The following is a 72,089-nucleotide window of genomic DNA, read 5'->3' as shown; positions in this document are numbered from 1 at the left end:
AGTATAGCCCAGGCCAACCTTTTTATATGTTGAGGTGAACAAGTGCTAGATTTAACAGATTAGCAATTTAAAGAGTTCAAAGCTCTCCATGCCATGCACATCAGATCACACCGTCTACCTCAAATCTCCCCTTGCCATGCACATCAGATCACACCATCTACCTGAAAGTTCCCCACATCATGAACAGTAAAACATGTCATCTACATCAAAGCCAATCAATTACGTTCATGAACATGTGTGCATGTGCTATGTAAGTACGGAATACATGCATGACCAGATAATTGTGTCTGAGGTAAGACATCGTTACTTACTTGTTTAACATACATTGCCTTGCTCCTCTTCCATGATATTGTAATCTTCATCATGTCAGACAGCCACATGTCCAACACCAGGCAAGGGGTCATGATCTGTGCAATTTAAAAAAAATATATATATTTATTTATTTGAGAACAACAGAGAGAGAGAGAAAGAGAAAGAGAGAAAAGACACTCACCAGGGCCTCCAGCCACTGCACAAGATCTCCAGATACATGTGCCACTTTGTGCATGTGGCTTATATGGATACCGGGAAATTGAGCCTCAAACCAGAGTCCTTAGGCTTCATAGGCAAATGCTTAACCGCTAAGTTATCTCTCCAGCCCAAATTGTCCATTTTTTTAAAAAATATTTCATTTATTTATTTGAGAGCAGAAAAGGGGGAGGGAGTATGGGTATGCCAAAGCCTTTTGTCCCTGCAAATGAACTCCAGACACATGCCCCATATTGTGTGTCTGGATTCACATGGATACTAGGGAAATGAACCTGTGTGGTAGGTTTTGTAAGCAAGTGACTTTAGTGGCTGACTCATCTCCCCAGCTGAAATATTTTAATTTGTTAATTAATTGCAAGCAGTGAGAGAGAGAGAGAGAGAGAGAGGGGGGGGGAGGGAGTGAGAGATACAGAGAAGAGAGACAGAGACAGACAGAGAGAACAGGCACACAAGGGCCTCTGTCCATGGCAAACTCCAGAAGCATACACCACTTTGTGCATCTGGCTTACATGGGTACTGGAGAATTAAATCTGAGTCCTTAGACTTAGCAAGCAAGCACCTTAACTGCTAAGCCATCTTTCTAGCCCCTAAAATACATTTTAAATTTTTTTTGTTCATTTATTTATTTATTTGAGAGCGACAGACACAGAGAAAAAGAGGCAGATGTATAGACAGAATGGGCGCATCAGGGCCTCCAGCCACTGTAAATGAACTCCAGACATGTGCACCCCTTTGTGCATCTGACTAACATGAGTCCTAGGGAATCAAGCCTTGAAGAGCTCCTTAGGCTTCACAGGCAAGAGCTTAATTACTAAAACATCTCTCCAGTCCACCTGAAATATTTTTATTTATCTACAAGAAAGAAACAAAAGGGAAGGAGAGCGAGAGCATAAAGCATGTGGGGGTATATCAGGGGTTTGCACCTCTGCAAATGAACTCCAGACACTTGTGCCGTGTTGTGCATCTGGTTTCATGTGGTGCTGGTGAATCAAATCTGGGCCAGGAGCCTTTAACCAGTGAACAATCTCCTTTGCTCTAATTCTTTGTTCTCCCTATGGGACATTTAGCACCACTAGTTGACATTTTTCTGTGTCACAATTTCAGAATTCATGTGTGTATTAGGGACATGTTACTAGACTTGGAGAATGTTTCTTTGTGCGTATAATTCATAGGAAAGCTCTCCTTTCCCATGAATTTCCAGCCTCAAATGACAGTGATGCTGAGGCTGAGACAAGTGGCCCAGAACTCTTACAGAAATTCTTCCTGCCCTTCTGCCTCTTCCTTTCCAATCAGAGGGTAGCCATGATCAGCAGGTTTGGGTTCAAAATACTTAAACAGAAGTCATATGTTCATGGAGAGATCAAATTAGGTGAAATCTTTCTATTTCTCATATGAAGAAAAATGTAACTGAAAGTGTTTATATCCTTTTTATAGAGCCTGAAACTTCAACGGTGGTCTGGCAACCATGGGAAGAGACCTAAAGAATCAGAGCAATATATGTCTTTCTGAGTTGGAGCTCTTAAATCATAGGCAATAACAATTTATCCCATTTGCTGCTACATGAGGTCACAAAATAAGAGTCCCACTTGCCATAAGCTATATACATTTATGTTTCTATCACTTCTAAACATATTGCTAACTAATCCATTATAACTGTGTTTATGTGTGCAAATGTGTGTGGGGGAGGTGGATGTAGCACGCTCCTTCCTCATTTACAGCCCTTCCCTCCTGCTTCCGGTGTCAATGAAGAAGGGTGGAAATGATGAAGTCTACTTCCTCAATAAAAGCAGAATGTCAGGGTGTAGTCCTCATGAACCAGTGAAAAGGTTAAACGAGTGTGTGAAGGCTCAGGGACTTCCGAGGGCACACCGGGAACACAGGGCGCTTAGCATGCACAGTGGGCCAAGGAGTCACCTGGGCTGACTCAGGGATCAGTGGAAGCCTGGCTTTGGGATGAACAGCCTCCGAGAAAGATGTTTGTGAGACAGAGTGCACAGGGGGAGAAATCAGGGCTGTGATCCTCCAGTTCCTTGTGCCTGTATGTGTGTGTGTATGATGCTAGAGTAGCCAGGGATGCCTTTCATAACTGAGATGAGCTGAAAATGACAGGATTCAGTGAGTCCATGAAGATCATGATCACCAAAGGCATGTGGAAGGCTGGAGTAAAGCTGGCTGGATTAACTTGTTTGATGACAACACCGTGTCTTGCTGTCAGTAAGTACACTTCAGAATGAGTGCAAACAGTTGGAGAAAGGGCACTCCTGGGGGAGGTGAGTGGGAAACATGCAATGTCACCCTGTCCCTCATCCCTCGAGGGAGAGGGAGTGACTTTTTCCCAGAGCTTTGTAGATTTCCTGAGCCACCATGGAAAGTTGCTACTTTAGCCTCAATCTTGATACCTGCTACAAAGTTACCATGACCTTAGCAGCGGGAGTTGACATGTCATAGTGTAGGGTGAGGGTGTTGAGAAATTTGGGGGTGGCCATGTGTCCCCAGATGTAGACCAGAGGGAAGTTGGTGTGGGTGGAACTTGTTTACTTCCTGCAGGGCTCTGACCCTGGCTGCTTACCAACCTCAAGGCTGCAACATCTAATAGAATTTCACACCAGCTGCTGGTAGATGCGTCTAGAAGTGTTCCTGTCCTTCCCTGCCATCTCTAGGATCCGAGAAAAGCCAGGGCAGGTGTGACGTGGAGCCATCACTGAAGGAAATCATCCACTGCAGCATTCAGTAATTGGTGCTTCAAAGAATTGTGGTAGGATTTGTATTTCTGGGGAGAAAAAGTAAAGAAAATCTCTTCTCTACTTACGATCATCTTCATTAGGCATACTGGGTACTAAGCACCTAGTGTGTGGTAGTCACCGTGCAAAGTACTCTGGATCCACTCGCTCCCACAAGCCTCAGCGCCCCCTGCAGGAGAGCGGGCCTGCAGTGATTTATTCAGATGTGGAAGCAGACACCGGTTAAGTGCCTTCCCAGTTTTATCTGGTGATGTTTGAACTCAGGCAATTGAGCTCCGGAAAATATATTCTGTAAATGTCTGGCATCTGGTTACTGGCTCAGTCTGATTTTGGCTTTGTGGAAATTCCAAGTTTTAATTTGCCAGGGTATATAACATAAGCTCATGTTCGATGCGTAGGGCCTGTTTTTCAGTCAAATGACTAAGAGTGTAATACTTTTAAAGTCTGCTTTGGTTTTTAAGTTTTAATGAAATAAACAGATTACTATTTATATGTAGGACAGAGGTACAGAGGCCTCAGAAAGGCAGAATACCATTTAACAAGATAACACTGAATTTTTTTTTTTTCTGCTATTGTTCCTGCCAAGTCTAACCATCACTGAGTTGGCAGAGCAGGGGTAATGAAGCGTGGGTCTAAATGGCCTTTTCTAAAGGTAACAAACACACTGGGCCCTGGACAGACTGGTAAAAACTTGAAAAACAGATGCCTCCAATTACCTTCTCCCAGGGAACTGGAAGCTGTACTGATCAGGCATAGCCGTGTGGGTCATAAAGTATGTAACAACATGTATGTGTCCCTCACGACTGCATTTTTATTTTAAGATTCCTTTTCCCCACTCTGCTGAAGTCTGATTCTCTGGTCCTATGATTAGGATCCTGACCAAATAACTCACAGCAGATGAAAGCATCAGCCAAGGTGACCATAGCACCTTCCATGTGATTCAGGGTGGGAGAGACTTCTGTGGGTCAGGATGGATAGCTTTGCTCCAGAAAACCATGGCTGTTCTCGTGCTTCAGGAGCCATATCTGTTATTCAAGGGACTGCTCCTACAATTAACGATCTCCAAACAGACGTGGTTACAGACAGACCTGGGTCAAAGGGAGGCAGGTAAGCATATGAAAATATCTTTGCTGCCTGGGACACTACTGGGCTTGGACAATAATACTCCTCCTTTCCTAAACAATGCACCTTGCAACCTCTTGGGAACCCGGGGCACCCACCTGCTCTGAGCCGTGCGTACTCTCAACTTCATACAGAGAAATCGGTTTCTCCTTCCCTAGTGACCATTATGTGTGATCAAATATTCTTTTTCCCCCTCAGGGGAAGTATTAAATAATTTTATTTTTTATTAAATTTATTAAATAATTTTTTTCAAAATGTTTTGATTCACTATTTATTTATTTAAGAGAGAGGGAGAGAGAGAGAGAGAGAGAGAAAGCATACAACAGGACCTCTTGCTGTTGCAAAGGAATTCCTGATGCAGGTGCCACCCTGCATCTGGATTTTCATGAGTACTGGGGAATTGAACCCTGGTTAGCAGACTCTGCAACCAGGCCCTTAACCCCTAAGCCATTTCCCCAGGCCCCTTTACTATTTATTTTTCTTTTTAAAATATTGATTATTATATTAATTATAACAGGTTATTGTCTTTTATCCCTTCACCGTAGCTCCCTTTACCCTGGAGACCCTCTTCAGTCAGTCCCTATGAAGTAGCAGGGGGACCATGGCTCATGATATTTATACCCACCCTATGTCTCCTACAATCTCCCTGCCCTTTCTCCTCCAATGTTTCCTGAGCCATAGAAGGTCTCTTGGCAGTCTAATTTAGTGTGCACCTTTTCTGATTCTTTGAATAAGGCACCAAAAACCACTCAATGACCACACCTGTAACAAAGGCAGGGCTCCAATTCTCTCACAGCATGTGTTTCAGGAGGAGAGACAAAATTATTAGTAACCATATGTCCTGAGAAATACCCATTGGGTGAATGTGTACAGAGATAATGATCATGTGACTTGATGCAGTGAAGTTAGATGGTGGGGCCAGGAAAATCCTCTTACAGGAAGAAACTATTGTAGCAAAGATGTCATGGGAAGGAATGAATGATGGAACAAGTACAGAGGGGAAGGTACTCTGAGCTATACCTAACTGAGTATATGTAAGTCATTGGCACAAAACTCTACAAGGTACCAGACCTAGATTGATTGGTGAGGGTTATGGTTAGAAAGGGTCAGAAACTGTCAGGTTTGAAATGCCCCAGTAAGTATCTAGCTTTTGTCTTAAGCCTGATTAGAAACCCTTGCTGGACTTCCATCCAAGAGTGCCATGGTCTTAGGGCCACTTCACAAAGGTTGTTTTCTAGTACACAGAGGGAAGGCTGTGAGAGAAACAGGGGTCTAAGTGGTCAGTGATAGGCTGTTTCTGAAGCTGTGAGGGAGACGGGAGAGTAGCAGAAGGTCTGGAGAACTAAAATGTGGGAAGAAGGACCTGGAGAAGGAGGACACAGGGAGCATCTTAAGTACAAAGAGATAGAAATCACAAACACTCACTCATCTTTTCATTATCTCAGCAAAAGTTTACTAATCCCTTACTTCCGGTGTATCTGAAAACCAAATATAAGGAACTTAAGACCCAAAGTCCTTGTGGAAAATAAATACTGAGAGACACGTTATTAAAACATATTTTAATAAGTGTTGTAATCAAGGAATATATACATGGGGGATGGGATAGCCCAAAGGAATGACTGATTAGCTTTGTTTTAAAATTAAATAATGTCAGTCTTTTGACAGACATTAATTTTATTGAATTCTCTCCATTGGTCTACTGGGTCATATTAATATTTTTTAAAATCAATAAAAAGTATGTCAGTTAAACAATTATTTTCCTGTCTAAGATGTCAATTGTTTGGTCACTCTTGACTACGCACTTTTAATCTGCCTGCATATCTGAAAAACAGCTTAGGTCATTATGGTCTAGCTCTGAAACCCTGACTGATTAGTAATTTGCCTTGTCACCTCAGTGCCCTCTGGGTTAAGGCAGGGAACCCACCAGGCCCATTTTCTATGGACCACCAGTCATGAGAAAGAGTTTGCTCTATTTATGTAATGCCCTTTGTTCCTACTAAATTTTTTTTTGGGGGGGTGTTGAGGTAGGGTCTCACTCTGGTCCAGGCTGACCTGGAATTAACTCTGTCATCTCAGGGTGACCTTGAACTCATGGCAATCCTCCTACCTCTGCCTCCCGAGTGCTGGGATTAAAGGTGTGTGCCACCACACCCGGCTCTGTTCCTACTAAGTTTTATCAAATACAAAAGTATACTATTATATGTGGAAAAATTTATTTTTGGTATGCAATTCTATGACTTTTGGAAAATAAGGAAACATTTCACCAATCCTTTTTTAACATATCAAATATATATATATATATATATATATATATGTGTGTGTGTGTGTGTGTGTGTGTGTGTGTGTGTGTGTGTGTGTGTGTGTATATATATATATATTATTGATAATTTCTATATGTACAGACAACAAACCATGGTATTTCCTCCCCTCCCTTACTTTCCACTTCATAATTCTGTTCTCCATCATATCCCCTCCCTCTCTCCATTAGTCTCTCTTTTAACTTGGTGTCATCATCTTCTTTCCTATTATGAGAGTTCTGTCTAGGTATTGCTAGGCACTGAGAGTTCATGGAAGATTTTAGGATACTAACTCTTAAAATCTAATATCATGTCCATCTCTTGATAAATTCTGATCTGTTTTTTAAAAATGTTGGCCTTTTATAGAATTTCATCTAGATAAAACCACACAGGATATAAAGCCCTTTGGCTGTGCTAATTTGACTCAGTATTGTACATTTGAAATTTATCCAGTCGTCACTTGTATTAGTAGTTGGTTTAATTTTACTGCTGAATAGAATTCACATGCATGGATGCACAACAGTTTTCCAATGCTATAGTGGGAAAACATTTGGATTACCTCCTGATTTTTTTTTTAATTATGGATGAAGTTACTATAACATTCATAAATTTTATTTTGCATATTTTGTTGTTATTTCCTTTGTCTTGTTGTTTTGTTTGTTGTTTGAGTGAGGGTCTCACCTAGCCCAGACTGACATGGAACTCACTATGTAGTCTAGCCTGGCTTCAAACTCAAGTGATCCACCTACCTCAGTCTCACAAATGCTAGAATTCTGGGAAGGAGCCACCTTGCCCAGATCTGCATTTTACTTTTCAGACAGGATAGCTGTGTAATCTAGGCTGACCTTGAACTTGTCACCCTCTTGCTTCTGCCTACTGAGAGCTGGGATTACATGCATGTGCCATCATGGTTGCTGGTTTCTTTATTTTTGGTAATCACAGAACTGCTAGGTGGTAAGGTAAGTCTGCATTGAACTTCCTAATAAATTGTCAGGCTGTGTTCCAGAATGGCTATATCATTGTCCATATCCAGTAGAGAATCAGGAGAGCACTGAAGATTTCTAGCAACAGACAGTGCCCATGCTAGATGTTTTTGTGGGTACCTGATTGTGGTCTTATTTGGATATTTCAAGGAATTAATGTGTGTATTCTTTTCATGTGTTCTTCTTTGTATGTTGTTATATAAATGCATATCTTTGTTATATAAATTATTCAATATAAATTTAGTCTACTCGTTGCAGTGCTAAAAATGTAAAAAATAATCACATCTCAGTGTTTGCCCTCAGGAATGTCCTAGTGTGCAGTGAGATTACTACGCCCACGAATGTTATGTGAGTGGTTCTATGGAAGTTACCAGCAAGGGAAGGGTATAATCTTTTATGACAATTGAGAAAAATCCTCAGAAAGTATGTAGGTTTTGAGGGGTCTTCAGGATTTAATTTTATAAGGCGGGTTGTCATAGGGACAGAGAGTCCTCAAGGGATAAGAGTAATGCTGTTCTCACTTTTGCAGATGCTTCTAGTTACAGATGGTGGTAGATTCTGGAGAGAATCAAGTGGTGTTGGTGAAGAGAAGAGAAATCCCAGCATTGGAACATTGTTGAAGAGGGGCCAGAAAGAACCTACGAGCCACAAGGTGGGAAGGAGTACTGCTGGGCACTGATCTCTGGACATGACTTGACCAGTGTGTGCATTCATGACCCCCTGGAGAATGTTTTTATTCCCCAAAGACCTGCAGAGTTCTAGGCTGATGACCATTTTGATGTACGGCACAGAGAAGGACAAGTTGAATGCGACTTCACAACAGAAGCAGGGCTGTTTGAAAAGAGAAGGGTGTTCCAAGAAATGTTGTGGCAGAAGGGACAAAAGAAGATAATTGGAAGGTGTGATCAAGTTACAGTGCATTCATGTGTTAAAAATCTCAATAGAGGGCTGGAGAGATGGCTTCGCTGTTAGGCGCTTGCCTGTGAAGCCTAAGAACCCCCTGTTCGAGACTCGGTTTCTCGGGACCCACATTAGCCAGATGTACAAGGGGGCGCATGAGTCTGTAGTTCGTTTGCAGTGACTGGAAGCCCTGGTGGGCGCATTCTCTCTCTCTCTCTCTTCCCCTCTCTGTCCGTCGCTCTCAAATGAATAAAAATTAAACAAAAAATCTCAATAGAATGTTTAAAAAGAAGTAGGCTTCAATGGTGGCTATGGTGGCAAAAGTGAAAGAAAATGGTATGTCAAAAACAAAGGTGGAGAAAGATAATTGCAGAAAACATGAGCAGAGGTTAGTGAGGGAGACTGGGATGAGAGGAAGAGAGGATATGGAAAAGATAAACCATTTCAGAGACTGATGGGGAAAAGAAAATATCTTCCTGTACCTGGCTTATTTCACTTCAGTTTCTCTTTGAAATTCATTCATGTTGTGGCAAATAACAAGAACATATCCTTCACATGGCTGAGTAGCAGTTCATTATGCATATATAATACATTCAATCTATTCATCCACCAATGGACACTCACTGACTACACATCTTGACTCTTGAAGTAAACAAAGGTCTCTTAGGCATGAAGTCTTCATTTCCTTTGGATATGCTAGAGAGAGTGCAGGATTGTGGGAGGTCTCTCATAGGCTTTACAGAAACCTCAGTACTGTTTTGCATCATGGTTATACCCTGTACAAGGCTTTACAGGTATTTCTTTTTCTTTACAGCACATGTATTTCCACCTGTATGCTCATATGTTATGGTTAGTTCCTTAATAAACCCTTAAAGATTTCTCCATTGTATTTTCTCCCTGCTGATATCATTCCACTCTGTGTGTCCTGGGTGTTTGGGATTTTTGTTGAGCTTTCTCAGAACATGCATGTATTATGTAAATAAAACACATCCATATAACAGTCACATATTCCATAGGTCATCACTATCTATGCAAGGATTTGGAACATTCACAAATATCAATAGCCCAGGCTCTCTGCTGCCCCTTTCACGATGTGGCCTTTCATGGTTTCTATCACTGCAGAGAAGTGTAGACGATGTTTGAATTTCATCTAAGTAGCATAATTTACACCTGTAATATTTAATTGAATCTTAGGGTGCATCCTTACTGTATATACATATAGCTATGTAATATTCCACTGTATGAATGTACCAAAATTAATTTACCCATTATACTTTAGGTTTATTTTGTTCTAGTTTGGAGCTATCATAAATACATCTACTATGAAAAGCCATTGCTGAGTATAGACATAAGGTTAGGATATATGTACATATATACACACTAGTATATATAACACACGTATATTCAAAAAAGGAACTTGTCATTCATAGGACATGTAATTATAATATAATTTTAATTTGATATTTTGATTTCATGGGTACTTTTCATGTTTGCATTGCCTGCTAAAAGTAATCATGAGATTCCTAGTTTTTATTTTTATTTATTTGGGTGTGTCCTTGACATTTCTTCCTGGCCATCCTTTAGGTCTTACCACTAGCTGTGCTCATGGACTCTACTGGGTACAGCCTACAGTTCATAAGGCAATTCCTATGACATGTAAAGTATTTCATTTCTCTATATTAAAGATACAAAAACAAAGTCTGGCATTATGATGGCTCATGCCTGTAATCCCCAAAAATTGGGAGGCTGAGGATGGAGGATTGCTGTGAGCTTAAAGCCACTACATGCAATGTAGTGAGACCTTGTCTCAAAAAATATAATTAAGGGCTGGAGAGATGGCTTAGCAGTTAAGCGCTTGCCTGTGAAGCCTAAGGACCCCAGTTCGAGACTCAGTTCCCCAGGTCCCACATTAGCCAGATGCACAAGGAGGTGCACACGTCTGGAGTTCGTTTGCAGAGGCTGGAAGCCCTGGCGCGCCCATTCTCTCTCTCTCCCTCTATCTGTCTTTCTCTCTGTGTCTGTCACTCTCAAATAAATAAAAAATATATATATAATTAAGTATCGGGGTGGAGAGAGATAGCTCAGTAGTCAAGGATCTTGCCTGCAAAGTCTAATTACCTGGATGTGGTTACTTGGAGTCCACAAAAAGCCAGATACTTCCATGAACACCTTCCCAATTATTCCCTTTTCTATGTCAATGACACATTTTTTTTCCACTTCCATTATCCATGTCACACTGTTGATGAGCTCACTATTGCTGAGGTCTTGTAGAGGGGATGAGAGTGACATGAAGTTGGAAGATAGTGTTCCAAAATATTCCTCCTTGTGCTCTGGCTTTTACGTTTGTTCTGCCCTCACTTCTGCAATATTCCCTGAGCCTGGGAGGGTGTGATAGAGATGTCTCAGACAGCAAGAATACTTAACTATCACTTAGTCTTATCAATGTGATGAATCTTGAGTCTCTCCATGGTTACTGTCATTTGGCAAAAGAAACTTCTCTGAGCAAAGGTGAAAGAAGAACTCATTTATTGACATAAATTTAATATTAAAAAGTTAGATGGTATTGATAGATACATTATATCCTTAGATGTTATGAGAAAGTCATAGGAACCTTCTTCATTAAGTAGTTAATAATATCATTTAGAATGAGAGAGAGAGAGATTGAGCTCTAATTTGGACAGAAACTTCCTACAGGTTGTAGATAATGCTGTTCTCAGAAGCTGTAGGTTATTGCAGGATCTTTGTCTCCCCACTGCTTGGATTATAGGTACCTGTTACCATGACTGGTATTTAACTGGGCGCTTAGGATTCAAACTCAGGTTCTCACACTGTCATGGGAAGCACTTTACCAACTGAGCAATCTCCACAGTCCACTTTTGTAATCTTAACTGTGATGTATTCCATGACACAATGATTATTCAGAAACGTGTTGCTTCCATTCAAAATGTTAGTGGATTTTCTTGCCAGGCATGGTGGCACATGCCTTTAATCCCAGATCAGGAGGCAGAGGTAGTAAGGATGGCCATGAGTTCGAGGCCACCCTGAGACTACATAGTGAATTCCAGGTCAGCCTGAGCTAGAGTGAGATCCTACCTTGAAAAACCACACACACACACACACACACACACACACACACACACACACAAATGTTAGTAGATTTTCTAGTAATTTGTATATCATCAGGCTGTAGTTTAATTCCAGGAGTGTCAGGGGACATTCCAAGATTTCAGTCCCTTGAAGCTTCTTGGGACTTAGTTCACGTGCACGCATGTGTGTTTTTGTTGTTGCTGCCGCTGTTAACACTCCATCTGTACTTGTGTTTTGTCATAGGTAGTAATCTACGTTTTTGGAGATGATTAAGTCAAGTGATTTCCTCTGGGATTTAATTGTTAAGTACTTAATATCATTTATTTTCTGCATAGAGTGCTTATTAGTAACTGAGAAAAGTGTACCAAAATGTACAAGTACAATTGTCAATCTATCCATTTCTTCGTAGAGTAATGTCAACTGTGATCAGATGTTTCAAGTCATGACTTCAATATGCAGTGAGGGTCGCTTTAACTTCCAGGGACAAAGCCTCATGCTTTCTTAGTTACAGTTTTTCTCACTGATATTGTTGACTAAAACTGTGATACACAAAAATAGTGACTAATTCAAGCAAACCCTCCACAGTTCCAAGGCATATGTCCTTCAGGCAACGTGGACCTCACTGTCTTGCCGTGTGTCATTGGCTTTGCCCTTCCTTACCTGGTCTATGCATATTTCTACTCCCCCGCCACCATTTTGACAAAGTACTTTATATAACCATGATTCTAAAATATTGTAGGTTGCTTCATCAAGCCCATTGTCCACTATGTGGGTTTGTCACTTCTTTGATTTTCACATCGGGTATCATGTATCGTTCAAGTGCAATGTATTTTAATATGTAAATATTTTAATTATGGAAATTGAGGGAAATGTACCATAAGCGTGTTTTGACAGGTTTTGTTCGATTTACTCCTGTGCACTTCATCCCTTATTGCTGTTGAAAAGGATACTCTGTGAAATTAACTATTGTAAACATCACTCACCCAAAATCTATGTGCATGTTGTCTATTAGCAGGACATTCAGCTACCTTGATATATTCCCATTGCATCCGTCAGGGAGCAGCCAGGTATACATAAACCACTGCAAGTTTTCAAGCAGAAATGATTTCTATAAAAGGGATTTGATATCTTGCAATCCTTCCTGTGCACACCACTGGAAAAGTTGAAGGATTTACAATGGAGAGGGAGCATCACTCACCATCAGCTCAGGCCCAGAGCTATGAAGAAGGACTTCCTTGGCAGGGAGTGAAACCTACTCTATGGCCACAACACAATAGTTTCATGTCAATGTTGGGAAAGCCAAAGAAACCAGAGGAAGAGAGCAGGGAGCCCAGAGACAGATGCCAGAAAACACGACAGCTTAAAAATATGAAAAAGGCAATATTCCAATTCAGTGGAACCATAGTCGAGGATGCCAGCACAAAATGGTTTTTTCATCACAAAAAAGAAAAAGTTAAATATCTACCCTGTCATATTAAAATAATCTGTCAGGAAAAAAAAATAAATGGCTTTATATTTTAAATGCAAAGCTAAAACCAAAGGATTTGTGAAGATTTTAGAACTAAAATAATAAATTTGTAAAGCCTTATGGAAAAGGTAGAGACATTTGAGTGTATGAAAAACACACTATCACAGCTATATAAATATTTGTTCAAAAATCAATACGAAAACAGAGAAAAGAAGATAGATTCTACACTTTTGTTTAAATGAAGATTAGAACATATTGTGTATAAATCACTGAGAACTTGACAAGAACTTACTTACAAACTAGCTAGAAAAAGATGGGCAATGATAAATTATAGAGATATACAGACCCTAGGGTGGTTGATGTAAATGAGAAAAAGGAACAAAACACTGCAAAACAACATTCCTCTTTAAAAATAATACCCTGAGGATTGGAGAGATAGCTTAGCGGTTAAGGTGGCTTTCCTGAAAAGCCTAAGAACACATGTTTTAATCTCCAGGTCCCACATAAGCCAGACATAGTGATGCAAGCATGCATTGTCACACATCCACCACAAGTGGATGCAGACATCTGGAGTTCGTTAACAGCAGCTCAAAGCCCAGGCATGCCCATTCTCTGTCTCTTGTTCTCTAAAATAAAATAATAAGAAATAATAACATGATTTGTCCATACAGAAAAAATCCATAATTAATAAAAATAAAATTTATTCAAACTAAAAAATAGTACTTCCTATGTACCCTTTGATAACTCCTCTGTAAAGAGTCTCATAACTAGTATATTGTTGAAAGCAGGAGATTGATATTGGTATAATATTATGAAGTATGCCACAAATGTTAACCAATTTGTGAGTTTTTAATGAGCACATCTTTAAGCCTTCTGAGAGTTTGGTTGTGGCTACATTAAATAGGTAGATTAATTTTGGGACATACCAATCTGTTTACTGAGGTTTTTATTCATCCATTTTTATTACATATGTGTGTGTGTGTGTGTGTGTGTGTGTGTGTGTGTGTGTATACATATGTATTAGTTATGGACATACTCAGTGTGTAAACAGCACATGTTGGTACCATCTTTACTTTCATCCCTGCCTCCCTCCTGAAGAGACCCCCCTCATTCTGGGGATAGCCACCTGTTATGTGGAAGAGGCAATATCTCTGTGTGTAATGTCCCAATCTGTGGTTCTAACAATCATTCCGTCCCCTCTTCCACGAATTTCTCTGAGCCAAGTTGGGTTCATTTTAGGTCTACTTCAGTGATGGACTCTTGGGAGTCTCTGTGTCTCTGGATCTCTGGTTTAGTAGGAGTTGAGTGTCCTCTGTGTCTATCTCCTTCACCCTTGTGCTGATATCAGGCTCACCAAGAAAGCAGCACTTTTGTTCATTTCCCCCATTACTCTATGGTTTCAGCTAGGCCCTGGTGATGTGCGATGGCCTGAGTGTGTCCTCAGGTTCTGCATACATCTGAAAAAAGAGAAGCAGATTCTCCAACAAAGAGTGAAGTCAGCACTGGCTAAATGGAATATCCATTGTTGATTGAGAGATAATTTAATAGGTGTAGGCCCTCTTGTAGCCCAAGACTGCTGGGAGCTTGATATTGGAGAGCTAACTCATCATTTGAATATGATTCTGACTTCCTTCCCAGTTCCAGCTATGGGTTCCTTTCCACTAAGTGGATCTGTTAGCCAATCCAAGAACAGCTGGTTACCCAACATGGCTGTGTGCCACTATTACACTTGGGTGAGCATCATGTCAAGTTGTTTGCTGCTAAGTATGTTAGACCTCAAGTTGCTTGACCATTTTCCCCCAGTAGCTCATGTAGCACCTTCTGACACTATACGGACTAACTGTCTGGGGTCTGGCTCTCTTCAAGATTCCAGCCAGATCTCTCCATGTTCTGTACCAACAGCATATGGTGTCTTTGGCAGTAGGGTCTTACCATTAACCTTTGGTGGATAATCAAGGGCTCTGACAGAAGTCTGTCTTCTTTTGGAAAAACTTGTTGGTCTCTCTAATGAACAGCTCATTGTAGAGGTTTACCACATCCTGGTACTGGGAGTTACAGCCCAGTGCCAAGGGAAAAGAAGGAAGAAAAAGAAAGATAATATAAAAGAGAAAGAAGAAAGAGAGAGAAAGAAAGAAACAGGAGAAAATGAAGGTTAGGCTTCATCTTACCCTCTCCAGGGCCCTGTGATTCATGTATTCCCTCTAAGGTCCTGAGGAGGGTTCAACCTTTTAGTCTGTCTTCCAGGATATAGGATTTTATAGTGCCATTTCCATGTGGGTCCAGTTTTGTGCCCCCAGCACTGCTCTTGACCTGCCCTTCAGCCCCACCTTCCCTATTGTCCAGTTACCAAGATGCCTATTAGGTACAGGTCTGTCAGCATCTCAGGCTGATCCAGGTTAGGAGCCTTGAAAACTGAAGCCATAAGGGCTAGAGAGATGGCCTAGTCATTAAGGTGCTTGCCTGGGAAGCCTAAGGACCTGTATTAAACTCTTCAAATCCCACTTAAGCCAGATGCATAAGGTGCTGCAGGCATATAAGTTCCCACATGCCCACTATGGTCCATGGTCTGGAGTTTGATTACAGTGACTGGGGGACCTGGCACACAAATTCTCTCTCTGTCTCTCTCTTTCTCGCACTCTTGCTCTCTAGCATAAAAAAAAAAAAAAAAATAGGTCAGTTGGTTGGGCTTGCCTCAAAAAAATGAGGCCATAAAATATTTTCCATCAAAATATCAAGATTTATATTTTAAAATAACAAGTCTGTGTAAATTTATTACAACATGCAATGCAATTATATTTAAATATTCTGTTTTTAAAAGTATTTTATTTATTTATTTGCAAACAGAAAGAAATTACAATAGAAGAGAGACAGAGAGAATAGGCATGCCAGGGCCTTCAGCCACTACAAACAGACTCCAGATGCATGCAACACTTTGTGCATCTGGCTTTAAATGGGTACTAGAGAATCAAACTCTGGCCATTGGGCTTTGTAGGCAAGTACCTAAACTGCTGAACTACTTTTTCAGCCCAGACATTCTATATTTTACTTATAAGCATTGATGTACTCTAAAATAATACACTAAAATTTTCCAGTGAAATTTGATTTTTAACAAGTTACCATATTTCTAGAATTTTAACATATCTTGCTACTGTGGGTTAGATTTTTTGTTGTTTTAATAGGGACACACATTATTTGCAGTTCCCACTTATGGGCTGTCACATTTTATATTCGCCTTTATCTTCCTCAATGCATATGACTTTGATTTTCCTTTGTCATTATATCAATATTTTCCAATCATTCATTATGTTTTTGCTTGTCACCTAATACGCAGTAATGAAGGCTTTCTCCTGGTTATCTTCTGTTTGTCACTGATTATCTTCAGTCTGGATAGTCTCACATCCAATTCAACTGAACCTCTATTTCTTCATGGCTGCTTCCCATATACACATCCCCACAGCCACTGAACTGTCTTACAATGGTCTCAGTTTTCCCCTCCCAGGGAGGCCTGCAGAATTGCAGTGAACCTTTCCCAACACCCATTTTGGCATCATGCAATTGCCAATGGCTTCTGACCTCCATCCACCTCCAGGGCTGACCCAAGGGAAAGTAAAAGTTCTTATCTTTCGCTCAGAAGTGAGTGTAGTTAGGATGTGACTAAAATGTAATCATTTGCAACTTGCTCAGTTCAGGCAAATTTCATTTGTGTACATAATACTTTTCACTATCACTGCTTTTGTGATTTGAAACAGTACATATGAAAAACATTATATGTCTCATTAAACTAGTGAGAGCATGAATCTTCCCTTTACAGCAGTTGTATTTTCCTATTACTGTGGAATGTTTTCATTTTCAGCTTTTTACCACTCACTCAGCCCTTATGCCCATCACCGAATTTTATTGAGTGGGTTTTTGTTTGTTTCTTTGCTTTGTTTTGTGTTTGGGGGCAGGGGTAGAGGCAGCCGTTTGGAAAGTTTCCCTTGTTCTGTGTGCTTTCTTTCTAAGACTTAATATGATAAAAATTCACAGCAGCTCTATCATGTAATTATATAATTGCCCATATGTGTTTACATAAACTGATATAGAACCCGTTTCTCTTTTCATTTGGTCTACCTATTCTTTACTCATTGTTCTGCCATTGTTTCTTCCTCTTGTATTTTACAATGTTTTGAGCTCCTTCTCTTTACTGCATTAGAATTGAATTAAGTGCACAGATACCTCCTATGAGAATGGTCACTGGTTTCAATGCTAACTGCTCTGACTCATTTCTCACCAGGTGTAGAGCGCTCTTCTCAAGTGTGGTATGCTGATGTTGCACTGGCTTCTCTCAAGAGCCTGTAGGTGTTTCCAAGCAGCTTCCATGTGGTGCAGAGAAGTTGGATGCTTAGCAACTTCATTCAGTTATGTAAGCATCGTTTCTACGTGGAAACTTTAAGGATTTGTATGTGGCTTAGGATTTAGGAATTCCAAAAGTTTATATAAGTTTCTAGGAGTTTTCTTGAGACTAAGCAATAAAACCAAAGCTATATTTATCTCCTTTTAGCTCCAAGAAATTATCTTATGCTTCCTTTTAAATCACTCCTTTTCATATCTTTTCCTTTCCCTTCCTGTTAATCCACTGATACCAGCTATGTTTCCTGGCTCTGTCCTAAAAACTCTTACCTTTCCTCAGAACCTATCAGTATGTGATTCTGTTTGGTTTTATGATGCCTTGCATCAAATATATTTTTCAAATCAGCAATTCCAGTCTTGGCAACTTCATCCTACTTTATAATTTATATATTGATTTTTGAAACTGAAAAATCATTAGCTGTGAAAATTATCTTTTGCCTAATTTTATCTCCTTGGGAAGTAAAATTCTCCTCTTTAAATTAAGATCTCCCATATTCACAAACTCAGGAGAAAAATTGTCCCTTTATATAAAATAGTCACTCAGTCCCACAGTAGGACAGACAGACCCAGGCATATATGAACCATACATGAGAAGAAAGCTTAAACAGAAACCAGGGTTCTTGTTATTCCTAGACTTTTTAAAAGAAAAATTCAATATACTATTATGATGATATTAAACCTAAGACATATTTTTAAAAGATAAAAAATTCATTTTTACTCCTAAATCTCTGTACTCAACTCCTATAAATTTAGTTCTAACCACACTGAAGTAATAAAAATGAAAATTTTATGAGTAACTTGAGATGAGCAAGGTGGCATATCCGCTTTGAACATCATTAAATACAGGAAATATGCTAACAGAAATTCTAATTTCTACACTAGCAGTGTAGGAGATACTCCACCCAGAGGTCAGACTCACAAGAGTCTTTTCTTTTCTACCATTGCTCCCTCTCTTAAACTTTCTCATTCCTAACTTTCTTAAGCTTAGAATATAGTATAAACTGAAAGCCAGATGTGAGAGGAGGGCATGGTGGAGTTCTGTGCATAGGAGGAGAGAGTGGGAGGTTTTGCAGGACTCTCGAGACTATGAAGAGAAGACAATAGAAGCAGCTCAGTTGAGGGTGCGCAGCTGTAGGCTGACCCTAGTGCTCTTGGGAGGTGGGGATCAGACCCTGTTTTCATGGCGGAAACTTAGAAGTTGAATGTATTAGACTACCCACCACAACTTAAATATCCTCAAACTCCTCAAGGTTTGTATGAACTAGTTACAACAGAAAGTGAGGTACTGCTTAGACATGCTCCAGGATTCCAGCAAGATGATTCTTATTTATCATTTCACAATGAATATGAGTACAGTTGTCATGGCTGGCCAGGGTTATAGACATGGCAGAGATACTGAGGAGATTCACATCTCATCAAAGCTGAAAATAAAAGGCTGTTGATAAACTCAGCACTAAAAGAGACTCATCTATCATAGCACCTGCCGAGGCTCAGAGAACATTTGTGGAAGAGGGAGCAGAAAGAATGTAAGAGCCGTAGGTGGAAGAAGTATTTGGAGCACTGTCCTCCAGAATGGGAGGGTATGGTGAACTAGTGACCTCACAGTGGCTACTAGTACCTATGGAAAACCTGCATATTTCTGAGCCCATCATCATTTTGACATCAAGGATAGAGGAGGACAAAAAAAAATGAAACATCAAAAAGAAGGAAGACTACTTAAATTAAGGATGGTACTTGGGGTAATAGTGCTAGGTGAGGAAGGCAAAAAGGGTAACAGCAAGGAAATACAATCAAATTGCACTATGTCAATAAAACGTTAAGACAGGGCTGGAGAGATGGCTCAGTGGTTAGGTCACTTGCCTGCAAAGCTGGATGACCTCAGTTCGATTCTCCAGGACCCATGTAAGCCAGATGCACAAGGTGGCACATGTATCCAGAGATCATTTGCAGTGGCTAGAAGCCTGGCATACCCACTCTCTCTCTTTCTTCTTTCTTCTTTATTTATTTATAATAATAAATAAAATATTATTTTTTAAAGTATCATTTTCTGGTATACACATAAAGCTTGAAGAAATTATGTGAATCACAACTAAATGTTAAGCTGCTATAGTTACATTTGCTATAGCTACTGTGGGGATGTATTAGCTTAACATTAATGAAGGCTATTATTATCACTATTAACCTAATTATTATCAAAATTAACACATACGCATTATGCATCCTCCTGTGACATTCTGTCCTGAAATTACTTCAAATCAAAACTGCTTCAAACCATAAGGCAAAAACAGAAAAAAAAATCAAATTGGGGGCTTTTTCACCTGTGATATACTGAGGAATATCTTACTAGTATTTCTTAAAGGAGCCAAGATCAAGAAAAATAAAAGAGATTTCATAGACTAGAAAAGACACTGTGAAGATATGAAAGCAAAATGTACCTTGCTATTCTGTATTTGATATCAAAATAATAAGTGATATTAATGTAAAGGCTAGTGAATTTTAAATAAAGTGTTTGATTTGCAGTGAAATACCAACATTGACTTTTTCATTTGACTAATAATTTATATTAATATATGATGGACAACATTAAGGGAAAATTAAAGTCATATATATGTACATATGTGTGTGTGTGTGCGTGTGTGTGTGTGTGTGTGTGTGTGTGTGAGCTGTCTGTACTCTCTTTTCTAATTATTTTGTAAATCTGTAATAATTCCACAACAAAATTACTTTCCTATAATCTGAAGAGTATAGCTTACTGTTCTCAGTTCTGTGTCCAGTATTCTTTAATTTCTTCACCTTCATATCCAGTTGCATAGAGAGGCAGGAACAGTGGGAATGACATTAAGTATAGAATTAGTAGTAGCTGGGCTCAGCTCTAGCATGTGACTCCTTTAGTGAGGCACAGTCATTACTGTTACTGGGACACCATTTCCTAGAGTCTGTTTCTCTTTGATTTCCTTTCTTCCATGCTTATAGTCACCTAGATATTTAACCTGCATACCAGAGACTTCATTCTCCCTCAAAAGTTGACATTCTATTTTGCTGTTTAGTAGACATTTGAATTATTTCCATGACTCCTCTAGCATCCATGGAGTGATCTTACCAACACTGATTGATAGAAATGGGAACCATCTCTACAGTGATTGCTCTGTGTAAAGACTGAACTGTTCACAGGGCACAAGATACAACTGGATACGTACCTTTCTCTCTGCCCTCAATCAAGTCCAAACAGGATGCTGGGCAGAACAATGGGAGATAGTATCAGTGTCTTCCCCAACAAAATGTGTAAGAAACTGTATTTCCGCTTCCCTTAAAACTTGATGAGAATTCAAGAATCAAGCATGATGTTGGAGTGAGAGGAGAGGGCGTTTAGGAAAGGAAAGAGGAGGACCGGCATAAGCTGAGCCAAGGTCTCGCTCTGTCCTGCCTTCTTCCCCTGTAGGGACATATGTAGGGGAAGGAAATGGGCTATTAGCAAAACGTGTGCTCATTGCTGACAGCTTTGAGATTCCCGTCAGCCATGGTCTCATCATTGTTGGATGGGCCACTGGAAGTTGGGTATGTCCTCTAGGTGGAAGTCAGAGGAGAGGGTTTGGGCAGCAGCCAGCCCTGCTCTGGCCATGGATATATCCTCTGTGGGATGCAACCAGAGAGGAAGCAGAACAGTCTGTAAGACACTGCACTTCCCATGGTTCATAAGCATTCACATTTGATCTTTGTAACGAGGCCTTTAATATTATATAAAAAGGGTTAGGTCAACTTAAAATCTCTAGTCAGGGCTGGAGAGATAGCTTAAGAGTTAAGGTGCTTGCCTGTGAAGCCTAAGGACCCGGGTTCACTTCTCCATTATCCACATATAAAGCCAGATGTACAAGGTGGTGCATGCGTCTGGCGTTTGCTTGCAATGACTAGAGGCCCTGGTGTGGCTGGGTTTTTTTTTTGTTTTGTTTTTTCTTCTCTCTATCTGCCTATGCTTAGTCTCCCTCTCTCAAATAAATAAAATATATTTTTTAAAGTATATAGTCAAATAAAATCTTGTTTTCTCCCCAAAACAAAACATTATGACATTTCTTTTCCTAGAACAAGAGTTTTCTCCAAATTCTTTTTTTTTATTTTTATTTATTTATTTTTTTGTTTATTTTTATTCTTCTATTTGAGAGCAACAGAGAGAGAAAGAGGCAGAGAGAGACAGACAGAGAGAGAGAATGGGCATGTCAGGGCCTCCAGCCACTGCAAACGAACTCCAGATGCGTGTGCCCCCTTATGCATCTGGCTTACGTGGGTCCTGGGGAATCGAGCTTCGAACCAGGGTCCTTAGGCTTCACAGGCAAGCGCTTAACCACTAGGCCATCTCTCCAGCCCTCCAAATTCTTTTTAAGAGTTACTAATTGCAAACTTTCTTGGTTTGGTTGTCAGGAAAACCAAATTCTCAAAATGTTCACAAAGTAGCTTCTTGGTGCAAACACTAGGTATTTCTGGTTGCAAAAACCCATTTAAACTATAGCGGAGGTTTTTGTTAAAAAGGATATTTATTTTTTATTGTCATGACTTTTATTTGTTCTTTGATATTTGCATACTCACATGTTGTATTGTGAATACATAAACCCACATTACTGTCTCTTATCTTCCCTTCCACTCCTGTTGACCTCCTGTTTCTTCCACTATTTACTGGTGGATACATCATCGAAGAGAAAGATATCCCCTTTCAGAATTATTAACTGTCATTATTTCCTTGTAAGTTAATCTAAAATCGAACTTATAAATAATGAAGGGCTGAGGAGATGGCTCAGCCGTTGACACTTGCCTCCAAAACCTAATGACCCAGGTTCAATTCCCTAGTACCCAGGTATGGCCAGAGGTACAAAGTGGTACCTGCATCTGGAGTTTGTTTGCAGAGGCTAGGGGCTCTGCCATGCCCATTCGTTCTCTCTCTCTTTCTCTCTCTGCTTGTAAATAAATAAATAAAACATATTTTAAAAAGTAACAGAGATTTTTGATTCTGAGATTCATGTCTAATATTTATGGCACACCCATTCTCTCTCTCTCTCTCTCTCTCTCTCTCTCTCTCTCTCTCTCTGTGTGTGTGTGTGTGTGTGTGTGTGTGTGTGTGAGTGAGTGTCTATGTCTTTTGCAAATAAATAAATAAATAAAACCATATTTTTAGAAAGAAAGATCTGGCTGGAGAGATGGCTTACTGGTTAAGGCACCTGCCTACAAAGCCAAAGGACTCAGGTTCAATTCCTTCCCAGGTCACACATAAATCAGATGCACAAGGTGGCACGTGCATCTGAAGTCCATTTGCGGTGGCTAAAGGCACTAATGTGACAATTCTCTCCCTCCCTCTTTCTGTCTCTCTCTCTCAAATAAATAAATAACACTTTTTTTTAAAAAAAAAAGAAAGATCTAAAATGATACACAAAGGAACAACATTAGAAAACATTCTTTTTACCATTTTATTTACTTATTAAAATGTATGTGTGCATGCGTTTGTGTGCGTGTGTGTGCATACCATGGCATGTTTGTAGAGATCAAAGGACAACTGCCTGTGCTGAAGGGTTTCTTGTGTCAGTACAAATGAACTTCCAGACTGCAGAAGAACTTCAGACCAGCTGGCCCATGAGCCTCAGTTTCTCCCAGCTCTACCTCCCAGTGTCTTAAGCGTAATTGGGATCACGTAGGCACATGCCACCTTGCATACAATTTTACATGAGAACTGGGGATTTGAATCCTGACCAGCAGGCGTTGTGAGCAAGTGCCTTTAATGGATGAACCATCTCTTCAGCCTCTAGACAAAAATAGGAAAAACAGACAAACCAAAAAACAACCTCTTAATTCGCTAACCAAAATAATTCCTCAATCCTGGGCATACTGAGTAAGCATACTATTAAAACCCAAGATTTCTCCATGGAATGCACTGGCAACACAAACATAAACTATAAGCATAAAGCATCACTGGGAGTGTGAAGAAAAGTTGGGTTGATTGACATAGATTTGAATCATGGCAGTTTTATATTTTTGACATCCACCGCAAGTTTCTAAAAAGTGAAAGTACAGAATTTGAGAGAAAAAAAGATGATGGCACCGAAATTCCACCTCCAATTAATCTGTGCAGGATGCAGAAAAAGGATTCTCACACTGGCAAGATGTCAGAACAGAGGCAATCCGTGTTTTCTTGCGGAGAAAATTACTCCAAGTCACCACACCTGAGCCAGAGATTAATCAATATAAACAACTCAAGAGTGAGGAAGTTGTGGTAATAAAGGATTGACGGTGCCCCTGTGGGCATTGTACTTCTTAGTCGGTATTGAGTTCTTCCCTCTGCTTGACAAATAGTGGGGCATATGGCATGTGGCAAGCTCTTCCTTTTAAAAGGGAGACGCTGCACTTGTAAAACAGGACAAATGGTCTGGGCCCCTCCCGCTGGCCCCAGAGGGAAAAGCAAAGGAGAATTCCATCAGAATACACTTATCCTTTTCATCTACTTGAACTGTGGTCAGCCAGGGTCTAATCATAGTCAGCCCCCAGAGTGAGCTGTGGATCCTTGGATTCTTTTTTTTTTTTTTTTTTTTAACCACATACATCACAGATCTGTTTGCCTCCCACGAAATAGCAAAAGCAGAGGATGGTTTCTATGTTTGCAATTCTTTTACTCTAGCTTTTCTTTTTAATTACAAACAAGCTGTGTAGATTGAACTAATGAAAGTTACAGGTTTATTTTTATTTCTACATCTTCTTTTGTGTGTTCTGAGCACATGACCTGGATGGTATGCAATTTATGTTGGTGTCCATAACTAGATGTCTCATACTTTTAAGACTCTTGATAAAGTCTGCCACCACAAAATCCATTCTAATCTCTGAGAAGAATTTTTGGTGGTCAGAAAAAGTATATTTTTATCCAAAAACACTTACACAATATATTAAAGCCAACTGATCTTCCATGTGAAAATTTCCTAGGATTTTTAGTCCAAATGGGCTAAAATGTCTTTTGAAAGGTGCCAATGCATTCATAAGTATTCTTTCCTGAAACATATATCATAAGCAAATCAGGAGATAGAAAGTTTATACATTAAGAACATAGAGTAAGTTAATATTAAGTCTGTAAAAAAAGGGGAAACGGCAAGATTGTGCCTCACTAGGTGGGAAGGTATATAGATTCCTTCTTACTTCGAGTCTTCGCTTAGCTCCCCCCGCCCCAAATAATCTCAAAATCACAAAAATTTAGCATTTTAGGGCTGGAGAGATGGCTTAGTGGTTAACATATTTGCCTGTGAAGCCTAAGGACCTAGGTTCGATTTCCCAGTACCCACATAAACCAGATACACAAGGTGGTGCATGTGTCTTGATTTCATTTGCAGTGGCTGGAGGCCCTGGTACTCTCTCTTTCTATGTGCCTCTCTCTCTCTCAAATAAATAAATAACTATTTTTAAATAAAATTTAGCTTTTTAATTTCATCCCTAGGGGGAAAATGTAGAAGTTGGTAATATGACAAACACAGCAATATAAAAGGATAAATACTTCAGGTTCATTTTTTTTATTCTTTTCTTTCTTTTTTTATTTTTTGCAAATTTGTGATAAAGAATTTAATTTTAAAGATCCTGGAAAATTCTACTATGGCTTTATAGATAGTTTTTCACAACATTAATAGGTAGAAAACTATGCTTTCCCCAAACTTTTCTTATTAGTGTAACATACACTCACTCACTTTAATCCTGTTCACAAATATGTTTTGGGTACTTTCTATTCCCCAGATGCTATAGAGACAATGTTCTCAGAAGGTAGAATTGAACATTGAGACAGTGGTAAACTTGCTCCAACAAATGGTTAAATAATTGTGATTGTTGTAACCTAATTATTGTCTTGGCTTGCTTGAAATTGGTCAAAGTGAGAAGAGTTCACCATGGAAGTTAGCAAACGCACATATCAAGAATCTGTGCAGGGTTTGGTGGTGCACACCTTTAATCCCAGCACTTGAGAGGCAGAGGTAGGAGGATCGCTGGGAGTTCAAGGCCACCCTGAGACTACAGAGACAATTCCAGGTCAGTCTGGGCTAGAGTGAGACCCTACCTCAAAAAAACAAAAACAAGGGAAGAATCTGTAATACACAGACACACAGACACACACACACACACACACACACACACACACACACACACACACGCACATATATATAACCTCAAATCTAAATAGATTCATGGTCTTCATACAAAATTTTACCTAAATGATAGATTCTTGGCTTCCATACAAAATTTAATGAATTGTACTCTCTTCTGCTGGCTTGGAATGTGAGGTTTGGAAGAAAGAAAAGTCACTTCAAAACTAGAATATGCATTATGTAATAATGTCTGAAAACAAAAAAAAAATACATAAAATATTATGGAAATAAGGAAGAGAATAAGATATGGAAATAAAACAAAATAATAACATATACAAATCAAATGGGGGTCTAGATAAAATAATAAAAATATGTCAATATCCATGACATTTAACTAATTCTACCACTGCATACGAGATAAGGTGTGTAATAGGAAGTGGGTTAAAGTCGCTTCAGTGTAAAGAGTGTAAAGTGGGATGTATACAAAAAACATACGTCCTAATATTATTTACTTATGTGATCTGGGTGGATGGCTTAGTGGTTAAGGCACTTGCCTGATAAGCCTAAGGACCCAGGTACTATTCCCCAGTACCCACCTATGCCAGATGCACGTGGTGGCACATGCATTTTTTAGCAGTGGCTAGACGTCCTGGTGTGCCCATTCTCTCTCTCCCTCTCCCTTTCTCTCTGTAATAAATAAATTAAAAATTAAAGTGTTATTTACGTGTGTGTGTGTGTGTGTGTGTGTGTGTGTGTGTGTGTGTGTGATGTGGTGTGGTGTGGTGTGGTATGTACACAAGGTTTTCTGCTGTTGTGAACAAACACCAGGCACTTGTGCCATATTTTGTATCTGGCTTACATGAGTGGTTTGTTAATTGAATCCTGGTCTGGAAGATGTTGTAAGCAATGTCTTTAACCACTGAGCAGTTTTCTCAGCCCAAACATACTTTTTGTTTTGTTTTGTTTTGTTTTGTTTTGTTTTGTTTTTGAGGAAGGGTCTCACTCTAGCCCAGGCTGACCTGGAATTCACTATGGAGTCTCAGGGTCGCCTCAAACTCATGGCGATCCTCCTACCTCTGCCTCCTAAGTGCTGGGATTAAAGGCGTGCACCACAATGCCCAGCCAAACATACTTTTAATTCTGCAAATAAATGATTGAAGGAACAAATCTTGTCTTAATATTTTCTATGCTATCAGTATCGTTCACAGCACTTGACATCGAGAAAGCATTCACAACCCATTTCTAGAACATATAGGTAAACAACTGAGCAGAAGAATGGTAACATGATAATCATCGTAACCCCTGGGCAGTCGCCATTAACCATGGGTACCAGTGAGGCTGTTTTAGATAAACATTGGATCACAGCCTTTCTTAGGAATCCTCCAGTGGTTTTCCATCTCACCCAAATTCACTAGCACCGGCCTAGGCCCCACAACGAGCAGTCATCTTTCTGATTCTTGTCTGCTGCCCTCTGCCACTTATTCACTTGTTCTAAGTGACCATAGTCTTTTGTCATGACCATCTTCTTCCTGGCTCAGATCCTTTTGGCCATTACTCTTTCTCTCATGACTGAGCTCAGTTCTTGCCTCCTGCAGATCTTTGCTCAAGTATCAAGTCAGAACAACTTCCCTGGGTGATACCATTGAGGTTTGAATCTGAAATGTCCCCTACATGGTTTTAGTGCTTTATTCCCTGGTTAGAATGCTATTTGTGGAGAGCAGAAGCTGTGGAGCCTTTAGGAGGCAAGGCAATCCTTGCAAGACATACTTGCCCCATCTTTGTCTGCTCTCTCTGTTGCCTAAACCTTTACAACGTGAGTGGCCCCATCACCAACAAAACCGCTTTAGCTGCCGTTGGGTCTTGTCTGTCTGAACTGATGGGGCCCATTGAAATTGTGAGGTCAAATAAAGCTTTCACCTTTTAGGCTGCTTCTTCCAGGAATATGATCACAATGAGAAGAAAAATAACTCATACACTGGGCAAACTACTAGATAGTGAGACAACATCAAGTTGACATCTGATATCCTGAAACGAATAGCACTTTCCACTTCTTAGTATTTTTTTCTGATATTTGTTTATTCTATGATTTGTTATTTGACTTTAGCTCTTTGTTTATTAAAGTGTAAGAAGGTAAGGGGCTTTGTCTATATTGTGGTTTATAATATATTAGCACCTGAAGATTGCCAATCACAGTATAAATCCCATTAAGTTTTAGAGGCTTGATGAATGAATGCATGACTGGCTTCATTAAAAAAAAAAAATTGGAAGTATGTGCAATGCAACATGACCTAAAAGGAATGCCTACTTTATGAGAAAATAATTCTGCCCCAGTAAAGTCATAGGCATCCCACTCTAGTCTGAACCTCCAATTTCTTCCAGGTTCTGAGTAATAGACACATGACATCTTCACATACATATGGCAGACAACAAAACTTTTACATGTCCAAAAGATAAGTAAATAGATATCCCCTCCAAATTTCATTCCTTATCTCAGTTTATGGCATTGATAAGACAGAGAATGGGGTGTTATTCTAGACTTTGCAATTGACTTTCCACAACTGCCACCCTTGGAAATATTATTCTACAATGTAAATAACCATGTCATGCCCTCAGAAAAGTCTTTCAGGACTCACACGTTAAATCAAGACCTCTTAGGATGGCATGAAGCCTGCTTCTCTGATAGTACAACTTTTCCAATGTCATGTCTAACTATATATTTTTCTTCCTATGACTGACTTAATTCTTTGTTCCAGCTGCTTCTCACTTTCAGTATTCATACTTTGGCCTTCACATGTCAGGAACCCCTTACTTAGGTTGCCTTAAGTTTCTCCTCCCTAATTTGAGAGCCTTTTCTACCAACCAGCCAATTGATTGATCTATCTTCACTTGGTATGTCCTTTGGAAAGACTAGATAGGTCCCTGGTTCTAACACTGTTTCCCTCTTGAAAAGATTCCAACACAAGTGTTAATCTCCAAAGTACACACATTTAACACCTAACACTGAAATTGGCAGAGTATATAAGGAAATTCTTTACAAATGCTGAGAAGAAAGGGCAAAAGGCCTAATTAATTTTTCAACACTGAAGTCTGGGTTTTACAATTTGTCCCCTTTTTTATGGTAATAAATTTCTCTAAAACAAGCAAAGCCTGGTGACTGGGCGAGGGGCCAGCAATTCTCACTCGGCAAAGAGTTTTCTTGATTCAGGCTATGTATATTTGGAGAACAATGTCATGGGTCAAATGTCAGCATTTGTCCAATTTTCTTCTAGTGGCTAATAAAGATCATCCATTTGTGCTATTGGTTCAGACCCAGCCATGGGTGTCCCTCTCTGGCTTTCATGCTGCATTTACACGGGCTTTGGGCCTTGGTGCTTTTTGATGGTTTTGGGTTTAGTTGTAGAATTTGTGTTTGACGAACATTGCAAAACTGGTGACTTGGGAGAAACCACAGGAGTTATTTATTTATTTACTTGTGAAAGGAAGATACTCAGTTATTCTCTGAGCAGTGCCGAACTTTCAACATATTTTCATCTTTGACCCAATCCTAGCTATTCGGAAGCTAATCTAAATATCTTTATTTATTTATCCTTCTATTCTAGATTGAAAAAAAAAAAAGAATGCATGTGTCAGGATTTCAAAAACAACAATCAGATTCGCAACTCTCAAATTGTCTTTAACTATGTCTCATTGCTGCCTTATTTCTAATAGTAATTTATAGGTATTCCCTTTACTTCAGGTGTCTATGTAGATTACATACCTCTCAGTGGGGGCACTGGTAAATGAGAGGAGTACTCATTTGTCTTGTATAACTAGTTCTTTCAGACAGCTGAAATTTTCTTTGAAGTATTAGTTTTCTATTCCTGTGTAGCCACAACTTAAAATCTCACAAATAATACAACTATTATCTCACAGTTCTTATAGGTTAAGCCTAAGCACAGGATGATTAATCGGAGCTTTTCTCTGGATCTCACCTTGCAGGGCTAGAGTTTTCATTTGAGACCTAAGGTTCTGTTCCAAACCTTCTGCTTATTGGAAGGGTCCATTTCCTTGTGGCTGTTGGATAGAGATCCCCATTTCTTTGGTGACTATCAGCCAGTGTCCACTGTGCTGCTGGAGGCTGCCCTGTGCCTTGCTATAGTTCCCTCCTTCTCCAGGACATCCATGATACCTCAAATCCTTTTATGCCTCATACCTGAAGTTTCTGTTATACTGGAGAAAATGCTTTGCTTTTCATGGGATCTTGTAATAAGGTCAAGTTCACTGAAATAATTTTCTGAAAGTGAGGATCAGACGTGGGTCTTTGATGGCATTTGTAAAAATCCCTTTATGACAATACACACATTAGTGTTTGAAGCAACAGCTTATAATAACAGATGTCCAATAAACAAAGGACCAGAAACATTAGAGGAAGAAAAAGCTTAGAATTTGGCCACCACACCTTCCAGAGTACTCAAGAAAGTATATTTCCAAGAAAACATTCATTTTCTCTCCTCCATCCAAGTTTCCTCTATGTGTAACAAGTATGAACCTGCATAAATTTCCCTGGATATCCTACATAAATCTTTTAACTTGTTCTCATTTCACAGTGTATGACAGAGCAGGAGGCAAAGAATTTGGCTTAAGAGAGAGGTCAGACACAGTGAAGCAATGTTGGCATTGTAATGAAAGGTATTTGTGTCTGCCCTGTAATGGGTTATCATTAAAGGCTTTTAGGTAGGCATGTGATGAGACCAGGTATGTCAAAGGATGAATGAGTAGATGTGCATAGATCAGTGCAGAACTTTTCAAGGTTAAAATGAAAAAAAAATGGCTGCCTAAGTTCAAATGGTCTTAGAGATGGTAGCAAGACAGCCTTTTGCACTGATGGACTAACTAGTCATACTTTTAGCAACCTGTTCTCTTTCAGGTTACTCTTTATATTACTTTGGGAACTGTGACTAAGATTGTCTCCTTATTTTACTCTTGACTATCTTAAAACCATGTCCCTGACACAGTATCTAGCACTGCATAGGAGATCAATAATCACTTATGTCTCAGCTAAGGTGTTCTATACAGCAACAGATTGTATGATATGCCACTGGAGCCTCTGCCAGCCTTGTTCCTGAAGAATACACCTAACTCAATAGCGGCTGGTGTGACTGTCAACTCTCTGTGGTTGCAAGGTCAGAGCATTAGACCGCTCACCCACATTGAGCTTCCCTTTTCCCAGTTCATCTTGACTTTTGGTCAATGACCAGGATTTGATAAACCAAATTAGCAAATGACTAAAACATGTATCTATCCACCCCTGCCAACTCCAGAAGGTACCCACTAGGATTCCCCAATTCCAGTCCTCCCATTTTCTTGTCACTCAGTATACAACTTAGCTCTTAGCCACACTGTTGCTTTGAGCCTTCTGAACCAGTTGACCCTTACATGAGGAAAGAAGCTTCCACGGTGCCCACGCTTGCCAGGAAAGAACATTCTGCTTAATAAATATTTGTGTCCTCCCTAGTCCCAGGATCCTTCCCATGGCCCTGATAAATGCTTTCACTCTCCCCTAATTGATCTTCAGTATGGCTGCTGTTCTCTGCTGGGAAAGTCCTGTGAAAATTACTTTCCTTGTGGACTTAATTGACTTCACTCAGATTTTACTTTTTCTATTAAAGGACAAGCCAGTTATTCTCACACCCCACCATCCCCCTCCAAATGAGTGCCAAGGGAACAGTTTGTGTTTTGTTACTATGACTGTTGTTGAACTTGAGGCTCCAGCAATAGCAAGACCCTCTTGAGTCTTGGCAACCAAATCCCACATGGCCTCCTTCTGTTGGTTTTGTCCTGTTAGTCCTGCTCCCTTGTGGATGATTTGTAAAATTAGGAAATTAAGAAAGCAGAGGCTGAAAAAGACCTGGGAAATGCTTAGTAAGGAAAATTCCTTCATAGAGATGGAGCCTCAATGACACGTTTTCCAAGGGAATCATAGACACTCTTGTGGATATTATGAATAATTAATATCCCCCTTCTTTTTTTGCAAAGGAGGATAGATGCTAAATAAACATTACTTTATTTCCACAGATGAAAAGGAAGAAAAAATACCTTCAGATCGAGAAATAGCAATTTATGAATAAACATACCCCACAAAAGACTAAGATGGAGGGTGGACCCAAGATCTTTCACACTAGAATTTCCCTTGGTTTGCTGAACCCAACTCAATATCTTTATCCTCTGTTCTGATAGATTTCATATTCTCAAATCCAGAAGTAGGGAGGAATTTGTTTGAATGAGGTGGCAGACTCTTCCTTTCTTGCAGCTAATATGATCCTCTCCTTGTGTGAAATATTACCCTTGTAAACATTTTACCAGCAGGTTTATTTGAAAGAGAAAAATGATTTTCAGGCAAAGAGATGAAGCCCTGGTTCTGATTTTCTCCATGAATGTTCTGAATCAGCCAAAAGGATACCTATACCCAATGGGCATCAAGAACAAGAGAGAAAGGAATTTCATATAAACTTATGTAAGGCAGAAAAACAAAGACGGGCTGTATCTTCAGTGAGACCACAACTTTCACTTTAAATAAGTTTTACTTACATCACATCGTTTGAAATTTACATCCAGGGCCTGCCAGGCATTAAGCCTCTCTGTTTTTATAGGAAGATAGTTCTCTCTTAACTGGCTCACAAGGGACAAAGAGAGGCATCTGGGCACCATCTGAGGCATAAACACCCTTTAATGTCACCTCTCTCCCAGGCTGAGAAGCCAGCCCTATGCTCTGGCATGGGGTCTCCACTCCACCTCCTTGGCTGCCAACTAAAGAAACCGTGATCATAAACTGTTCTGTTTGCATCCTCAAAGTGACTGTGAGTTCTTTGAGGTAGGACATTGTATCTTATTCATTTTTGTCCCCATTGCTTAGAACTAGGGCATAAAGACACAGGAGACAAAGATGGGGAAACAGAGTCTTTGAAGAGTATGATCTTGTGGAGGACACCAGAGTTAAAAGGTGCTAAAGCAACTTCAATTATAAAATCCTCAACCTCCAGCAATGAAGCATGTTAATTCCCTTCTGCAAATAAGTCAACAAACAGAGCTAAACTAAGCAAAATCCTTGGAATCTTCCCTGGCATTTTTTTTCACTAGGCATACCCTGAGATCAGAGAGAACCAGTAGACCACCAGCTCCTTCCCCATCCCATGAATAAGGAGAAGGAAAGTTATAAACTTGATCACTACCAGGCAGAAAGAGCAGAAAGGAATGGCCATGATGTATAAGCAGCGAATGTTCATTTAGGTGATATGTAACACATTTTATGTATTCCCTTAAATTTTGAAACTTATACTAAGAGTTGAGGCTGAGTGATTTTTTTTTTTTTGTAAATTTTGTATGTCAAGGTCATAAACACTTTCTTCCCAATGAGCCATATCACTGTTCTGTATTTCAGAAAGGTCTTCAGGCTCACCAAAAATAACTTTAAATATCAAACTTCAATTACTATGATAAATATTCACCTGGGAGAGTGAGGTCACTAGGGGAGTCAGTAAAATGTTGGGAGGTTTTGTTTTCCTGTTTGCTTTACCTTAAGTTTTTTGACTTGCCTAGCTGCCCCATTATTACCCTGCTTACCCATATCCAATTTAGAGATGAGAAAATTAAGACTCAGGGATGTTAAATAATATGTTCTAGATCTTAGATCTACATTCTAGCAATGCTGGTATTTGGAATTAGGTTTATTTGCTTTAAAACCCACTCTCTTTCCATCATACCCATGCAACTGAAATAAAGTAACAGTTGAAATTAAATTAGGGTGTGTTCCTAGGTTCTCTCGTAGAGGCAAAAAGAAATGATTTGGGAATGAGAGTTGAGGGAGTTTGAGAAGCCTGAACACTAGACATCTCTAGGCCTAGGAAGCTATTTTTCTTCTCAAGCTTGTCAGGACTTCAGTGTTGCAGAACCTGATGCATGCTGGGAAAACCAGTCCTCTCTAAAATGATGGAAAAACAATATGGAAATCCAGAAGTAGAGTCTATTATAAGTACAGCAGGATCCTGAGGTGAAAATAAATGGTTTTCCCCCTTCCTTTACCCCTTTTCTCACCTTCCTCTCCCCCCTTCCCCCACGACTTTTTTCTCTCTGCTTCTCCACACAACACTTGGCTATTTCTGAATTGGTTGTATTTTCTCCTGTGCTAACATAGCATGCTTTTATCTGGAAAGAGAGAAGCAGAAATGGCTCCAAAAAGGTCTCAACTTATCACACCAATGACAACAACATAGATACTTCCATTCTCCCAATATCCACATGTGGTATCGTCTGGAATGATCTATATAGGCCCTTTTGACTTATATTCATGAAGTCCATAGCTAGATGAGCACTGTGATGGCCTGGTGTCATGTTAAATGGGACTAGTCATCCTCATATGAGTGTCTAGAGAGTAGGAGAAGAACTGCTGCTTACTATGGAGGTGGCTTTAATAAAAAGAGGGAGCAGATAGTAGTTTGGGGGCCTACTCTCATTCTATTTTAGTTTTTGAATTTTTTTTTATTTACTTGAGAGAAAGAGAAAGAATGGGAACACCAGGGACTCTGGCCACTGCAAATGAACCCCAGATGCATGCACCACCATGTGCATCTGGCTAATGTGGGGTCTGGGGAGTTGAACCTGGGATCTTAGGCTTCACAGGCATGTACCTTAAGCACTAAGCTATCTCTCCAGTCCCTACTCTCATTTCAACTACAAGATGTTTTATATTTTCTTTGCTTTATAAAAAGAATTCTCAGGGCTGGAGAGATGGCTCAGCAGTTAAGCACTTGCCTATGAAGCCTAAGGACCCCGGTTCAAGGCTCGATTCTCCAGGACCCACATAAACCATATAAAGAAGTTGGCACATGCATCTGGAGTTCATTTGCAGTGGCTGGGTGCCCTAGCATACCGATTCTCTCTCTGTCTATCTGCCTCTCTCCCTCTCCCTCTCTCTCTCTCTCTCTCTCTCTCTCTCTGTCTCTGTCTGCCTGTTACTCTCAAATAAATAAATAAAATAAACAGTAAAAAAAGAATTCTCAGTTTGGAATTATTCTCTGAAATCTCCAATTCTAAAATGATTCTTGGATAATAAATGCTACAATGCTGGTACACAGCTTTTCCACAATGCCATGGAGAGCCCCTCATGTCTGGCTGATGTTTTGATGGCAGTGATGAAAATGATCATAGATACCATTTGCTGAACAACTGACATGTGGATTTGAAATTGTATTCTGAAGTCACAGATCAATAGATTCACCACTTCCAAGTCATGGGATCTTGTACCAAACTTCCATCTACTTATTTTGCAGAATAGGCATTTGCCTCAAAGCATCCTGGTGAAATTTACTTAGCAACTTAGAAATCTAGTAATATTGGGAACACAGTGCTTAGCACATATTAAATATCTCAGTAAATTGTAGCTACTACTTCTCTGCCTCTATCATTGCTGTGAACATTCAATTTCAACTCTAACTATATAAAGCAGAAATGTCCCAATTCCTTCAGAAACGAGAAAGAAGATTAGGCAGAGTTGAGTAATTTATTCAAAACTCACAGCTCATCAATGATGGCCTGAGATTTGAAGATGTTCCTTAGATCTCAACCATTTTATCACCAAAGATTTCCTGTCACCTTTGATCAGAAAGTTAGGTCACAGTCCGACAAGGAGCAGGACTCTTGAAATCTGCTATACCTGAGCATTCCAGGCACGCAGTGGCGGCAGGATGATGGAGTTCCCTATGGTATATTCAGGGGTCTACTTCTTCCTTCCTATTCCTCTAGTCTGCTTCCTTAGTAGTTGTTTATCAACTTGCAGACCACCCTTGGGGCAGTTTTTAAATGACTACCAGGGCACGATTGTTCACAGCCTGCTGGGCAGCAATGAAGTTGCTGTCTGGTATGATTAAGTCTGTAACACACTGTGAGCATTTAGCAGGATTGAGACTCTGGCCCGTGGCAGTTGCCTGTATCTTCCTGCCAGAGGGCAGCTTCTCAGGGCTGAGAGTAACAATGTTCTAGAAAATCATTTCTGTTTAGTGAAGTGCTGAGAATGGACCAGGCTACCTCTATCTTCCTTCTGTTGCTGCTCCAATTTATGTCAGATCTCAGGCTAAGTGTTCCCATCTGTGTTATTCTATTAACTGAAAAGGAAGGAATTAGTGCATGAACTTGTCACATCTTGTGACCTGTTGCACACTGAGATGGGAAGGGGTGGCAGAAAAAGAAAAAAAAAACAAAAAAAAAAAAAAAAACATTATCTTTCTCTTTTTTTTTTTTTTCCCTCAGTGTCTTTCAGACATGTGGAGGAAAATAAGGAGAACCTATTTTCATGCCCTGACTACCTTAAATTCACCAGCACCATCCCTAAACTCAGACCAGGCCCCTCAAGCTGCACCTTATGGAGAACTGAAGAGAAAGGGTGGCAGAGCCTCAAAGGAAATTCCTCTTCTCTGCCAAGCTCCAGATGGAAGAGCTTCCCACGGAAATACTTGCTGGAGACGCTTTGCTGACCCGGAGTGGTGCCAAGGACCAGGGCCTCTGGTGGGGCTGCTCTTGCCCTTTCTCATGGGGGAAGGCAAAGCTGAGATGTGGCAAAGACCTCTAAGCAGTATGTCTCTATGGAAGGCTCCTATGCAATGGACGTGCACGAGAAGATCTCAGGGGATGTCTGACCTCTAGCTCATCTTAGTGGTACTTGCAGATAGATTTTCAAAACAACTTAACCACATATTGAAGGTGTCTTTAGTCCAGGCTTTCTTTTTTTACAGACCTCCTATTGTAACCCAAGCTTGACTAAGTGTTGGATACAAATTTAGAGTAAGAATGCACTTGGGTCTGAAGTGTTTGAGAGCTTCATCTAAAGCTTTCTTTCTTTCTTTTCTAGCTGGCTTTGGCAGAAATCGTTTAAGAAATGAAAGATTGGGGGTGGGAAAGGAAAGAAAAGAGGAATTATTTTGTATCTGGTTTTGTTCCCTCCATATCCAACTAAATTATACCATCCCACCCCATAACAGGCAGAGTTTAAGAAGAATCATAAGCTCTCTCCAGGGGTAAGGAAGCATAGGGCCTATCTATGGGTCACCTCGTCAAGGCAGTATGAGTTCTGAAGGCTCCAAGACGCTTGGCCGAAAGGGCCGGCCGGCCTGCCAACTCAGACCACCATCCAGAGACACTGTCAGCTTCCGACTTCCCCTCTCTTGTCACCAAAGGAACATTTTGCTCTGTAAAGACAAACACAGATTCCAAGATCTCCCAGTACCAGCCTATGTCATGACCTACAGAAATAATTTAATCAGCAAGTATCTGAAAATGCTTTTCATGCTCCCTTGATTTCCTCTGTTTTTAGAACTTTCTGGCTCTTTCCAGGAGACCTGTGGTGGAGGTACTTGCAAGCAGAGGGTGACTTTCCCCTCAGCCCCACTCTACAACATAAATCAGTAAATCGGGGGTGAGCTGAGGAGTCTAAATTCCAGGAAGCACCAGGCCCTCAATACCATGTTGCTGGTGGTGCATAAACTTGCCTCTGAAGTTGGGGATCCCATCTACCTCTCAAAAAACAAATGATACCTGAATCACAAACTTTTTAACCATTAAAAATGACCTTTTCTGTTGAAAGGGCATATCAGATCTTGACATTAGCAATCACATGACTGAAACAAGATAAGAGACAAGCCCTTTGTACCTTATGTGGCTTTTTGCATAAAGTCCTTAAAAATAAAGGCTTACTTTTTTTTTTTTTTTCCAGGTTTTAGACAAGCCCACTGTCTCTGGGAAGAGACTGAGAGTTCATGACACGGACTGTGCTCATGGCTTCACATGTATGTATTTAACCCCTCAACTTGTATCTATTGAACATGGCTTCTTGTGTGTCAATCATTCACAAGAAATTAATTTTCAAAATATTAATGCAAGCCAAGCATGGTGGTGTTCCATGACTTTATTCCCAGCACTCAGGAAGCAGATGTAGGAGAATTGCTGTGAGTTCAAGGCCAGCCTGAGATTACATAGTGAATTCTAGGTCAGCATGGGCTAGAAAGAAACCATATCTTGAAAACCAAGTGTGAATATATATACATATATACATATTTTATATATGTATGGCATTAACAAAGCATGGTTTATAAACTACCATAGCTGCCATTGTTAGCGTGTAACTGATCACAATGTGTGATGAAAGGAGCTGGAACTCCATTAAAAGTGAATGTTTCCAGCCAGGTGTGGTGGCGCACCCCTTTAATCCCAGAACTGGGGAAGCAGAGGTAGGAGGATCACCCTGACTTCGAGGCCACCCTGAGAATACATAGTGAATTCCAGATCAGCCTGGGCTAGAGTGAGACCCTACCTCAAAAAACCAAAACCAAAACAAAGCAAAAGTGGATGTTTCCAGTTTAAAGCAATAAGGACATTAGATGTCTAAGTTCTTTTCATGACACAGCTCTTACTATGCAAATGTACAGCAGAATTTACAACTTTGTGAAATAAATGTGAGTGCTGTTTACATTTTGCTATGACTGACATCCAGGAGGGCAGGTAACTTTCTCTCAAGGATCCTGCTGGTTAATGATGTTCCCTCATGTTCAATCAGCAGTCCAACACAGAACACGTGTGTTCTTTTGATGCCATTATGAGTCTGCAATTTAAGAATAAATAGATCATAGACTGCAGTGTGGAAAAAAAAAATGCCCCTTCTGATGAAAGATGAGTGAATCACTTAGAAGTGAAGTAACATTATCACCCAGGTGTTGATTCAAGTCATTTTGATCAAGTAGAATTTAAACTACTTGAGGATCAGGACGAAATCTCATTTATCACTGTAATCACGCTACTTAGTATAATACCTTTAAATGTTTAGTTCTTATTGTTGGATCAATAAGTGACTCTCTGCTTCCACTCTCAATTCCTCTTTGTTGGTTACCTACTTAATCATTGTTGATTCTTAACTCTGATGTAGCACCTACAGTGAGCCAGGTGTTTTTCTAGGTCTTATGAATGAAAGGCTGAAAAAGACAAAATACCCTTAGAGAGCTTAGAGTTTGGGAAGCCAAGGTACTATTTCAAACTGCAAATCAAGCTCTGCTCTGGTGGAAGCAGTTTGGGTTTTGTTAGTGGAAACAGCAATCAAATTCTTACCTGACTCAAACCCTGTTCCCTGCTGACGCTTCCACCTCATGCCACCCTTCCTCTTGTGGAATATCTACATGCCCTGTTGGTGGTCCTGTTTCCTCTGTTCTTTCTCTTCCTTAATCCTGCTAAGCTCAGCTTCTACCTCAGGCTCTTACACTTGGTCCTGCTGCTTCTCTGAATTCTCATTCTGCAGGCTTCATTTGCTGGACTCCTTTGGTTATTCATCTGTAGAGGAAAATTCTTACCAGAAGCCTTTTCAGGTGACCTTCTTGAAATGGTCTCTTTGCCTTGTTACCCTGCTTCAATCCATTGCAGAGTTCTCATGGCTGTATAATATTTCTTGCTTATTAATTTATCACCTGTCTTCCCTACAAGAATGTCATCAGTATCCCTTATTTGATCATTGGAAACCAGAACTGACTTAATACACTGCTTTCTGTAAGTATGTACAACTAAAATAATAAGCAATTGTTTTTAAGGAAATGTAAATGGATTCCTATGGGAATATATACACTTCGTTAGAGATATTGGCACATCCAGGTTCACTGCTGCTCTACTCACGGTAGCTAAGAAATGAAGTTAGTCTAGATGGCCATCAGCTGCTAAGTGGATAACAAAAATATGCTACATATACACAATGGAATTTGAACGTAGTGCCCAAGTTTTAAACTAGGATCAGTTACAATGTTGATCAGTTACAATGTTGATGCTTAATAAATGAGAGCTCTGAAAGCTATTAAGCAAGGGATGCCACAGTGATTAAAGGCACTTGTCCTCAAAGCTTGCTGGTCCAGGTTCAATTCCCTAGCAGCCACATAACACCAGACCCAAAGAGGCCCTCACACCAAGAGACCCTGGCACACCCATACGCCCCCACATGCACCCACACATATATATATATATATATATATATATATATATATATATATATATATATATTTTTTTTTTAAAAAAGCTTAAATAAACCTCTTCCTGAGGAAAAAAAAATGACATAATCCTCGCTTATCTTCTATTCCTTAGCAGGTTGAAGTTTGGGTTGTGCTTGCTTTAGTTTTCTGGAATGCATTTCTACTCTATTACTTTATAGTTTTATTGCATTGTGTTCTGAGCTGTTCATGGAAGTGCTGTTTATATTGTGCAGAAATTAGAGAAAGATTTTTTTTTTTTACCAATAAAAAGTGGGTATATAAACTGCATTACCTCCACAAAATAGAGAACTCTGCACTCATTAAAATGCTAACATATGCCTTTATTGATATGGAAAAGCTGCTATAACATGTTATTGATCAGAATCATTTTATGAGACATTATTAATCAGTTCACTAAGATTGCATGCATGTGTTCCAAGAGGGATGTTCAGCTGAATATACTTTCTCTAGTTTAAGGGTTTTTTTTGTAAGTGTAGGTATTATTTATGATTTTTCTGTAGATTAATATGTTTGCAATTATTACACAATATTTACTAGATGGGAAGAATTTAAAAATCTTTCTTCTTTAAAAAATGCAAAGGTCTAATGAAAACACAAACAAAGAAATGAATAAGAAACAGAGACATGATTGACTGTGCCTGGAGCCTTCCGAATGCCTGCTCATCACCCATCACATAGTCAGAAACCATCACTGTGTTCTGAAGGCTTTCGCCACAATTCCATCCTTCTAGTACCAGACTGGTTGGGCTCCTAAGTCCAGGCACAGCCGCCTCCCTCCCATGGGTTAGCAGCACTATAACTCCACTCCACATAGTAAAACCCTCCTGATTTTCATTTTCATTATAGCTCCATTTATCAACAATGCCTTTGTATCAGGGACACATCTGCACCTCTCTGAGGATTCAACTCTGCACTACCCCTGCAGATGTCTTTCTTTAAACCTGGTGAATGACTTGTGCCATAGTTTTTCTTTAGTCCTCACACCTATATGTCTTGTTTGTATTAGTGCCTGGTCTCATAGCAGATCCTGGCAAACAAGATGTGCCAAATAATTGACAAGAAACATTCATGCACTGAGGTCTCCTCCATTACAGCACTGCAAACATTATCGCTATTCAACACTGGTCAGTATAGTACACCGAGTTCCTCACTTTCACCCAGCTAGTTGGTGGTAGCACCAAGACCCAGACTCAGCCATTCAGCTCTCAGTTCTATGATCATGTTCATAAACATTGCTGCCTCCCACCTATCATAGAATGGGAAACACTGTGAGCCCTGTTGAGGTTTGTGAAAGAACCAATGGACCAAGACACAAATTATCTCCCTGGGTGAAACCTATTCCTAAATACAAGAAATAGATCATATTACTTACTCAGCTATACCATTTTGCAACTTAACTTATTTGTCTTATAATAACACAAGTTTACTATGAAGCAAAATAGTTGAAACAATTCTTTTTAAAAAAAAATGTATTGGCAAGTTTCATACATGTACCTTTTTATCACAATCCCCAACCATTACCTTCTTTTGTAGCCTCTCCCCCTGCACCCCATGTATTGAATATTTTCAAACTCATCCCTCTTCTATTTTAATGTCTTTTGGGAGAATGCTCCTCCATCATCTATATGGAATATTAATGGGTTCAATATGGTGCTGGTCTTTGGTAGATAACAAGAGTCTATATCAGATCTGATTACAATGGCTGCTTTATGTCTGGAAGGCCATATTTCAAAGCTCTCCTCCCCATCTTTTGGCTTGTACATGCTTTCTGCCTCTTCTTCAGAAATATTCTCTGAACCTTGGATTGGGTCAGGTGGATAGATGTCTCCTTCAGCGCTGAGCAGAGCACAGTCACTTATCAACACTTTGGCACATTTTCATTGTCCCCAGTAGTCGCTGCTATCTATGAAAAGAAGCTGCCCTGAGCAAAGGTGAGGGTAGCATTAATCGACTGGCATGAACAGAACTATTTAGAGGGCAATTTAATGGGCACTGTGCCAATATCCATTTATCCAATCAACAGTAGTAGCTCACTCACTCCCAACTCTGGACCTATGACCTTTTCAGTTCACAGGCTTGTGATTAGGTTGACAGAGCCAGGCATGAATTACCTTCCATGGAGCAAGTCTCGAACTAGATCAGAGAGCAGTTGGTCACCCCCATAACAGTCACGTCACTATTACACCAGTGAGTACATCTTGTCTGACTGGCTAGTTATGCAGTTTGCAGAATCCACTGCCATTTAAGAGTATCGATAGCTTTTCTCCCCTAGCAGCCTGCATATCACCTTCTATCAGTGTAATAGCTTGCCAGCAGGAAGGAAGCAAGGTAGAATCTCTTGCAGATATACCTTCAATAACATCTCTCATGGCAGAAGGCCCTAATCATGCAGTGTTATTTCAACACATCAATTTAGTACTTTGGAGCATGCAGAGGTACAGTGAAATTCATCACCAGAGATTTTAAAAGTGAAAATCACAAAACCAAAATTACAGGATATGATAATTATTTATGTCTCCATTTTCCTATGGAATGGGGTTACTAATAGCATTTTCTTCATGTTATTTTTAAGATACATGAACTAATACAGGACAAATGCTTAATAGAGTCTGGAACATAGTAAGTGCTCAATCAGGAAACACAGAAAAATATTGATAATTGTATCATTAGTCCCACTCCTGGAGCCATTTCAAATTGACTGAAGTGGAAGCTGGTTAAAAGTTTTATGTCCCTCTGATTCAATGCATAAGACACAATGATGAAGAAAAATGAATTTTTCCTACTAAACCTTATACAGACATCTCATATAAGACTAACAAACAAACCCTTGACCTGCTAATATTGGGTGTTGTTTGGTTTTTGTATTTTTTCCCTAACAGGATTGCAGTCTCTCTGCCTATTTATTTTCCAGCAACTATAATTTTCACCTACTATGCATTCAAGTTCCAAAGTTAGAATATAAATAAATAAGTGGGGAAGGTGGATAATATGACTAAAGCCTCTATGTGGCCCCATATTGAACTCCCTTCCCCCCCCCGCCACCCTGTTTTAGACCACAATACCAACCAAGCAAAGCTGGCTGGCATCATTCCAAGCCTAACAGGGCGGAGAGTAGGAGCCCAGAGTATGTGCTTCCTAAGCAGTAAGATGTGTCCGGGAATGCCCGGGGCATCAGTCAGGTAGGCAGGACAAAGGCCAAGGAGTCCATGGGTAGAACCTTGATCTATCTGATGATTCTCTCACCCCCGAGTCTATTAGTGCAGTCATGCTACCCAGTTCCAGGTTTTAATTTATGAGTTTCTTGTACTAAATACTATATTTTCTGAGATCTTCAAAACTGCCTACTTCACTAGTGTGGACATTAATCAGTATAGTGACATGATCTTCCAACACCAGCAAATGTCAGGATACATAGAAGTCACACAGGTGGAAGGAACATGTGAAAGATCTGGTAGCTGACATGGAGCAGGACTTCAAGATCTTCCTACAAGTGACGGGGCACTCGTGTGTGAGGGTACTTCTATAGGGCTGAGTGCAGAATGCCACCGGAGAAGTATAAATTTACAGTAGCATAGTGAAGTGAAGTAATTTCATAGCTTGTAAAATCCACTTCCTTGAGCAAATGAAGTTATTCTAGGGAAAAAGTTCACTGTGATTCAGAGGGACAGTAGTTTGTGAAATAAAGGCCATCTTGCACGAAACAGACACAGTGACTTAAATACCAGTTGGGCCACTTCTACCCCTAAGAAAATTTGACAAAATTAGAATAGATGGCTCTGTGGTTAAGTGAGCATTCTGCACAAGCACAAGGGCCTGGAACTTTGAGAGTGCAAATCTCCAGTGCCCACACAAACACCTGGCCATGGCCTCATGTGCCTGTAACCCTAGAACCACTGGGAAACAGACCTGAGAGTTCATCCAAGCCTATGAAAAAAACAGCAAGCCCAAGAGTCAAAAAGAGACTCCTCAAGACTGGACAGAAGAGCCGGGTACCCAAAATTCCTCTCCAGCCACCGCAGGGGCGAGCACCCTATTTCATGTAAGGGTATGGAGCACTACATGGGCACATAAGCATGCATGTATCTACCAGATGCCACACACATGCATTCACCACATTCCACACACATAAACAAAAAAAAAAAAAAAAAAAAAAAAGAGAACCTGTGTCAATGCCCTGCAAGAAAAAAAGTTTTCTAGGAAAGAAGTCATAGATCTCTGTAATTAAGGATAGGACTGGGTTTGGGTTTTCGCAGGAGTAGAGCACCTTGTCTAGCATGTTTGTTTATTCTCCACTGTTGCAAAATGGACAGCTCTGAACATTCTTGTTTTATGTCTATTTCCTCCATCCTCTGTAACAAAAGAGTTTGGAGTGTATTCTCAGAAGATGAGAACCCACATAATCTCCTTGCATCCCTCCATAATTTGGCCCTTTTTTGAGAGTATTTGAAGATCCTTTTGGAAAAGGCTGACCTATGGGCTGGCTAGATGGCTTGGTGGTTAAGGCACTTGCCTGAAAAGCCAAAGGACTAAGGTTTGAGTCTCCAGGACCCACATAAGCCAGATGCAGAAAGGTAGCACTTGGATCTGGAGTTCATTTACAGTGACTGGAGGACCTGGTGTGCCCATTGTTTCTTTCTCTATCTTCCTTTCTCTCTCTCTCTCTCTCTCTCTCTCTCTCTCTCTCTCTCTCTCTCTGTGTGTGTGTGTGTGTGTGTGTGTGTCTCCTGTCTCAAATAAATAAATAAAAATAAAATATTTTTAAAAGGATGACTACTTGTATGTGAGAACTGTGCCAGTCCCAGAATGTCACCAGAGAAATATGGCCATGTGGCAGCATAGGAGAAATAGTTTCATATTCTTATAGAAACCATATCTCCAAGTAAATGCAATTATTTGAAAAGACTTTGTTACATTCAAAGGTCAAAAATACTATCCACAGCATAGCCAGTCAGAAAAGCATTCATCATCTTGGTGTAGCACACTTATTTGGTATATTCCTACTATATTAATAAAAATCTTTGCCTACCCTTACTTATTTGCATCTTTAGATATGTCTAATTGAGAGTAATGCATAAAGAAGTATCTCAAACATAATTTTCCTTTGAATTACCTAAAGGTTACATAATTTACATACCTATTTAGTTCTCTGTTATTGAGAATACTGAAGAAGATCACAGTTGCTTTTTCCATAATAGAATGTAACTCCAAATAAATTAATTTTTGTTCTATTTCTTTCTTTTTTCAGCCCAGGATTCTCTTCTAATATTTACAGTGACACATTTGTTGTTCTCATTTGCATATTCCTTATACACGTTACAAAGATGATTCCCATTTAAACTTTTTGAGACCGTTTTAAAAATTGTATTTTCCAAGAGTTGTGTTTTTGTTTTGCAACCAAACTGACTTTTTTTTTTAATACTAAAGAGTGGTGTTACAAGACTTTACATTTGTACTTCCTTCTGTGATCTTATTTTGTGTTTTCCGTATCTTATGTTTTCCCATCATTTCCCTTATTTCCTGGCTGTTGCTAGATGAACTCTGCTTTGATTTTTTTTTTTTTAATCTCCTGCAATAATTTGGGAGGAATCATCCTGTTTTTTTTTATTTTCACTACGGTTTTTAAGATAACATTACTCGGTCTGATATTCCTCTAATTATCAAGGTCACCAAGAGACAATAGCTTTTGATTGTCTTATTTTAGTTGAGGGATTCAGTACATTTTATTTTCTCTTGTCCTTTCCCTAGCATTTCATAGTGTATTATGCACCTTTGCATAATCGTTATTATTTCCCATGGTATCTTGTATTTTGAGTTACCTTTATTTAAAAAATTAATTTAGAAGCATTTTTGTACTTAATCCAATGAATTTGCACTTAGATTTGTTCTGTTGGTTTTTATCAGTAGTTTTCCTATTTGGGATGAGAGGTATTTATTCTATGTTTTGTCCTCTGATGTCCTAGAGTCTCTCAGGAACATGTGTGTGTTCATTACCCCTGTGCCACTGACCACTGAACCTCTACATTCAGACCAGATTTTTCTCCCAAGAGTGAGATTTCTATAGACATCTGCTTGTTGGATATCTTCTCTAGTGTCTTGGAGACACAGAGAACCTCAACAGACACATGCATACATGACTGTCTCTGTAAGGTAAGGGAATATAATGTGGAAAGATGAAGGATGAGGATGGTAACATGCCTGGAAATGCAAAAGGCATTTTCACAGATCAAATCATATCCTCAGTTCCATGCCCCTTTTTTTTTTTTTGTAATTTGCACTATTTAATATTTCTAAATATCTTATTTATTTGCAAACAGAGAGAGATAGAGACAGAGACAGAGAGGGAATGGGTGCACCAGGGCCTCAAGCCGTTCCCAACCAACTCCAGATGCATATGCTATTTTGCACATGTGGCTTTACATGAGCACTGGGGAACTGAATCAGGGCCATTAGGCTTTGCAGGCAAATTCCTTAACTGCTAAGCCATCTTGCCAGCCCCACACTTTAGTTTTAGTTGGCACATATAACTACACAAATTATGAAACTCATGACATAAATAATTAGCTACACTTTGTAGCATCATCTACCCAATTCTATAAGTGAGTGAACTTTGAACCTATATCATAATGAAACTCATTATTCTGAATACTAAGCAAATATTAAAATCATAAGTGTGGGTAAAGCAAGTTTCAAGAAGGGCAAGTAGTTTGTATAAGACTCAGTTTGGGTCCTAAAATTCTTCAACGTTTTACTTCATCCAATTCCAAACCACTTTATTATGTCATGATGTATTTCACCCTTGTGACTTGATGTCCTTGTAGACACAGCTCTTAACTGCCATCCAACCTCCTCTTCTTGGGCTCTCCACTTCCTCCTGAGGCCTTTTCAGAGCTTGAGCTGTCACAAAGAACGTAGGCAAAACCAGCAGATGCTTACCATTGGTCAGGGAGGGGATCAGCTCTGCTCTGGGGTGGTGGCCGCAGAGACCAACTTATGCTCTTAACTCCTTTGGTGCCTGGGTCTTGACCTGGAGGTGGATGGTACCTTCTAGAAGGGTTAGGAAGAAATTCAAAGAAACTCCTTGGCACTCATAATGATTTTTTTTTTTCTCTCCAATCTTTCCCATTTCACCTCAGAAGGTGGAAGGACCAGGCAAGGTGCAAAGTTCTGTGGAAATTGATTCCTGTGTTTGAAGTGACACATGGATGTTTCTGGATTGGGTTAAGTTATGGTGGGTCTTCCACTGTCTTTGAAATTTCAGAAGAAGCCATACATGGTGGAACATTAAAATAGTCAAGTTAATGGAGTTCTCTACTTCCTATGCTTGTTTGGGGGGATTATAAAGTGCAACATATACTATGGGGGTACAGTATCCCTATGTTCCTGTAGTCCTGGTTCTCAAGACCAAGGTTAAACAGATCGCCCTCTGAATGTCTCAAAAGCTCTTTTTTTTTTCTTCTTGTAATGCCACATGCAATATATATATATATTTTTTTAAAGACTACACCAGAAGTTTCCCAGCTGAGAAAACAGGATTGTGAAAAATGGTTTCAGAAAATGTAATAAACCATGCAAAAGTTGTTCAGGGTGTGTTTGAAATGAACATCTGGATATGAACTGCTAAATTACCTCCTTCTCCCTCCTTCTTTTTCTTCCAGCTGCTTGAAAGAGTCCTGAGGGCAGGAAAATAGGTCAATGGACCAAATTGCACCTTTCCCCCTTTGCACTGTGTTTTGCACCTATGCAATGAATCTCATTCACATGTGTCTTCAATAAATGGGTAAAAAATATAAGAAAAAAAATCTCAATTCCTATTGACTCTTTGCAGCAATACCAAAGGAAAATAAAATCTGGATTTAAAACTTTTCTCAAACAAAACTTATGTTTTCAATAAAATGTTGCTTTAAAGTTGGCTTTTTTTTTTTATCAAGAACTGAGCAAACCACTCATTTCTCTTCATTTCTTAAGAATGAAGGACTATTACATCACACTTTCCCCAAAGTGAAGGGAAACCAGTTCTCAAGGCTGTGCCTTTTAACTTATCACTGAGGAAGATCAGTGGTTCTCCATGTTCTCACTGAATATCTCATTGCGTCTGCTTATTGCAAATCATCCATTGCCACCATCATAACACACACACACACACACACACACACACACACCTAAGGCAAGTGTGTGCTGGTGAAGTTAGTCAGAATAAGATGACATTTAATAGATTTTCATGAGATTATCAGTGTCCACAACTAATTCAGCAAATACAAAATAATTACCTCATATCAGAAGACTGTGCAGCAAGTCTTTAGGGAGACATGATAGATGATTCCACATAAAAGGTTGCATTTGTTTCAAGCATTAGTTGTCTCTGCTAGTCTGGAAGCCTTTCTGAGGTAGGAAAGCAACCTTATTCACCCAAGGGTCCTGACACTGTATATCTATTCATTGCACCTACTTATTTAATGGATAAAGGACTGAGTGTAGGGCTGTATGCAATTCTTAGCACAGATTTCCCACGAAATGATAAAACACCTTTATTATGACCTATCAAGTTTAAACCCTTGCAAAAGAAGTTTAATAAGTATAGGATGGAGATTCTTGAATAGATCTAACAACTCCATGTCTCTTCCATTATTTAGAGTCTGAAATTCCAAGTCCTATTAAATTGGTCAAGCAAAGCACCTGTCCACATGCCAGGAAGCCTTCTTCCTCACAACTTCCTGTCACCCTCACAAACACCCTCTAGATCTTTCCAGAACCAGGGTAGCAAGACTTGGACCTATACCAGTGCCTCAAAGCTGCTTCCTTCTAATCTATCCAGCTCTTTTCTACGGGTTTATCCCATTCTTCTTGAGCTTTCGCTCCATGCTAAGGATTGTGCACAGCAGTGGGAAAATATTTGGATGTTCATAAACACCACAAAGTGGAGAAAATATCATTTTAGAATAGCTGAGTAGTTTTCCATGAATCAGTGATATGTGAGGCAAACAACAAAAGCATATGAAGAAAGTATCCAAGGTATTCCAATATGAAAGAAAACCATGGATGGCACCACTGAGTTGAAATATCATGGAAGAATACAGGTGTGATGAAATACCATAGAGAGAAGGACACAGGAGAGACAACAGCAAAAGTCAGGGTGGGGAATCCATATGTATCACAGTAATGCATTTGAACTTGCTGGCAGTCCAGCTTACAGATGATCTGTGAACTAAGCCTCGGTATTTATTCCACAAGACAATGCCATTCTTTAAGCTATATATTCTGCTACTTAGTCCTTCTCTAATTTCATTCTTTTTTAAAAAAAAATCACCCCTTGGGCTTGAGAGATGGCTTAGCGGTTAAAGCACTTGCCTGCGAAGCCAAAGGACCCAGGCTCAATTCCCCAGGACCCACGTAAGCCAGATGCAAGGGTGGCACATGTGCCTGGAGTTCTTTTTGCAGTGACTGGAGGTCTTGGCATGCCCATTCTTTATCTGTCTCTCTCAAAACAAATAAAATAAAAAATAAAAGTAAAAAAAAGTCACCCCTGAAAACCAACCCCTAAGACCTCTTCCTCAAAAAAAAAAATAAATAAATAAATAAATAACTTCGATTTTCTTAGGGGACACACTTGCTCTCTAGACATCTTTCTACCTCTGGGACCACTTCTGTGGTCTCCCCTGCTCTCTCCTCAGGCTGTTTGAGCTTGGCACATAATTCCTATGGAGGCTGATCTGCATGACAATGGGATCTATCTCTTACGCCTTTCCCAGCTCTCCGCCCACTCAAGTTATCAAGGAGTTGCTGGTGAATTCTGCGCAGCCGCCTGCTAGGACTAGAACATTGAAAGTAACGGTGAGGATGAAGAAGTGTTTGTGGGAAGGGAGAGTATAAAAGAGGGAATTTGGGGGAATAAGATCAAAATACATTATATGTGTATGAAAATATCAAAAATGGGAAAAAACAAATAAGTAAAAATATTTCATAAAATGCTACCACACGATGGGTGAACTCCTTGAAAACATTACAAGACATTATAGCCTCCCATCATGGTCCTCAATAAAGACCTTTTATAACCCCAAAACATTAAAAAACAAGGGAGGGGCTGGAGAGATAGCTTAGCAGTTAAGGCTTACCTCCAAAGCCAAAGGACCTTGGTTAGATTCCCCAGGACCCACATGAACCAGATGCACAAAGTAGTGCATGCATCTGGAGTTTGTTTGCAGTGGCTGGAAGCCTTGGTGCTCCCATTCTCTTTCTTTCTCTTTCTGTCCCTCAAATAAATAAATGAAAATTTTAAAAAAGAAAGGAAGGAAGGACAGACAGAGGGAAGGAGGGAGGGAGGGAAAGAGAAAGATCCTGGGCAAGACTTCCTGGGTAGAAATCTTGGCACCATCATCTGTTTAATGTGCAATCTTGAACAAATCATTTAAATTTATTTTAATATAAACTGTAAAATGGCATTACTGACCTTATAGGATTTCCATGAGTATTAAAAATAATGCTTGTGCCAGGCGTGGTGGCGCACACCCTTAATCCAAGCACTCGGGAGACAGAGGTAGGAGGATTGCCAAGAGTTCGAGGCCACCCTGAGACTTCGTAGTTAATTCCAGGTCAGCCTGGACCAGAGTGAGACCCTACCTTGAAAAATCAATAATAATAATAATAATAATAATAATAATGCTTGTGATTGTCCTGATCAGCTTCTCAAAGGTGTGAGTTGTCCTCAAATCCTGAAGCAGGACGAGAGACTTTTGTGAAATGTCAAGTCAGCTGAAGCAAAAATCTTCAGAGGATTTTATATATCATCTGTTTGACTCTAGAGTATTTGTCCTCAACTACCCTATAATAATGCAATTTGGGATGGGGGAACTTTAAATAGAAAAGGGATGATCATAGGGTTTTGTTCCTCACATGCCCATGCACACATGCACAAGCTGGGCTGAGAGAAGAACCAGATGTGAGAAATTACCGAGTCACAGGAGGGGTAGGGATGCTTGAAGGATGGTGAGAAGTCACTTCTCCTCAAGCCTCAAATTTGTTCCCTGCTCTGTGTGCCCTCTCATCAGCAGAAACTGGGTCTCCCATCATTGGCAAATCTGGCCCCTCCTCTTTAGTTTGGGTGTCACCATTCTATCCCCTGTAAGGTAACTGGATCACCATACTGCCTGCATAACTAGTTGTCCAAAGCAAATCAACTTCAAGAGAGAACGAGGGCTCTGTCATTTTAGACTGAGACCTCAGGTATAAGTGAGGCAGTCACTGAGAACTCATACCCGGTGTCCGTACAACTCAGAAACAGCAATCTAGCTGACTCAGACCACACAGCTGTCAGTACATTTCAAGTTCCTTTGGTTTCTAGTGAAAGAGAAGTTAGGCTCTTTCTGATCCAATCAAGTTTTTAATTGTATCAGAGCATTTTAAACTCAGTGTTGCACGTAGGTTTCCTGGAAGGCCATGTCAATATACTGGGACACATCTGGATCTCTGAGTATCAGGATGTTGGAGTATAATGAAGCAATTTTCATCCCAAATCTTTAAAGTCATGTAGATAAACGGATTGGTTTCGATTCAGGGAACTTAACTGCCAGCTTCAATTAGCCAGGCTTCTTTAATATATTCTTCTTATAACACGGTGGGCAACTTCGATAAATTATTATTTATAGAGTCCTTATTAAAATGCTATGGGGAAATCATTCCTGGAAATTTTTCACTGTGTAACTGTAAATGATCAATCCCTCACTTGCCGATGGAGTGCTTAAGGACTAAAGTCAGATCATAGGATCACACTGGCTCACACCTAAAAGAGACTTCAGGCAGCCTTCAGGCCAACTCCATTCTATATCTCCATGCCGGCAACATCTCTGAAATGCAGATACCTAAGGGAGTGTCTGAAGTATTCTTAGAGGCACACATTCCTGCTTATGGCATTTTCTCTTCTGCTTAATTTTTTTTTTTTCAGATGAAAAGTGGTTTATGATTTTAACTGAGATTTTAACTGAAAAGATGCAGTTTCCAAAAGTCCACGTAATGCTGTTCAATATGGATCCATTCTCTGATACAAGGGATATCTTTCAACCCTTTCTCTGCTCATCCCTTGCAAGGTGGGAGACACTTGCACGAGTTTGCGCTGGTGAGAAATCAGTGTGACCTCTGACGTGATGTATGGGGAAGCAGAGTGATTGTCCCATGAGCCAGGCCTGAGTACGCAAGTTTGAAACACCCAGTTCGAAACTCAGCACCATCTGTAACAAGGCAAGGCATTGAACATCTCAAATTCTTAGTTTTTTTTTTTTTTTTCATCTTTATAACATAGTATGATACAGTGTCAACTTTGTGAGGCATTCTGGAAAGAACAATGTCTTTTGGCTCATGGCAACACTACCACAGCTATTGTTGCAGATGAACACAGCATGCAGAATCTGGGCATTGTTCTGTTACTGTGACATCTAGGGGTAGTGGCCCAAGGGTTAGCTCTGTACACAGTGTGGTCCCAAAAGACAGCTTGTCAAAATACTCTGTCAAGCCCTCCTAGATACTCAGTTTGAATGTCTGACTTTATATTCTGTGAGTGGTCAATTATAAGCAATTAAAATTCAGAACCTAGAAAACTATATCCCACCCTGAATATACCTTAAATTCACTAGATAGTCCTTTTATTTTTTTAAACTAGAAATGATGCTAGTATCATTGAGGGCTCAAAAGTGAATGTTTTCTGAAATTTCCCCCAGAGACATTAGAGTATACCCAGGTTACAAACACGGGTTTAAAATGGTATGGAAACTTTGGACTATGGGTTCCCTTGGCCCCATCACCCGATGCACCACTTTGGGCACATTTCTTAATCTCTTTGGGTGTTGGTTTCTGTCCCCATGAAAGAAAGTTCTCTCTTTGTGAAGCAGCTGTGGTGTTTCAATGACACAGAGCCTAGAGTCTTTAATCCCAGCCCTTAGGAGGCAGAGCTAGGAGGAGCACCGGGAGTCTGTGGCCACCCTGAGACGACACAATGAATTCCATGGTCAGCCTGGGCTAGAGTAAGACCCTACCTTGAAAAACCAAAAATTAAATAAATAACTAAAAGACACAGAATGTGTAGATAAAAGAACAATTAAGTCTTGGTAATGGATGCCTAAATTTAATTGTTATCTTTAAGGCTTTCCCTTTCCCTACTTTTCATTTATGCCTCATTTTGTGAGAAGATATCAAATGGTGCTGAGCACAGCCTCAAAAATAGGTGTAAGCCATTAGTCCTGAACACCAGGTCCTATAAAAAAATTAATAATAATAATAAAAACAACCCATCCTGAGTACATTTCAGGTGGATGGTAACCCAGTTTGCTTTCCTGATAATTCAGATTGCTTTGCATTTATATAGCATGGGAGGAGACATGGGTCCCCCCAGTGACAGAGCAATTAGGAAAAACACAAACTTGTCAACCCGGGTTTTGGTTTATACCAGCAATGGCCTGGCTGAGTCACTTCAATGTGAGCTCCAGGTTTGGGAGAGATGATTTACAGCCTAGACCTACTGCTTGAGCCAGCATCTCTGGTGTCATCTCATAACTTCTGAGCCTTCCTTCAGACCTACTGACCCAAGAAATGGGTACTCATGAAATCCCCAGCAGATCTGTTTGTACATTAAATCTGGAAAACTTGGGACATCATCAACAAGAGGAAGTCATGCCAAAGTCTGTAAAGCTTTCCTGGGATAGCCTTCTGCCTGCCATTCACTAAGTTCAGTTGAGTTGGGGAAGTTTCTCTGCAAGCTTCCCTTGAATCAAGGTCTCTAAGTCATCAGCTTATCTCCTCTTCCCTTTCTCTGTCACTGGCTGGCTTTTGCATAGAGACCTTTGAGTCATTGGCTGCTTAGTGTTTCAGTCTGGTTCCATGCTTTTATTGAAACACAGCCCTGATATTGGGCTTAAAATAGTGCCTTGGGACAGTGCTCAACTTGAGTCACAGAAAGAATAAGCTGGGTATGGGTAGATTGCTCAGAGAATGAAGAAGAGCTTCCTTCACAAGCATGAGAACCCGAATTTGTATTCCTAACACTCATGTAAAAAGCCAGAAATGGTACTGAGCGTCTTTAATCCTTGCAAAACCAAGGAGGAATGAGATGAAGAGACAGAAAAATCTACTAGAAGTTTTCAGACCAGCTAGACTCATGAATATGGACATGACCAATGAAAGACCCTGCTTCAACAAGGAGGAAGGTGAGGACCAACATCTGAACTTGTCTTCTGACCTCCATTCGTGTGGCATGCCATGTGCATACCTGAACACACACCCACCCCCACACAGAAGCAGACTCAGAAGAAGAAGACATGGAGGAAGAGGAGGGAAGAGGAAAGGGAGGAAGAGGAGGAAAAATAGGAGCTAAATCATAATCCGGTTTCCCTTTCATATCCCTTATTTCTGTCTTTCCATGTAGAGGAGTCTAGAATCTTTCAAAGGCTAGGGAATGTTTAACTTCAATTCACACATAAATAAAGAGAAATGTGGCCTATATCTCATGAACTTAAAAAACAAAAATAAAAACAAAAACAAAAACAAACTTCAGCTGTACAACAACAGCCAGCCAAAAAAGAAAAAAACCAAAGGGACACTAAAGAATAGTTTTAGCCAGTCATCACAGCATCACATTGTCACATTCTCACTGCATGTGTAATGAAATCTCTGGTTTCACTGATGTTCAAGCAGCTGGAGAAAGGAAGGAAGTATTTTAAGCCAAGCCATAAAATATCTGGGTGGGGAATGAGGCACAAGGAATGGAGGGAGGGAGGAAGAGAAAGAGAGAGAGAGAGAGAGAGAGAGAGAGAGAGAGAGAGAGAGAGAGAGAGAGACAGCGAGAGGTCTACCATTTTGTCTGACAATGCGGCTCCAAGAGGAATCAGCATGAGTTCTGCAACCACCTCCTGTCCTATGGATCTTGAAGAGGAAAGAAATATGGATCAAACAACTTTACAAAAGTTGCTATATTACAATACTGATACTGATCCACAAAGAAACAGGTACAAGCATTGTGTGAAAGTTGGAAAAGGAGATGGGCCTGTTCAGAAAAGTTTTCTCCGAGGAAGTAAGCAATCTGAAGGGTGGCTGGCATTAACCAAACCAAGATGGCTGAGATCACAGAGGGATGCCCAGCTGGTGCTAAAGTTCTGTGAACAGAGGATCAGTACTCTTTATCTTTATTTTTAGATTTAACTGTTTATTAAGATTTGTACCATTTTTTTTAAAACCTTGGTCCTTTAAACCATATAGAAATAAGTATGCAAAAGGTTTGCAAAAGTAAAACATAATTTAAGCATGTGTAAGTACATAGATGGTCTGAAATTGGAGCATGTAGTCACTTCCTTATTATGCTATGGCTACCAAGTAATCCTTAACTTTAGTTGGAACAAGTCTCCTGACGCCAGCTTCATTGCAGATTAAGACTTCTTTGTTAACTTCTGTCATTCACTTTTCAAAGCTTTCCTTCAGGGTTCAGATGGCTGCATGGATGGCATCTTCTAGGATCAGTGTCCTTAAGGAATTGAAACAATTCTGGACTGAGTAGAGTCCAGAGAAGGGAGGAAGGAGTGGGATAATGATAACCCAAGGCTGGGGTGATGGTAGAACATTCCATTTTCCATTCCCAGAACACCGGGAAACAATGATGGGTCTCCAGCGGTGGCAAATTCTGTTCTTCGCGATCTAATCCAATCCACACACCACCTATGGAAGCAACTAATCTCCCATGTTGCAGATGAGGAAGAGAAGGCCGTGGAATAGGATGTTATCTAAGATATCAACCCCTGTGTCACACTGCCCTCTGCTGAGCACCTACTAAGTGCCATGATCGGGTAAACAATGGTATTTAAGACAATCCAAAGAGCTTATAGTTCCATGAAATTAGTCATAGACTTGGGTGGCTCCTATAACATACCAAAAAAGGCAAGAAAGCATAAGAGACAGAATTTTTGCTTTCTTTTAAGTTTCCGCTTCCCTGGAAGACACGCCTCTTTGGTAGTTGCATGGACATAGGTGCATATAGGTGCACCTGTGTGTACCTGCCTCACTAGTGCTCTTCTCTTTTTTCACCCAGGAAAGCATGTGTCTTCACTGATCCTTGGTGTTATACTGCCCAAGCAAGAGTTTCATCTCATGTCCAAACCTTGAACTTCACACACACACACACACACACGAACACCCCTTGTCTTTGGCAAAGTAAACTAAGGCTCTCGCTTGCTATGGGCAAAGATCTCTCTGTGCTTGCTGCCTGCACATTGTTCCGAGGATGACATCAAGGCCACTCATAGCATCCAAGGGACAAAAGACCTTCCCCACCACCATCCTTTTGTCCACATTCTATGCTTGCTCATATTGTAAACATAGCTGAATCATTCCACTGCTCTCATGGCTCAGGGGAGTTGGAGATTTGAAACTGGACAATCTTCTGTTGTTTACACCAGAAGAAACATAAGTCAGTATGCAAAACATGAATTATTCTTTAACTGTGGTTCCTTATTCTAGTAAAAACGTAATTATATCATTAGAAGATTACAAAATTAAAACCCTATGTTTGTATATGTGCATGTGTTATAGGTATGCTTTCAAGATCCACTTGACATATATCACACATTTATTTTTTGAGGTTACATGCAGTTTGCCAAGTTGAGCAAAGTGTATTGCACAATTTGGAACAATACCCGTCTCCCACTTTAAACCCTTGAATGTCGCTATCACTAACAGTGAAGATGGATGCCAATTTTATCATAAAGTGAAAAGCTTCAAGCACTTGGCCCAGTTCTTCCTTTACTCCTATAGAAACTATAAAATTTGGACTGGGAATATGGTTCGGTGGTTAAAGGCACTTGCTTGCAAAGTCTGATGGCCTGTGTTTGATTCCCCAGATGGAAAGGCAGATGCACAAAGTGGAACATGCAGCTAGAGTTCTTTTGCAGTGGCAAGAAACCCAGGTCTATCTATACTCTTTCTCACCCTCCCTGTCTCAATCCTTGCAGATAAATAGATAAAAATATTTTTAAGGAGGCTATAAAACCTGTCTTATATTCATCAGATCACACTTACCACATCTTTTAATTTTCCTTAAACATATCCCAAAGCACTAGAGAAATTATATTTGGATTATCCATTGTGGACAATTCAGAATGACACCTGTGAGCAGAGCATCAAAGTCAGCCTCAAGGACTGAGAGGTTTCTGGACACTAGCAATGAAAGGAGAGTGCACCGAGCAAAATCCAAGGGAACATGCTGCTGTGAGCATCTTTTTTCCCCAACAGTGTTATTATGATTTTAAAAACATATTTTATTTTTATTTACTAGGAGAAAGAGTAAGATGTGGGGGGAGATAATGGGAGCCCCAGGGCCTCCAGCCACTACAAATGAACTCCAGACACATGTACCTCTATGTGCATCTGGCTTACATGGGTTCTGGGGACTCGAGCCTGGATCCTTAGGCTTCATAGGCAAGCATCTCATCTTAATCACTAAGCAATATACCCAGCCAGTTACTGTGATTCTTTTAAGGAGTATGCTAGTTGAAAATCACTTGATTTTAAAGCAGGTGTAGAATACAGACATGGAATAAGTGGTCCCATTGGAAGAAAGTTGGGGAGTATATTCAGAGAGCTGCATATTCAGTGGTTGCCACCATGATTTCTCAAAGCAGACTTCAGTATCATTCATGAAAAAAAAAAAAAAAACCACACACATAATGTCCACACAATCACAGGGATTTTGCTAAATCCGAGCTTAAAGGCAATGCCAAGCACTTCTGCATTTCTACCTGCAACCAGCATCCTTGCCTTCACTCTAGGGACCATCATTCCTAGTTTATGGGTAATTCAGTTTTTATTTTTAATTTTTAATTTTAATTTTTATTTTTAAATTTTAATTTTATTTTTTGTTTATTTTTATTTATTTATTTGAACGTGACAGACAGAGAGAAAATGAGGCAGAGAGAGAGAGAGAGAGAGAGAGAGAGAGAATGGGCACCCCAGGGCCTTTAGCCACTGCAAATGAACTCCAGATGAGTGCACCCCCTTGTGCATATGGCTAACATGGGTGCTGTGTAATTGAGCCTTGAACCAGGGTCCTTAGGCTTCACAGGCAAGTGCTTAACCGCCAAGCCATTTCACCAGCCCTATTCTGAATTTTTTTAATGAGAGAGAGAATTGGCATTCCAGGGCTGCTATCCACTGAAACTGAACTCCAGACATGTGTGCCACCTTGTACATGTGTGCAGCCTGGCACTTGTGTCATCTAGTGTGTCTGGCTTACTTGGGACCTGGGGACTCGAACCTGGATCCTTAGGCTTCACAGGCAAGATCTTAACCACTAAGCCACCTTATTAGCCTGTGATTTTTTTTTTTTTTTACTCTTTATTATGAATGCTTCCTGGGGGTCATCTGTACAAACATCTCCTTCCTTAAAGACTTTTACTTCCTCTAATTATTTTGTGTGTCCCTTCTCTCTATACTGGGATTCATCAAGGGGGTGTTTGTATTACTATATTCATTTTCTAAAATCATACTCCCTTCTCCAAACCTACCCAGTTTGGCATTCATTTTTATCACTTCACGATCTAGACTCCTGTTAGCACTTAGAGGGACTAACGTGTCACTATGAAAATGAACATTTTTGTGATCTTTTCCTTTCTCCATGAGTACAATTGAATACCTGCTGTGTGTTCAAGTTCCTTACTAAGTATCAATGCTCTCTTATCGAGCAGTCATTTTGACATCAGTTTCATCTTGGTTTTCATGTTTCTGAGGAGGACACTTTCCACTGTACTTATCAATGGTTCCAATAGAAGGTCTCATATAACATTTCCCCAGTGATAGCTAGCTGTGGTAAAATACATATTGGAGTCCATCTCTTTTTTTCTTTATTAATATATATTTTTTATTTTAAACCTGCCTTGCAGGAAGCTCAAATATATTACCCAATGTTGCAGTGACCTTCTCGCTGCTGGGCACACACCTGGCCACAATCAGCTTGTGGGAAAGGTTGATTTGGGCTTGAAGACTTGAAAGGAAGTTCTGTGATAGCAGGGAAAGCATGACATGAGCAGGGGCTAGACATCACCTTTTGGCCAACATCTGATAGACAATAGCAACTGAAAGTCATGGTAGAAACTGGCAAGGGGCTATGGGCTATAACATCCATAAGCTGGCTTCTTCAGCAAGGCTCCAAGTTCCAAATCACCGTTAGCTGAGTGCCAAGCATTCAAAACACATGAGTTTATGCGTGACATTCACATCCACTGTAACAACTACATTACCCTCAAGTGTATTCAATCCTCCCAAGAGTATGTAGAATGTATGTAGATAGATAGATAGATAGATAGATAGATAGATAGATAGATAGATAGATAGACAGACAGATAGATAGAGATGTAGATATTATATAAGAACCCCATTTTGGAATACACTGTGTATAAATAATCAGGCATTTTCTAACTCATGCTTTACTATAATACCATCCACAAGATGGTATTATATAAACGACCATCCACAAGAGTGTCAGATATAGAGCAGAAGCTATTTCCCTGCTACTTGTTCTTTTACCCTTGGCTTTGGAAAAGTCACTGGGTTGCTAAATGCTTTAGGGACCATAAAGCAAAGTTTGTACCCAAAACATGAAGAGAAAGAGAGAGTCTCAAAGAAGGAAAATGCATGCACAGAAAACAGGGTGAGAAAAGGCCCCTCAGGCCCTGTGCTGGCAAAAATCCCCCCTAGCTCATGTTACCAAGAATATTTACATTAGAATATATCTTTAACTTGACCAACAGCTAGCTCTGAGGTCAAGCTCAAATCCTGCCTGGGAGTTCTTTGGTTTTATTACCATGTGTCAAATCAAGCGTTGGCCATGATTTCTCTGCCTTCTGAGGCATGAAGGGAAAGAGGGCAGAGGGAGGGCTGGTAATATCTGTCCTGCTGAGACTTTTACCCAAGTGTCTGGTTGTAAGCTTGGAGGCCAAGAACTTTCCTCTCACGTATTGACCTTTTTGTGAGCAAGGAATTGCCCACCACCAGATGAATAAGACCATATCTAGCTTTCTTTTCTGGCTCGTGCAACTGAAGACAGACTTATTTGTGCCATCCAGATAAGTTTCCTTGCCCACATGAAGTCCTCTGAGAGTCTTTGCCAGATGTAGGATTCAGTGGGAAAGGGACAAAATTATGGGTTTTGCATGGGCATCTCAGTTTTCTATGGGATACTATTCTATCTCAAATAATTTATCCTAAACAAATCATTATAAAATGTCAATGAGACATGTGTATAAAATAGAATTCTATTATTAACATCAATAATATCATAGCAGGGTATTGGTGGTGCATGCCTTTAATCCCAGAACTCGAGAGGCTGAGGTAGGAGACTCACTGTGAGTTCGAAGCCAGCCTGCACTACAGAGAGAGACCCTAAATCAAAAATAAATAAATAAATAAAAGACAACAGAGACAACAGTAGTCCTGGCTCTCTTCCTAAGCACCTTGTACCTTGTTCATCCAAAACCTGACCTTACATTTCACTGGGTGCATCTCTCAGCTGTCTTAGTGGAATATCACTTTTTCAATAGCACTGGCCAGCTTCTGCAAGACAGGGTCATCTTTTAACTTATATTTTATTTATTTATTTGGTTATTTATTTATTATTTTATTTTTATTTTCCTGTATGCATGCATGTTACTTTCCAGCTCACAGAATCTCTCTTTGGCTGTGTTAATTCAGGTACCTTTAGTGGTCATCAAGATACTTTTTTAGAAAAAATGTTATCTCTATGCTTTTCTAGAAATGCCATTTGGTCCTATGAAAATATAATTATTGTTTGATTCCTCAGGACCAACATAAGCCAAATGCACAAAGTGGTACATGCATCTGGAGTTTGTAATGTCTAGAGGCCCTGGTGTACCATTCTTTCTCTCTCTCATAAATATATAGACATATATATGCATATATATACATATATATATATATATATATATATATATATATATACACATGTATATACATATTTATTCTTGGGGCTGGAGAGATTGCTCAGTGCTTAAGGTGCTTGCCTCCAGAGCTTAAAGACTCAGGTCCGATTACCCAGTACCCACATAAGCCAGATGCACAAAGTGGTGTCTGCATCTGGAGTTCATTTGAAGTAAGTGGCTAAGGGCCCTGGTGATCCCATTCCCTCTTCTATCTGTCTCTCTCTTTCTGTGTCAAAAAAACAAAAGCATTAAAAAATATATATATAGCTTCCTTTTGGCACCACAATTTTAATATACAATTTAATTATATTTAACATAATTTTATTGCACAAACATCCCTGATTTTTATGCCATGTCAAATTGTATGAGTGTGTGTGTATGAGAGAGAGAAAGAGAGTGAGAATTGACTCTCTCTTACATAATTTTAGCATGATTCTAGATGGAATCTCTCGTACCTTGTTGGCAATGTTATGGAGAGATAACATCCTTTCTGAGTAATAAGAAGGAACATATATATTTCTTTATATTTATATGTATGCAGGGTCTCAGTGTACATATTTATTCTCAAGGTGTGTGAATTCATTTTCTTTACTTTGCCGTTGTATCCTGGAGTTCAGTAACCTACATGAACTCCTGTTTCCATGTATAAGCAGACAAAGCCTAGACACAGTGAAGTAACCTCTAGTTCATTCAGGTAAGGATACGAGCGAGAACTACCACCTACTCTTGCCATTTCCAGACTCTTGCTCATTTTCTCAGCAGTGGGCATCAGAAGGATGCAAACACAACACTCGTCTAGGTCTCTCCATCCTTCCCCAAGCTAACAATTCATCTATACTATCCTTCTTCATGTGGATTTTGTATTCTATTTCACAATACTTTATATCCATGTTAGCATGAAAATGATATGGTTTCATATTGAATTAAATTATGTAGTTCTTATGTAATCTCTTTGCCTTTTTAGTCTTTTTTTTTTTTTTCTCTTTTAGTTTAGGCCTCAGTCAGCTATCTACTAAAACTTTATGCTCAACACCTCAGGAACCGATTGGCAAGGCTCTCTTGTTTCCTAAACTCCCCCAAAGAGAAAACATGGAAACAAATAGATCACTCCTATTTTGCACTGAGCCTGTTCTTGATGGAGTTGGACCTTCTGTGAGAAGTCTCAGTTCCTTTTAATTTCAGATTAGCCTTTTAAGCATGCAGTGGGTTGGGGAATACTCTATTGATTTGTAGGCAAGAAAGAACTTTCCTGTGGCCAAGCACATGGTGCTAGATAGCTTCAATGGCAAAGCCTTATATTTCAGCCCTTCCCTTTCTCCCCTTCATCCCTGCATTCCTTCTCTTCCAGTTGCCCCCATTTCTCCTGTTTAAGCTCGCACTGGGCTATACAGATAACCGAGACATATGGACAGACAACCTTTCACCACCCGACTGACACCACAGCCACTCCTGTCTGGCCCAGCTCTCAGCACAACCTGATGAAAAGATGTCTCAGCAGACAAGTGTTTAACCTCCTCACCTCTCCCCTTTGCCCTCTGCCTTTCTGAGAAGCAGTGCGGGAAGGCTAGAGAGAGAGAAGAGATTAAATCAGGTGGTTGAAAGCTAATACCATCTCCCGGTCTCCCAGCAACACTCATAGTGAACCCAGGAATTTAAACTGTAATATTATCCCCAGCACAGAAAGAGAGAGAGAGAGAGAGAGAGAGAGAGAGAGAGAGAGAGAGAGAGAGGTGAGTTGGACAAAAAAGAAAAGCAAGAGAAGGGAGAAAGTAGAAGAAGAGAAGGCAATAAAGAAACAGTGCCTGCCTGGGTTCAGTGCCAGGGTCCCCACGAAGGCTGAGGATAGGAGAGGGACAGCCGTCTGGTCTTTGCTGGGGCCCATCTGGGAGGGAAAGCTAGGTGAGGCTCATGCAGACATCCATGAGGGAGCAATCAGAACCAGGTCTGCCAAGCCTCCGGGGCTCTAGGGGACATTCAAAAACTCCAAACAAGCGCATGGAAAGATATGCTTTGTTTTCTTTCTGCCCCTGCTGGGAAATTCTGCCCATTGTGTTTCCGTGGGAGGCTTTTGTGGCTAATTTTGAAAAATGAAGTGAGCAGGTAAACTGGAGCTAATGGCCTCAACCCCAGGGCAGACATCTGGGGCGATGTTGACTTTGTTGCCAGAGAGCCAGCTGGCCTCTACCCTGCTCCCCACCTCCAGCTCCACTCCCCGCTGGCCTCCCGGGGTGGGGGGGCGGGGGGCGTCAGCTTCTAATGAGACAACTGCCAAGTCGCAGCTCTCGCTGCAGCTCCACAAATGTTTGTTTTAAGAATGAGCGCGTACTTGGTGATGCTCTTCCTTTATCCTGACAGGCAGCAGCTCTCCAACTGCTCTCTTTTTGGCAGGGGAAAGAGAGTCATTGCGGACGTCCCAGCATAGGGACACTGGGCAGAACTTGGGACAAGACCATCTCTGACCAAGGACCAAGGTGAAGGAGTATAGTGCTCTGAGTGACTGTTCAGAACTCTGCTTCTTGACAACAGTCACTGGTTACCTGCTTTTATTTTAATATATTTTATTTATTTATTTGAGACACAGAGAGAATGGGCTTGCCAGGGCCTCCAACCACTGCAAACAAACTCCAGACACATGTGTCCCCTTGTGCATCTGACTTATGTGGGTCCTGGAGAGTCGAAGCGGGATCCTTTGGCTTCGCAGGCAAATGTCTTAATCGCTAAGCCATGACTCCAGCCCAACCTGCTCTTTATTGAGTAATTTTAAAACTTGATTTGAGGGCTGAAGAGATGGCTTAATGGTTAAGGCTCTTGCCTGCGAATTTTAAGGACCCAGGGTCAATTCCCCAGAACCCATGTAAACCAGATACACATGGAGACACATGTATCTGGAGTTCATCTGCAGTGGCCCTAGTGTGCCCATTCTCATTCTCTCTCTCTCTCTCTCTCTCATAAGTAAATAAAAATATTTTTTAAATTGTGGCTGGGCGTAGTGGCACACACCTGTGATCCTAGCACTCAGTAGGCAGAGGCAGATGGATCACTGTGAGTTTGAGGCCACCCTGAGACTACATAAGGAATTCCAGGTCAGCCTGGGCAAGAGAGTGAGACTCTACCATGAAAAAAAGGGAAAAAAAATTGGCTTTGTTCAAGAAATGACAGCATAATATTGGGCCTATGAACACATCATGGATGATGGAAGAGAGCCAAAAATTGACATTAAAAAAAACTAGTTGGAAAGAAGGGATTCAGTGGAAATATCGTGGGTAGGGGAGATAAAAGTAAGTGATGGAAGGAATATGATCAAAATGCATTATGTGTGTATGAAAATTATCAATAACATTTGATTAGTGCATTCAGTGTGCATGTATGGAAATGTCTTACTGAGCCCCACTAATACCTACAGCTAATTGATAATTACATACGTATATAAAATTATATATAATTAATACTGATAATATTTAATAAAATAAAACTTGATTCTAGAACACATAAGAACTGTGGAATCAGTTGTCTATTGCTGAAGTTACCTTAAAATACATGTCTAATAGTGATTGCTATGTTTAAGAGTGTAGTTTGGAAACCTGATGGCCTAACTTGATATGCGACCTCAGGAAAGTAAATTTCCTTCTCTGGGTGTTATTTTATGTATATATGTATTAAATACTTAGGAAAATAATCTTGGCCACTTGGAGTGTTGAGATGAATACCAAGATAAAGGATGAAGGAGATTTCTTAATGCCTCATGCAAATAAATGCTCAAAAGGGTGTTGTTACCAAAACATTGTTGATTACACAACATTAATGATTATTTCACACATCTGCAGAATATCCCTAGGAACTACAGATCTAGATGCTTGATTTCTAAGAATACTAGAGAATTTAAAGGGGTGTGTGTGTGTGTATGTATCCCAACTGGGCTATGATTGACCTAAATTGAATCTGACAAAGTCATGTTTTCCATCCAAAACCAGCTATGCTTTCAACACTGAGTATTGTATGAAGTGGGTAGAACACTTGTCACACCTTGGTTGAATGGTGAGATCTGTCTTTCCTATGTGAACCTGGTCATGGAGACTGTGGTCCATCTCTGCACCAGAAAGCATCCTTCTCAGAATTGGTAGGAGTCAGCACATCTACAACTGGAAGCCTGTGGGCGCATAGCAGAATGGATTCTGTGCACCCCCGCCCCCCACCATGTGTATGCCTTCTCTGTCTGTGGCAGTCTTCATCCAGGGTCATGGACAGAAAACAGAAAGGAAAGTTGGAAAGTCCCTTTAACCTGCTAAATGGCTCCATCTTTGGGCAGTTCATTCATTTTGCAAATTTCCTCAGCTCTTATCATTTACAAGCCATGGGGCTAAGTGATTCACAAGCATCAGAGAGAAAGAGAGAGGGAAAAGATGTGCAATGACACGTGCACGTAAATTGTCTACAGGAAACCTTCTCAGTCTCTTTGTATATTCATTGCCAATGGGGAGTTCAGATGCATACGTTAAAATTTAAATGTATGTACAAACAGGACACCCCACCAACAACAGTAGGGAGAGGTCTGTTGATGTGGAAGTGGGCATCCATTTATGTTAGCCACACAGAGAACACGTTCATCTGCTTTTACTCTCCCACCACTGTGCTTGGCTCCCAAATCCCTCCTCCCTAACTGCACTGTTCTGCTTCTTCTGTGCAATCCAATTCCCCTGATTTTGAGTTGAGTTTCCAGGGTCTGTCAAGCAGGACTTGGGGTAAGCCCTGTACTTTTACACAAGGGAGTTTTGCATTTGTTTCGCCCTGAACATCAAACAGAGCATCTCCCCTGGGCTCCTGATGCCCATGTTGCCACCTCATTAATGATTATCTGGGGGAGGTTTTATGAGGATCAAGGCAGATGTGAACAGATGTAAGAAAATGGATCCCTTCTTGTCTGCAACGTTATGGGATAAAAGCAATGCTGACATATTGTGTATTTTTCTAAGTAATGAACATGGATTCTTGCTGTTTTGTTTTCCTTTTTTTTTTTTTTTTTTTTTTTTTTTACTATATTCTTGTTCTGCACTCATGACTCAGGAGTGGGTGCTGCAGAAATGTCGCATTGTCGAGAAAACCAAAGGTGTACATATCTCAGTTTCCACTCAGGAGAGAGTACTTAGACCAAAGTAGATATTCAACAAGAGTCAGCTGACTGAGTGATTCAATGAATTAATGTAGGAGTGATGGGCATGGTTTGGAAGTTGATACCTGCAGGTGGCAGTGGTAAATGTCAGTACTATCTAGAGAAAAAAGGCAGACAACAGACACATAGACTCAACAGCTGGACACTCCAAGTTCAGAACTGTTCTTTAGGTTCTGAAAGAGAAACAGGGCTTCAGAGTTGTTTTTTAACTTTAAAAAAATATTTTATTTATTTATGTGAGAGAGAGAAAGACAGACAAAAAGGTTGAGAGAATGGGCACGCCAGAGCCTCTAGCCATTGCAAACAAACTCCTGATACATGTGCTGCCTTGTGCATCTGGCTTATGTGGGTACTGCGGAATCAAACTTGGGTCCTTAGGCTTCTCAGGCAGGCATCTTAACCACTAAGCCATCTGTCCATCCCCAGAGTAGGTTTTTAACCACTGTAAGGGAGACTGAGGCATTATCTCAGTACATCAGTAATGAATGCAATAATTGATATAATAAAAAATAACTAAAGTGCATCAGGCTTCTTCTAAACATCAAATACTTCCTGCATACCTTACTTTTTCTTTTATAACCAAGCAGTGTTCCAGGGATGTTACTTTTTCCCAAACTTTCAGAGCAAAGTAAAAGGAAAAGGGAGATTTAAAAAAACAAAATCCTCCAGTCTTTTTGCACTAAGATTCAAATTCAAGCATTCTGACTCCAGTTTCAAGACAAAACAATGAATTGAGCAAGTCAATGAATATCTGAGACTCTCCTCCTCAGCATGTTAGGAAGACTATGTCCAGACCCTGCCTGCAGGGGGGAGCTATACCAGCCCTACAGGGTTGACATGATCTGGACACAGGTGTGACTTCAGGAATTCCTGTTCTTTCTGACTTTACCTGAAATCAGTTGTGTCAGGCTGCAGCTGTGGAGCAGGGGGGTAGGGGAGGGGACAATGATGTTCCTTTCCAACCCTTTCCTTTCTCCCTATCCCTAAATCCACATTCCTATGCAATCACAGAACATTTGGCTCTTAGTACCATACAGGTAGACCCAACATCGACATCTTGTCTTCGAACTTACTTTCCAAGTTGTCCCTGAACAGTCTTGTTAGGTGCTTTTGAATGCCCTGCCATCACCCCACACATTGCTCAGAGCCAAAAGATGGGCTCATCTTTCTCCCTAACTCAATTCTCTACTTGCCTGCCTGTGACACTATCATCTGCTTCATGTCTGTTTCAAGGGATCCAAACCTCAGAGTCTCAAGATCTATCTCCACCCATTTGCCTAACCAGAAATCACTTGATTAGTTTCCACTAATTTTCTGCTTTTGCCTTTAAAAGTATTATTGCAGGGACGTTTATACTTTTCTACCAAGACATCTGCCACGGGAGTCTTCCACTCTTCCGCCTCCTTGGGAGTTCAGTTGCTTCTTGTTTGAAATCGTGCAAGGACTCCAGATTGATTCTTGCCTCCAGCTTCTCTCCTCTGTGTCCACCCCCACCTGCTGCCAAGCCAGCCTCTCTCAAGTGCCTTTCTGAGCATGTCAACTCCTCTGAGCAACAAGCTTCAACAGCTCCCCGTTCCCTGCCAGCTAGCATCCGGGTTCCTTATCATGGCTTTTCACATCCACTTAGATCTGGTCTCAACTCAGTGCACATTTATTGAGTCCTACTTAGTGCCAGGATGTGCACGAGGTGTTGTAAATGTAAAACGAAACCCAAGATGCCTCCTGCCCTTAGAGGAGAAAAAGGAGACAAGCCGGTCTGAGATCTCTAGCCAGCACTTCATTGCTGAAGGTGTAATGTTGGATTCTGGCTGGTCTCCAAGCCTTCCACAGTGCTTTCTTGACTTTGTGCTTGGGAAGTTCCTCTCTCCCTCCTCCAACAAACACACACACACACACCCCTGTGCTTCGACACCTACTCCTTCATGAAGTGATCATGAGTCAACATTTGAAGATACATGCTCATTAGCCATCACCTTGGTGTGGTTGGGTGATGATAATCTCACACATGATATATTTACAATCACCTGTTCTGTCCCTGCTGTGATTTCAATGTGATATGTCCCTCATGCATTGCTGGGTTGGTCACTTGGTTCCCAGTTGGTGGCATTGTTTTGAAAAGATATATAATTGTTTGGGGGTAGGGGTGGAGCTTTATTAAAGAAAGTGAATCACTGTGGGGGGCGGGGCTTGGGATTTGATAGCCTGGCTCTATTTCTTGCTCATTCCCTGCATCCCTACTGTAGATGCAATGTGACCAGTTACCTTGTATTCCTACTGCCGTGCCTGTTTCATCATGGGGGAATGTCCCGTATAAACCGTAAACCAAAAGAAGCCCTTCCTCCCTTGCATGGCTCCTTGTCAGGTGTTAGATCGCAGCACTGCAAAAAGTTGTGAATGCAGTCCTACAACTGCCACCTCATTTCCAAAGCTGGCCTGTGATCGAATATTCTTCCCTAGTGTATATGAAGTGATGTAAAATCTTAAAAGAAAAATCAGTGGCCTTAGGTAATATTTCATTCTACAAAATTTAATAGTCCTCTGTCCTGCATATACTCGAAGAGACTTTAGTGATTCCATATTATGCTTCAAAATCTCCAAAAATATGGTCAAATATATAAAATTTTCAGCACACATTAAGACACGGGATTTTTTTTTGCTTACACTTATTCAATTTCACAAGAGTGAGTCCCATGTCCTGGACAGAGTGTTTCATGAAGTTTCATAAAGTTTAGGCAATTCTTTCTTAGAAACTAAGACTATTGATATAATAGGGTTGCTAAGAAAATCACTGGTTTTGAGTACTTGCTGTGTGGTACTTGCAATACCAAATGTGTTTGGCAAACAGAAACTCAGAGCACTTAAGTCTCCCAGGTCACACTCAAGAAGATATTTAAGGGCTGGAGAGATGGCTTAGCAGTTAAGGTACTTGCCTATGAAGCCAAAGGACCCGAGTTAGATTCCCCAGTACTCACATAAGCCAGATGCCCATGGTGTTACATGAGTCTGGAGTTCATTTGTAGTGGCTAGAGGTTCTAGTGTGCCCAATCTTTCTCTCTTTCACTCTCTCTCTCCCTCATGAATAAATAAAATAAACTATTTTTTTAAAATTCTTTGAGGAAAATGGTGGGCTTTAAAAAGTCTTTCTGAACCTCTCTCCTGCCAAACTCATAAGAGCCCATGATTTTCCAGTACCCTTGTGACAGGTTCTACAGTGTGATTTTTCCCTTTGTGCTTTGATGCTTTATAGGATAGAGAGAGAATAAAGAACTCTGCTACACTGCTCCTAGGCTCAGGAGACCCGAGTTTATGACCCCAAGTCTGCCTTTAATTAACCATGTGTCATTAGGCAAAGAATTTCTCCCCTCTGGGGCTCGGTTTCCTCAGCTGTAAAATAAAGCTAGGTTGGACTTGTAGCTATCTAAGGTCCGTTAACCTCTTTTCACCCTGCTCTTTTCTTTGCCAAGTTTCTGTGATGAATAGAATTAGATGAGCCCTTTTGTTGCCCATTGTGTCTGCCACTGAGAGAGCTGGCATTGGTCCTCAAAGGAATCTACCACATGGCCAATTGGCCTTGTCAACTTCGAGACCACTTCAGTGACCCACAGCCACTGTCCCCATAAGGAACAGGAAAGCTTGTCTTTTCCCGAATATGCTCTTCCATCATTGGGGGAAAAAAATCTAATTGTGTAACATCAAATAAAATCATTTAAAAAATATTTGGAGAGTATAAGTACAAATGAGAAAAAAAAAACAGATGGGATACATTTCTTTGCAATATATATGTGATTAAAAATTGAGGAGAAAAATATTTGTGGAAAATATGTTTTGGATTTCCTGAACCAAAAGCTTTTGCAGAATAGTTTTAGACTTCCAAGGCACCATTATGCAGCTGCATTGGCCATTCTTCAATGAACCATCAAACCCCCGGTTGTCTTGGAAACCTGCCTGTGTCCCGGGATGTGTTCTCTACTGAGTAGCTGAAATGGCTTAAAGTCTTCCAGTATAACATGGTGTGACTGGAGCTTACCCTTTCGGGAACCTTCATCAAAACAAGATGTCTATCTCCTGACCCCACAGCCAAAAGTGACACGGCTTAAAGAAATAAAACAACAATAAAGGCTAATGTTATTTTGGGGAATAGTTCTAAAACAAAGCACAGAATTTTAGAGGTGAGAAATTTAATGTACAAAAGTGATTCTCTTTTAAGTGCTCCTTACTAGGAGAACAAAATATTAAGTGTTAGCCCAAGCAACCAGAAGGATGAGTAGAAGGTTTCCAGCTGAGTAAAGCAGTCTAAGACTGGGACTTCTAAACTTAGGGTTTTCAACTGAGTTCTGCAATAGTTATGATAACATTAGTGTTATCATTTTAACTATGGGAGCCAACATCTAACAAGCAATACTATTAGCAAAATTCTTGAACCAATCATTTATTTACCTTTTAAAAAACTATATCAGGTACTGTTGGGGTCTGGCCTTGGATCCTTAACATATTCCAAAGGTCACCTGACACTTAAGTTAACTGAGTCTCTCAACCACAGGATATCCTCTGGCCACCAGAAAGCCTTGGCCCATTCTTCCAAATGCCCAGAAACCCTGAAACCAGTCGCAATAATCCCATAATAAGCAGGGATAAACATTGGCAAACAAAAATCCTAACTTTTTACCCCAAAGCAGGACACTTTGGGAGCATTCTAAGCTTTCTGAGAGTCTCTAGTGTGATTAAGGCCCATTTTCCCATAAAGGCAGCACCCTTACTAACCATGTCTTGTTGGCTTCCCGTTTTTTCTTTACTCCCCTGCTGTGTTTTGCAGTGATAACATGCCCAACAATACTACTTACACCAAAATCCCAACCACAGTGTATGATGGGGGGGGGTGGGCATTAAGTTAAACAACCATTTAAGCAACACATATTCAACTGAAGCTGGGGGAGACTAATCAGCAGAATCCGAACCCCTGATCTATAACTTAGAGAAACAATATAAAACTAGCCATGAGACTTTCGGTAGTGAGACACCAGAAGGGTTGGAGCCATGCTGACCTGGGATCACACTGGGGACTCAAAGAGCAAAGAGCATTGACTGCTTTGCCAGTCTTCAATTTTCCATCTAGGTCTATATGCCACAAAGACATCCTGGAGAAGAGCCATGGGGCCTTTGCAAGGGGCTGAGTAAGACTGGGGTTTGACCAAGATCACATTCATTAAAAAAAAAAAAAAAAAAAAAAAAAGGAAAGAAGAAACAAAGCCATTCTGCATGCAGTTCAATAAGAGAGAGAAAAATCACCAGTGAAGATACTCAACAGTGGACACTGCAAGCCTTATATCTGGCCAGCCAGGCCAAATGAGCCAATGGGTGCAATAGTGGCACATCTATCATGGTGGAAAACAACTGCCCTCTAATTGATTGGAGGCCCTCTCCATGGGAGGGAATACATCCCTGGTACTGAAAACTTAAAACAGGGGTAGTCATGAGCTCTAGGGGTGTAACACCTGCTGTTATCTGGCTAAATGTATATACTATGCTTATCAAACTTCCCAGTAAGAACTTCTTTTAATGTTTATACCCTTATATTAATGCTACTCTCACTTTTGGTAGAGAATATTCACTTTTCAGCTGGCAGTGACCTTGGGATGACTCAGAAGGCATCATGGTGCTGGAAAGAAGTGTCAGGAGTGCTCAGCACTGCAATATTTCTGTCACACCTTCCAAGGCTCAGGGTGTATTGTGGAAGAGGTGGTGGAAAGAATGTAAGAGCCAAAGGAAGGGTAGGACTCCTTGCAAAGTGCTCCCCCCAGACACAAAATGGCATGGATATCCATGACCTCACAGTGCCTGACACTACCTACACAAGACCATCATAATCGGAGGAAAAGATCATGACATCAAAATAAAAGAGAGACTGATTTGAGAGGGGGAGGGGATATGATGGAGAATGGAGTTTCAAAGGGGAAAGTGGGGGGAGGGAGTATATTACCATGGGCTATTGTTTATAATCATGGAAGTTGTTAATAAAATAAAAATTTGTAAAGAAAAAAGGGAAAGAAAGCATAAAAGAAAAAATTAGAACTCATTTTATTACTTTAAGTGATATCTATTTTGTTCTCTATTTGTAAAAGTAAAGTATGCCACATATATAAATTATGATAATATCAAATATGTACTTTTAATACCTCTACCCAAAGTAAAGCACTGTAAACTAAAGCTCTGTATAGGTTTCTTTATCTATAAAATGGGGGTCATAAAGAATACCCTCAGGCTAGGTATAGTGGTACACACCTATAACCTCAACATTAGTGAGACTGAGGCAGG

The sequence above is a fragment of the Jaculus jaculus genome, chromosome 8, assembly GCF_020740685.1.
Source record: "Jaculus jaculus isolate mJacJac1 chromosome 8, mJacJac1.mat.Y.cur, whole genome shotgun sequence".
In the NCBI taxonomy this organism is placed as follows: domain Eukaryota; kingdom Metazoa; phylum Chordata; class Mammalia; order Rodentia; family Dipodidae; genus Jaculus; species Jaculus jaculus.
The sequence above is the reverse complement of the archived record's forward strand: the minus strand, read 5'-3'. Positions refer to the sequence as shown.